Raw genomic sequence first — 56126 nt, forward strand, 5'->3', positions numbered from 1 at the left:
TCACGGCACCATCGTCACCAATGAGATGAGCATCCATACTCAGAAAAAAAAGCTGATGACTATGACTTTTCATACATTTGGTCAAAGGCAGTTTTTGTTATTTTTGTGTTTTTTTTCCATAAAGTTGGGGTTTTTTTGTGTTGGTTGTGGTTTTTGTTATTTTATTGTGTTTTGGTTTGGTTTGTTTTAAACTAAGATCAATGTCAAATCACCTTCCAAACATTCACATATGCAATGCAGGAAAAAACATCAACCAAAAAACCAGCTGAAAATATCCTCACAACTAAACAAACAGAAGAAACTACATGCAAGGTCAGGTGGCAACACGAGTCTCCATTTAGACATGGCAGTAAAAGAAAATTCATATTTGAGCTTGCTTCTGAGCTCACCTTTATGCAGTCTTTGTTTTTAAAACTGAACCACTGGATACCTGTAAGGAATATACATGTCTTAAGTCATCTGCTTCAGGTAATGATATTATTGCCAAGATCAAATGCACACACAATGAGGCTGTAGATGCTCTCTTTGCAAAAAGCACTCCACATCTGGGGTGGCTGGTGATGGTGAGAACCCCATCCTGTAACATCTCCCACTTAAGGCTGGGTTGAGCCCATGTATGTTGGTCCCAGCACTGAGGCAACGTGGTCCCAAGAGCTGCTGCGATTCTGCCTGGGTGTTTTCACATGACTCAAACCTCCTGTTTAAAGGTTTCCTTTCTGCTGCATGACCATCATCAGATTTTACAGATTATAAAAATACATTTAAGGAGCAAGCATTTACGTGGATGTCATTCATGAGCTTCAGCACAGTCTCAGTGAGAGCTACCTTGCTGCCAGTAGGAATGACTCCCACAGAAATGAAGGTCATGGCAAGGCAAAAGAAACTATCAAGCAAGGAAACATGGCATGACCAAACTTTCTGGACAGAGATGAACCTTTTGTTCTTTTAGTACAAGAGAAACCCCAGGCAGGTCACTAGGCACTTAAATATGTCAAATGACAGCAAGGGCCTTTTATACCACACTTGCACAAACCAATCCAGTAGCCTGCAAAATACAAAAAACCTGTTTTACTTATTTATTTTTTCCCCCCAAAACCCTGAGCTGGGTGCTTGTGCCACTTGCTACAAGGCATGCCACCCTCAGCAAGCACCTTGCACAGACCCACCAGCCAGCCTCTGGTGGGCACAAGGCAGCTCACAGGCTGAGACCCTAATACCATTCTTTGCAGAGCACACCCAAAGAGTGTGTTTGTTGGGCCAACCTTCCAGCAGCTAATACCTGTCAGATATGTCAAACCAAAGCTATTTTTTCTTTCAAGGTGGGTCAGAATTTACCTACCTGCCCAAACAGCAACCAGCCAACAAAACAAGCTTCATTCAGAGCAAGGTAAGTGCAAATAATGGTTTTTTTCTCAGCTAAAAAGGAGGAAGAGCACCTTCCTCCCCAGCTCCACCCAGAGCAAACCATACACAGAAGCCTTCTATTATGTCTTTGAAGTAAAAATCACCTGGAATTTCAGTTTGTTTGATAATATGCTGTTAACCGAGGTTAAAACCACAGGAATATGTTGATTTGGAATGCAAGGACTCCAAGCATGTGTCTATCACCATTTCTGTGACTGCACATGCACAGGGACATCTCTTCTGCTCCATTTTCTGTACTAACTAATTATAAAGAGAAGAAAAAATAGAAACAAAGGTATAGGGTAATTCTCATTAAGATGCTCTCAGTAAACTCTTTCACCTGGCCATCAGGGTATCGTAGCTGAAGGTAAGAAGGAAGGGCTAAGTCCTGTCGCTCTAGCCCTGACCCTTTGAAGTGCTAAGAAACAACAGAAATGAATTTTCGCTGGCTGGAAAAGGGGTTTTTTTATTAAATTGTCCAAATACCTTTTAAAATTCCATTTTTAATAGGCATAGAATTGGATTGCACTGGTGGGAAGGGCAGAGAGTAGCACTTTGCAGCTCCAAAGCTGCAAGTTACAATTAAAAGGCTTTCAAGAAGTCAAGTTCAGCTTCAGCTATCAGGAAAACTTTTGTCAGCAGCTGTGAGCGCAATTTCTACTTGTAAGATCTTAATGCCTGCTGGGTTAAACGTGCTAGCTGGGGAATCTGAACTTGCCAGGGGCCTGGCAAAACTTACAGATTCTCCCTCTCCCTCCCACCTCCCCAAGGGGAAAGTTACATGCTTGCTTAGGAGATAATGGAAAAAGAAAATTTGAGAGCAGCTGTTTGTGCTTGAGGATCCATCTCTTGCACCATGTAGAGCTTTGATGCCCGTTTTAAGACACACAACATGGTGTCTGCTTTTCTGATAAAGGAAATGATCACAAGAGGCTAGATGCTCACACACTTGCAGGTTTGGATTTCACACAAATGAAAAGATTGGCCTAAGCTGGAGACAGCTCATTGTGTCACCAAGACAGCTAGTGTAGACATGATTTAACAGTAGATGAGCTCAGGTGTTTACTGCAGTCAGTTTTCTGATGTATTTATGGGCCTCTGGTAATACCCTGGAAATATGACTGCTGTTTTGGACAGACTGGGACACAGAGCTTGAAAAGGATTTGGTCCCCTGTGAACAGACCTTGTACACGCATCAAAAAATCATCCTTTGTTTTCTACCAAATGCTTTAAAATAACTTTAAAAACTTCACCACTGCAAAATACCATTTTTACCATTAATAGATACTTTTAAACCCATCATTCCACAAGAAGTAGGATGAAGGAAACTTGCTTTCCTACAGATTACCCAGTCTACAGCTGGATTTTTTTGGTGCTCCAAAAAACCCCAGAAAAGGGTAGAAGTGTTCCAGGAAGGCAAGACACTTGTTGCGTGCATTTCCCTCCCTCATTTTGCTTCCCAGCTCCACATCAGCTTTCTGGTATCTTTATTCTTTTGCCCTCAATTAGAGGCACTAGCAGGTGTCTGTCCTGCATCTGGCCATTTATCATCTTCTCATGGAAGTCCCAAGTACCTGTCCAGATGGCAAGATTACCTGCAGTATAAGCCCTCCACACGGTTTCTGTCTGAAGAAACAGACTCCTCTTTGTGGAGTCTGTTTGTGGAGATGGTGCAGAATTTGCTGTGCCATCTGGCAGTGTGTAATCGAGCGGAGCATGGGGAAATTGAGACGTTTGGAAGCAAAATAACTAGCATCTGCAGATAGCAAGCAGCCTCGTAGCCAGCCAAGCTGTGGTGTCATCAGCAGGTCTGCCATTTCCAGATCCAGGCTTGGTGATTTTGCAATGTCAGATAAGGAAGCATTTGTTTTTACAACGACTGGGGACCACGCTGCTCTTCAGGTTTACTAGGAGTAGCAAAACGGCAGCCTTCTCACTTCCCACTCACCCTAGGCAATAGGTGACAGCTCCTCTAGCGTGTCCTCGGGCTGGAATGAGTTACCCTCTGGGTAACAGAGCAAATGCATCTCTTCAGTGTGTTTCCTTTTCTGCCAGCAGTCAGCATCTATTTAGATGCACAAGCAATTCTGTATGACTCAGCTGGCCAAACGAAGTCATCTACTGCCAAGGAAATGAACAGCACTGGCATCCACTGCCTACACCATCCCTCTCATCCCTCACCACTGCCTCACGCAGTCCAGCCTGCAGAAGTGACACAATTTCTCTAAATTTACATCAATTATCATCTGCCCGAGGTATATGAAATCGATTTCCAGTAGGACTTCATTTTTAAATGTTCTCTTAAGTAGCTCTGAGAGCTTCCTCCACACTGAGGAGCTCAAAGCCAAGTCATAGATTGAGGCTGTTTCTATCGACATCTCACTTGTGCTCAGTGACTTATTCTTCTGGTTTCCTCAGTGTCCCCTCTCATGTGCCTGGGTATCTTGTCCTCTGCTCACACTGTAGGTCAAAGTTGCTTGAGACAGAGATCTCCTGGAGCCTGGATTTGCGAAGCACACGCATCATTGTGAACTTTGGTGAATGACAATTAATCACAGCTTTTAACCTGAGCAGTTCTTCCCTCCTCCTCACAGCCTACACATCTGCCCCAGCCCTCAGCAGCCCTGATATCTGATGAGCAACATACCCCTAAAACAACACAGCAACGCCTTGCTTCTGTCTTGATGTTCTCCGACATGGAAACTGCATAAAAGGAGTCCCAGAATGGGAACAGCAACATGGCGGATGCGCAAAGGAGGCAAGGGCAGAAAGATCAAGTATTGAGTACTGTTACCCAAATGCATTTTGGAAACCTTTGGGAACAGAAGGAAATTATAGGACATGTGGATGAGTTGATTTATTGCCATGCTCTACGGAAAGACTGGGTATTTACTACTAACCAGCACAACACTGTCCTAAAATGGTGCTAGTTCCTTCCCTGGATGGTTCCATAGGCTGACAAAGCATGGAAAGTTCTTGCTAAATGTCTCTCCCACACAACACAATTTGGCAGAGAGATTAATAGCATAATGTACTGCACCTTCTTTTTAATCTCATGTAAAAATTTGGACTGCTAAAGCACTATCCTTAATCAGCAGCGAGCCATTAGAACCGCTCCTCAGCGAGTACGTGCTGGAACACTGTACCAGGCTTGGGGAGCTTTTTGACCTACCTACAGGAGCTATATTACAGCAGCACTAGCCTATAATTAAGGTTGCGTCAAAGTTTCCATTCTATAATGCTGCCCTGAAAGGAGAGAGTATCTAGAGCTGAAGGTACCTAGAAAACTCATGGTTACTCATAAAATTGCTTTGGGGTTTTGTTTAGTATTTTTAAAAAATATTTTTTAAAAAATAATATAAATTGTTTAGTACATCTGAGACTTCAAACTGAATACCTACTCATGACTCACTCAAATGAATGCAAGACCTTACTGGTAGGTACAACAGCCCCACGTCTCTTGAAGACCTCCCACAGCATAAACTGAATTATTTTCATCAGCCTGAAGTTTTTTCATCTCTCCTTTCCTCAGAAATCTAAGGCAGTAGAAGTCTTCACTCACCCTACTAGTCCTCCAGCATAATTAGGTTAGCTTTTCCCTGCTTATTGTGAGCACACTGCATCTAAGTGGACTTTCTTATGGTGCAGCAACACCAGTCCTTCAGATGATGAGCTCAGCTACATAATACAGAACATGTGTGTGTGTGTACTTGTACCTGCTATCAGACTGATGTATTCTTCTTAAAGGATAAAAAAAACCTCCCAGAAAATGTCTATGTCCTTAGCTTTAAAAATAATGTAATAAATATTATTCACTTGTACTTCTAAAAATAAGTTGTGCTTGGTTGAACCTTGAAACACAGAGATCCTGATCAGCAGCACCATGACTGGTAAGGCCATTAGACCTGTCCACTTGGTTCAAGTTTATGTGGTGAAGGAAGGTCAGTGAAATACAGAGGTGCAACTGGAGCATAAGATAGTAGAGGTTTACTCTCTGTGAACCAGAAAATTTAGGAGGAGGGTAAGGAGTTGAGAGGTACCTGGTGCTGTGTGAGCAACCTGGTGATGCAGAGCATGGTTTTGGGAGAGGAAGCTGAAATGCCAAGGGCACAGGTCCAGCTGCTGGATCAGAGCTATTATTACAAAGAGGATCAATGTGATGGTCCCTACAGCAGCATTATTGCCAGTGGGTATGAAGAACCTGGAGGACTGCTGTGTTCACCGTGAGGAGGCATACGTGAGAGCACTGAGGAGTGGTGGGACAGGAAATTTGAGCCGAGCTTGCGCTGATGTCCATGCCAAACTCTCCCTGTTTTGGTTCTTTCCTATACACAGACTCCTCATCTCCACCTTAGGAATCTCTTTTGACTCCCCTTTTCCTAACAAGTTCATGCAGGCCTGCTGTAAGCCAAGGAGCTAGGGCAGGCATCCACCTGCCTCACACTCCAAGCTATGAGGTGACCCTCTCATGACCAAGAACAACAACTGCAGTTGCTGCTGGCTATCCTGGTTAGGACACAGGCAGAAATGAGAGTGTGAGAGATGCCAGTGTGTGACCTGAGATGCCTGACACTTGGCCACCCAGCTGACTAGCCCAGACAGGAAAAACGATGGTGACAGAGTCACAGGTGTGGTCTGGTGGGGCCATCTTCTCATCCACAAACCACAGATTAGACAGAAGGACAGTGTGCCCACCATGCTCACTCCTTTTCACACACACCTGCCTTGCAATTCTTGAAGTGGCTTGAATCTAGTCATGGATCAGGTCACAAATCATACAACCATCTCAAGTACAGCAGGAAACCAGCAAAAGACACTAGTGACAGCTGTGTTGTGTTCATGCTTCCTCCCAGTTTCCTAATTCCAAATTAGTTCACCTGCTCCTAGGTTTCCTTCTGTCTTCCCTTGGCCTCTTACCACCTTTTCCATCACAGCATGCTCCCTCTGTGTCTGTCTGACTGCTGCTTGCTCTTCCTTAAATCTCAACATAGGAAATTTCATGAAAACAAAAACAAACCCAAAAAACACCTGGAGCAATGGATTTCAGCATGCAAAAACTCTTCTTGAAAGCTTTTTCCCTGTCTTTGAATGAAATCCTGTGCACAGCTGAGGAAATATAAACCTAATCCTTTCGGTCTTTAGAATAACTCCAGTACATCTAAGTGCATCTCAAGTTTGGGCAGCTACCTTGTTTCAGACAGAGCCACTTTATACAGAGTGGAAAAGCAATTGCAGGCCAGACTTCACCCTGCAGCTTTTTTGCTTTTTTCCTTTTTTTTTTTTTTTTTTTTTCTCTGAGAAGTAAAACTCCTTCCAGGTGTCCTTCATCGCAGACAAGCTCATTTGCCTCCAGCCAGGATACTGCATGTTAGGACATGCAATAGTTTTGACCTTCAGTATCAGAACAAGGAATATACTGCAATTCCCTCTCACAAAGGAGGTTGAACTAAAATATATATATATATATATATATAAGCACATGTATTCTCTTTGCACAGTCTCCCTCCTTTGAACAAGTTACAGAATACACATAAACCATCTAAAAGATACGTTTGAGAAATAATTACTTGGCTGAACAGAAATGTCGTTGCAGCCTTTAGAGTTCACTGGCTGTCTGCTTCTGTAATTCTCAGGAGATCAGAAACAGCATTTTTAGAAATATTTGAATGGGACATAAGATACCAGAGGGACTGAGAAGATACTAACAAACACTGAAAAATCTGTCTCTTTCTAGAGAAATAAAATCTCCACACATTTTCTCTGGTAAAGTGCCAGCTGACTGATGATTTGTTTGTATTGACTGAGCAGGAGATCAGCCAAATCAGAGGTGAGACCCCATGGCCTCCTACACCAAAGTGCTTCAGCACCTGAACCATTTCCATCACTGCTGTGAGCCACACCAGGCCAGAATGATTAAACTCCATTTCACAGAATGGGCAAAATCTTAAAGAGTGGAAAACCAGAGGTACAAAGGGCTGTGCAACTGCTTTTTATGCCAAGTCATATATTTCCCCAGCTCAAATAACATCAATAAATTAATCATTATTTACCGTAACAAAGGCTCAATCCAACACGGTTCAGCTCCAACCCTGGAAAAGGCCAAAAAACTTCTCCTGCTGCTGTGAAAAGCACTATACGTGGCTGTTTCTCTTTGTATTAGCCTGACAGTAAATCACATTAAGAAATGCCTTTGGATTAACTGGTCTGTTAAAGTTAAATACACCCTGTGAATTAGCATCACTTCATATAGTGTCCACAAAGAACTGGGTGTCTGAGCTTCACCTTTCACATCTGTAACCAGACAGTTTCACTCTGTGTCCTTTGTGTCCCTTTAAAGCAAATGGATTTAAGAAGAAACATTGGCAAAATTACTTAGAACGTTTTCTCATAATACTTTAAACAGGGTTTTTTTTCAAAAATACTTTTTAAGAAGAAAAGTTGACAAATTACTTAGATATTTTTCTTATAATGCTTAAAACATGTCTAATGACTATGTAACACTAGCAATTTTTACTCTCATAAGTAGCACAAAGCTAAGCCAGGGCATCTGGTAGAGCAAATGATAATGTGATACAAACAGAACTACATCCCAGATAGTTTCTATCCTCTGGCATAAAATTATACCCCACTTTTAATAGGTAGTTTCACTGCTGGTTACACTCCCTTTGAGCTAGTGTGCTTAAATATGAGAGTTAGAATTTCTAAAACTACTTTGGAAAGGTATAAGGACATCTGCAAAATGACAAGCCTTAACCATCAATGCAAGCCTGCAATGCATGCCAACCTTTTATAACTTGCTTTTCCTGGTATGTGAGCATCACAGTGATGACTTCTTTTCAGTGACAAAAAACGTCTCTCCACGGAACCGCTACACCGCAGTATAAACAGCCCACATACAAAATGCTTTATCATTTGGATTAACCCCGTGTTACAGTATGCATGCTTACTTGCATACAGGAACATCCAGAGATGCACCAAGTTACTCAAGCACTGGAAGCAACCTTGCCATGAAATTTTGGGTACACGTTCCATGAGCTTTTTAGAGGTTATAAAGCACAAACTGCACAGTGAGAAACGAAAGTCTTTAAAACCTGCACTGCATCCTTGTGGCCTCCTAACAAAGTGAGATGTGAAACTAACTGCTAGCTATCCTCCAGTAGTTAACCTGCCCTGAAAACGAAGATTTCTTAGCAGGCTGATTCTAACACTTTGCATATGTGAGCTTTTTCTCATGAGGGATAGCAATGAAGTTAAGCAGAGCACAGCGTGCCACATTGCAACTTACTGCTGAAATGGCTCATGATTGCCTTTAAAAAGTATTTCATTACAAGATTACCTATACACCACAGATATGTTTCAAATCAATTCTATCCAAAGGGATCAGAGACAAGGAATACTGTACTTTTGCAGTCTTACAGTGAAATTATTTCTTTTCCACATCTGCTACTGCAACAAAACACTTAGCTGGAGGTTTGAGTTTTGAGTTTCATGCAATGACATTGCTTGATATTTAGCTCCACCTGTGGGTACCTCCACGTACCTCTTTCAATTCACTGAAACTAAACAACAAATTATGCTCTAATCATGCAAGTCTCCCCCAACTCCCCCCACCCCCAAACAAAAAAAAGCAGATGCACCATTCTGTTGAGAACTGCATTTAAGTTAGGATGTAAGTTGGTTAATGGAAAGGAATGAAAGGGGGAAAAAAAGCAACCCAGAAAACTTCATCTTAGAAATGAAACAAACAAACAAAAGATTCAGGATCTCTTTTTATACAAGATTACTTCCTTATTTTCCAAGGCATTCCTATTGACTGACTCTTAAATCAAGTTCTAGTATACTAAGCAGTGAGGTTTTACTTTTTTAAAATGTCAAAATTCTGATAGCTTTCTCAAACAAAAACTGACTTGCAAGCTACAGCCTAATTCAAGATCTCTAGATTATAGAACTTCTTTGGACCTCCTCAAACAGCCTGATATGAATTAGCAGCTCACTGAGAGCCATATATAATTTCATTTGTACACTGGAGCACAAAATAAAAGCAAAGAAGTCTATAAAGCTTAAAAGCTAAGCTCCTTTGAAAGTTATGCGAAGACTGGTAATGCTGTAACCAGAAACAGCCACTCGCTATGAGCTATTCATCTGCTATTTGCTTTTCAATACTACAGTTACACTTAGTGAGAGACAGCCTATTATATTTAATTTTCCTGACAAGAGAGAGACACTGTAAGGAAACAACACCAGGATGACTTCACCAAAACCTATTTAAAAGCCTGTCAGTTTTTGAAAGATGCATTTTAAAGCTTTAGAAGAACTATTACAGAAAAAGTTGAAAAGATTTTAAGAATCAGGGGACGTAAGTTTGTGACACAAGGGAGAGGGAAAAGTTAACAACAGAGTTGTGGCAGAGACCTGGCATTATAAACTTTCAGCTGCTGAAGTGCAGAGGCAGAAAGCTCAAAGGGGAGTTCCAGAACCCTCCTAAATCTAGCCGCATCCCTAGGCACCCCAAAAAGCACAACACATTCCCACAAAGGAAATGCGAATGAAATAATGGTAATGTCTACCTGAATGACCCTTAAAGGACCTCTTTAGTTTCTCCTCTTTAGTACTGTTATAGGCTTGACATTGGAGTAACTCCAAATATTCAATCAGTCAAGAGACATAATTCTCATGGCACAAAAAGACTCAAAGGACAGAGTTAATTTTCTTTTTAGTAGTTAGAATAGCGGTGTTTTAGTTTCAGTTCAGACTTGTTATGAGGAGAACATTGATGAAAGTACTGATGTTATTAGTTGCTGCTGGAGCTCAAGGCCACCATGTTTGGCTGATTCACAGCTGCATCAGGACTGGGAGGGAGAACCACAGTGAATAGCAAAACCCAGAACTGGCATTTGGATGTGCCAGTGAAATATTCCAGATCATATCCCGTCATGTCAGTATATCAACCAGGGCTGACCAGAAGACAGGGGGATTCTCTCGGGGATCGCTCGGGCTCTCGCTCTTCCAGGGTTTTGGATTGGGGACTGTCTCTGCTCCGGGATCACTGGCTGGCACAGGCTGGGCACTGGTCAGCGGGTGGTGAGTAACTGCACTGTGCATCACTCATTTGTATATTCTGTTATTACTGCTGTTATAATTTTATTTTAATTAGTAAATAGTTTTTATCTCAACCCATGAGTTTCCTTGCCCTTTTCTTTCCAGTTCTCTCCCCTACTCCCTGGGTGAGGGGGGGGAGGGTGATAGAGCAGGCTGTGTTTGGCTGCAAGCTGCAAGCCAAAAGGGTGAATCCACCCAAACCACCACCATTTTCTACCTCTTCTTCCACATTTCTGTAGTACCTCAGTAAGCCCTATTTTGTAAAATATTTAACTTGGATAGTGAGGCTCCAGATATGAAACTGAACAAAAGAGATCTGGAAACAACAGAGTTATGAGCAAAACTGGCTACCCACTGAAAGCCTCGGTATCAAATACAAGTATTCTGAGAGATAAGGAGTCATGCAACACAGAGCAAACAGAAAATCAAATAGAATTTCATTTGGATTAATAAGGGACACACCACCTCGGGCATCAGGTGAATATAGGGAAAGTTCTTAGTTGCACTTAGAGGTTTCATTCAAGCAGGATGTGGTAGTAATGAAACTGCAAACAAAATGAGTTCCTGGCACAACTTCAATGGCCAAAAAAACATGCACACACTCAAAGTGTAGGCAGGTCCACACAAATAAAGTCAAAAGTAAAAGCTAAGGAGACAGGTAAAGGACCTGCTTGGTAGATAGTACACGATGAACTCCAGTATCTAGGAATAATGGACCCCCCCCAGAAAACAAAACAAAACAAAAAAACAAACCCAAAAAACCACAACTAAAATGGAAGAAAGATTTGAAGATGGGACAAAGATACAAACCTCAGAAAACCCCACCCCAACAAATTCACACTCTGTGAAAAGGATTGAGACTACCAAGTGAAAATGTTAAATACTTAATCACTCCAAATATGAAAGTCATTATTGACAGGCTCAAAATGTAGCAGCAAGAGCAGCATCAGACTGAAGACTACTGAAAAATTTCCCATCTGTGCTCCCTCCGTGCTGTGCTACCAGCACACGAGACCTTTGCAAAACCTTTGTAAAGCCTGTAACAAAGTTCTGAAGCCACAGACGCTGAGCGACGCCTACCCTTGGATAAGAGAAAAAGCAATTTCAGAAAGAAGACCTAGGAAATGTTTGTAAACCTCAGAAACTCTCAATCTTTTGGAAATATGAAGTAACATTTTGTGGAAGAAGGGCAGAGGTAGGAACAGGAAGCAACATTAGAAATAACTGGAACTTCTTGAGCTGGTCTTTGAGAGGTAGAAAGTCCAAAACAGAACGGGTGACATGATTGCCCGAAGTGACTATATGCCACTTGGAGCCTCTGTCTCTTCCTCCACCGCTTCAACCTTTCATACTTAAACTCCCATCATTTTATTTATTTTCACACCTCAGATGGAATGTACCACAGTAAAAAACAATTGACAGGTACTGGAAAAAAAAACCCAAAACACCCAAGCAAGATGACAGAGATGCTATGATTTTTAGATACATAAATACAGACCAGGTAAATGACAAACAGTTTCAAGTGTGATAGTCACTACTTTATAAATGGAATTTTTGTCAGCAAAGATAAATTCAGTCCTGTCAGATCCATCCTGTCACCTATTTATCAATCAAATCACCTTTGTGGTCTTGCTTTATTCACTGTAAGATACAGGATCTTGGGGGATGTCTTATCTTTGTTATTACTAGTTGTTTTGTTTTCTTCTTTTTAGACATACAAACATGAATTATTAAAAAGCATTAAGCAGATATAATTTCCTGTAAAATGTTTTTGAAATGTGTTGGGCAAGCCAGGATAAAAGCAAAGATGATAGAACAAGTGCAACAACTGAACCCAAGGCGTAGTAAGTGGATTTCTGAACCTCGTCTATGCCTAGAATAAAGGTCCACCTCTTGCTATCATTTTCTATGTCTGGAACTGAGACAGGGTCTGTGACATACAGAACAAGCAAGCAAGCTTTATAGATACAAATCACAGTTTAAAGAACTTGTCTTCCCCAAGACATTCTTTCTAGTGTGACAAAGCAAAACTTGACTAGGCAGGTGATTACGCCTAGGGCAAAATCCCTGCTGTAACTGTTAAAATGGTATGAGAAAGAGTTGCTGGAGTTCATTCCTTTCCCACCCTTGACAAGTCTGGACTATGCAAGAACAACTAATACAGTTATTAGTCCAGTCCAGTATTTTAAATATCAGTTACTACACTTGTTACTGCTCTGAAAAACAAAACCCTGATTATAAACAAACTTCAGTCTTCCATGTTGTTGAATTTACCTTGGTAACAAGTAAGGTCCTTAACACAGTAATACATGCACAAACACATAATCCAACAATAGGAATGTGTGGCACTATGCTGGCAACAAGTCTTGCAAAATGACAAATGCTAGTGATCACTTACAGATTCATGGAGATTTTGCATGCTAACCTCATGCAGAGCACAAATAATAAAACATGACCTATACTTTCAAAAAGAAAAAGAAATGAGGTCTTTATGTAAAGCAGGATGGCTCAGTTGGAGTTGCTATTTCACCTTCTATCTTTTGTTAGATCACTTAAGGACCAAGTTATTTTTGTAAATGTATGCAGGAATACCCCTGGATGGGCCTGCATGCAGCAGCACTTCGCTATTTCAAATCACTTCTGTGTATAAAACAATTTCTTACAAGCATCAATACTTCCCAGTCATAAGTAGAGAAGAATAATGAGCATTAATATCAATAAGTCCTTTCTGCCGTGAAAGGATTTCTAACCATATTGAGTGTGAAACCTTCAATGCATTTTTGCATAACATGTTTTGCAACACAAAGACTTACAGTTATTAGGTAAAGCCATTCAAATGCTGATATATTTTCATATTCCAAAAACTTCAAAAATAGAATTATTCATGTCATAGAAGAAAACTGGTAAGAATATTATGAATGTACAGGGATTATTACAGAATAGTAAGATGCTGATACCTTTACTAGGAGGCACGTCAACTTCAGGCACAGAAGAATAGTTTTTTAACTGGAATATTCTGGACTGTATTTTATTCATCAGTAAATTCTCACACTTTGATTGACATCATGCAAGTTTAAGCAGAAGGCTGGAAAGCTGTTATCTGAATAAATGAATTAGGTTGGTAAGGATGTGAGCTGGGACAATGTTCTTACCCTTTTTAAATCAGAAGTGTTTGGAAGCTTAAAGTTCAGATTTTGGCGCAAAATCTTCAACTAGTTTCATGCATAGATACCAAGACATTTACAAGAAGACAACAAAATATTTTAATTTAAATATGCCCCATACTATACAACAGTATAAAATACAAACTAAGCATTCATTTGTACATTAAAAAAAAAACCCCAAACAAACTCAAAACAAACAGAAAAAGCAAGCAGCACACTGTAGAAATGATAACAGAAGGTGGTACAAGCCAGGATATAAAACCAGAAAGACAGGCAAGTTACTGTCTCACAACTTTTTGCTTACAGTTACCATCAGAAGGGGAAACACACTGGAACCATTCCAATAATTCCATGGTTTCTAGTGCCCACCTTACTAGGCAGATGTCAGTGTACTAAAATGATGAAAACCATATTGGTATTTAACATTCTGTTCTTTTTAATTGAAAGGTAGCACTGCTTTCTTAGGATTGGTAGGAAACAGAACGGCAGCTACCTGGGTTTCTAATGCAAAACTTAATGCTTTGATTGGTGATCACAGAAAGATGGAAAAAAAAAAACAGAACAGGAACTATTCCAACAATTTTAAATTGAAAAGAGTGAAACACTAAGTCCAGCGGTAATTTGGGAATCGTGGAAAAAAATCTTGGACAGGCAGTTGCAGCAAACCTACAAAGTTTCTCTATATTTTATGTATTTATTTTGTATGTTACTAAGCAGGACATGTATGCAACTGGTTGTTACACCTTAGTAACACAACCTTATGCAACCCCATGTCCATAAAACATGGTTCCAGCAATACATGGTGTTAGCTCTTCTTAACACTGTTAACATGGAGAGAGTGCCACTTGAGTTAGGTTCAAGACAGACACCAGGTATCAGCGTGTGTTTCAGTTTAGAGGGCATACCAATCAAAATAGGATCATTACTGCAAGTACTACTAAAGTTCAATATATTCTTCTTCTCTGTGGTCATAGGACATCAATTTCTATTTTGCTTAGTATAATGACTGATCTTTAATAACACTGCATTTACACTGCATCACAGCTTGGAATGGCTTCATTGTACATCTTACTTTTTTAAAAAAATACATATTATTTAATTAAAAAATAAGGTGTGAACCTAGGCATTTAAGTGAATGTTTGCTTCAAATGGCAGAGAATGGATTTCTTTATATTAACTCTAGCTACAAAACTCATTCTCAGACCAACTGTGGCAAAAGCAAACCAACAGAGAACCGTGTTTTGATTTCTAAAAATATGCTGAGAAGCTTCAAACATCCCCTTTCTAAAACTGTGATAAATTTTCCCACAGATATCAGTTACTATCTCTTAAAAAAATACAGAAACCTATTTCAAAGTGACAATCTCCATTTAAAAAACTACTCATAAAATACACTTCTGCCATCTTTCTTCCTCTAAACTTTTATGTCATGAGGTACTGTCTTCAAACACTAACATATTAAAAACCCCTAAAGCTTCTCTCGCATATACCCATTATTGAAGAATGCATCATTACTTGGCATTAAGCATTTCTAAATACCAGCTTAATTTGGAAGCAAAGCTAAGAAAGTTTGTATTTATGGACATACAAAGACAGTAGAAAAAGATACAGGTGTGCAGCTTGTAGAACAGTTCACATCAGGAATGAACAAGGAAAAGGCACTCCGTCTCTCTTCGCTGTTCTACACACTGTGTGCAATTTTTCAGTCACTGTTAAACCTTTGCTCACAACGATACAGATTCACATACTGAGTAGAGTTCACATTTCTCCATTACCATTTTTTTCACTGAAAAATTACATTGCTGTGAATATGAAACATTAGCTTTATTTATACATCTGAATACTTTTTTTTCCAAACGAGAAAGTCAAAGTTACTGAACAAATGTTACTGAAGATATAAATTATATAAATTTAAATAATTTAAAATCAACTTTCCTGTTTAAACAACTTTCCTATTGCACATTTTTCCATTACTTTGCCAGATAAAACCCTATATAGGCATTAAAAGGTTAAAATTTTAAAAGCACAGGTTACATAGCACCAAAATAAGGTGCTGAAGAAATTGTAGGCCTGCTGGAAAATGAGTGCCAATAAAAACAAATATAAATATATATGTATATACACATCTAGTAGTAAGTCCAGGATGCTGAGATAATAAATACTTTAAACAATTTCCCAGATTTCCAGAAACATGTGAGAAACTATAGAAAATAATGCAAAGTTACTTTAGAGGACCAAGAATATGCATGCACATAATCTGTTATAAGAAAAAGGTTTACAATTCCCATACCTTAATCTTTAAAACCACCTCTGCTATTGTTATGTACTCCACACAATGACTAGCCTATTAGTTTGAGGATTTATGTGAGACAGAACAAAGAAAGCTTCCCCCAGTTGCTTGACAATGGAACAGCCTACAGTACCCCCCAAAAATAAACCTAGTTTGTCCTGTTATGTCTCAAAACGTCATTTTCTGCCTATCTTTTGTTCCCAGCGATCTGGGAATACAATCATGACACCCAGCAATCTGCAGCATCAGAAATAAGGATGAAACCTCCTATATTTTTTCTGAACAAACTTATACTGGAATTTCTCCTACTATAACTGCTGCTGTTGCCACCAAACCTGTGAGCTGCTGTTTCCTTAGTAAATGTTTCCCTTGCATATGTCTACTTGTAACCCTTGAAAATCAACAGCAGTTCAACTCAAATGGGCAGGAGTATAATCCGGCCTTCTCGTCTGAATAATTTTTGGTTTGGGTTTCTTTGTCTCTTCTTCCACATCATTTTCCTGGTCACTCTCACAGACGTGGACGACAACACTAGGAGTAGTGTCAGTTGCAGCATGCAGCTCATATTTTTCTCCTGAAAGTTAAAATATTAGCAAAACTAGTTAAAAAGGATCCATTCTGTAGAAAAGTATTCAAGAAATTACTAAAAAGAAAGGAATTAATAAAGATGTGTAAGTAATACACTCATGACAAAAGCCTGATGCCACAAGGCATTGGATGGTGCAGGCAGGTTCACTGCCAACAGTCACGTTTATCATCCAGAAGTATTTAGGTTCTGTTTTCAAAGCAACACAGCTCAGCAGCTCTCTTAAAAGTAAGTTTACATACATTATTCCAGCTATTCAAGAAATCTCATTCACACGAGCAGTGTAAGTCTTCTTGGTGGGTTTTTGTCATTTTAAAGCATACAAGATTGTCTAGCCACTGTGCCACACTCAGGAAGACTTTTTTTTTTCCTGAATGATGGCAAAACCACAGGATCTTCCTTGCCCTCAAAAAAGCTTTCAGTGTTAAGAAAGCTAGATGCAGCTCTTCCCACCTCACACAGAGGTGCTTTAACACTGTTCTGGCAGTCTGTGGAGCAGCAGAGCCAGATAGCAGGCTTCATGGATATATAATGTGAAACACAGACAGTGTATAAAAGTACTATGATAAAAATTCTGTTGACCACTGATCTGAAATCTGTTTTCTCCATAATATAAAGAATTGCTTTTAAATCTAACCAAGTGATAAATAATTTTAATCTTACATTAGATCAGAGAAAGAGCGAACTATTTCTTTTCATAGAATCATAGAATGGTTTGGGTTGGAAGGGACCTTAAAGATCATCCAGTTCCAACCCCCCTGCCATCAGCAGGGACATCTTCCACTAGACCAGGTTGCTCAAAGCCTCATCCAACCTGGCCTTCAACACTTCCAGGGAGGGGGCAACCACAGTTTCTCTGGGCAACCTGTGCCAGTGTCTGACCACCCTCACAGTGAAGAATTTCTTCCTAATATTTAATCTAAACCTACCCTCTTTCAGCTTAAACCCATTTTCCTTTGTTTTGTCATTAACTGCCCTTATGAAAAGTCCCTCCCCAGCTTTCTTGTAGGTCCCCTTCAGGTACTGGAAGGCTGCTATAAGATCTCCCCGGAGCCTTCTCTTTTCCAGGCTGAACAGCCCCAACTCTCTCAGCCTGTCCTCATAGGAGAGGTGCTCCTGCCCTCGGATTTTCACCGCTTCCCTGATCAGCTTCCCTTAATATTTTTTCTTGTAACTTTATATTCATTATCTCTCAGTGGAAAGAACAGTCTCCATTAAGAGTGCACATCAGCTGTTCAAAAGAACTAACACCTGTGGCAAGCAGCACACTCGAGTGTGCCAAGGCTCTGAAGGGATCTCTGTTTCGTTTCCCCGAGAACTTTAGGGAGGGGAACTGGCACAAAGAGCAGTTCTATAGAGGAAAAGGCTCTCGCCTCCAGTTCTTCAGAAACTCACAAGCCATTGTGCTAGAGTAACCTCTGCTTGCTTCTTGGTACCAAGTCATTAATTCCGTGTTCCAAAGAACACCACAGTCAAGAGGCAGAGCTCTATAGGGCTCAACATTCACAATACCTATGGAAAATCTCATGGGTAAAGGGATCACAGATCTGCCAATGGCTTGCTGCAGGGCATCTCAGTAACAGAACTTTCAGAGGGAAAAGGACCAAGTCTTACTGTTTAGTAAAACCTTTAAGTATTTATTTTAAGACCTAAAGGTTTCTTTTTGGTAGTGCTATAACTTAAAAGGAAAGCTTGTAGTAAAGAAAGCAGCACCCATGGAGCAAGCTCTGAAATTTCATAAAATCAATAAGCTGGAATGATATTTATTTTATATTAATTCCATGTGTTTCATCAAAACCAACTTTTATTCCAACAAGCATAGTCTTATGGGACTTCTGTTTCAAAAACTGAATTCAGGAAAATAAAATCTTTGATAAAAACCATTTAGTATGTCAGCAGTATTCTTGATGGATGGTTTTAAAGACCTACATGGAGGCTCACCTGCTTAGTTTACATAGTTCTGGATAAAGAAATTACTGTGGCAGCATTTTATACTTCCATTTCTAACTGTAATATCTTTACTATAAATTGTTCTTGCTATTATAAATCACACATTATTTCAAAGACGGTATTTATTAAAAACTGGAAATGATCTACCCTGATTTTTATGCCAGCAAAGCATAGATTTTTGTCCCTCCACAAATTGCAGAGGGCTGAATTTTCACAGGTAAGAACTCCCCACTGGTTTGTGAAATGCACATTACTTTCACTAGAATCTGTGGATATCACCAGCACACAAGTCAACCATAAGCTACTACACAGAAAGCTGATGCATGAGGAGCTAAAAGCTCTGCCCTACCCTCTTCTCCACCCCTTATTACTGACATAATAACACATGTTCCCTAAGCTGGTAGGTAAACAGGTATATAAAAATACTACAGTAAAATGATTCAGACTACAGTTTTAATTTTCTTTGATACTGCTACTAAATGTGGCCGTTTCTTCTCCCCTCTAAACTTAATAGCATCGTTGCAAACAAGTTAAATCAGAGTTGTAGATTTTGGGAAATATAATTGGCACCAATTCTCATTAAGAAGGTTGTCTTAACTGAGGTACAAAATGATATCAAGGGATATGAACATTAATCACTGAAAAGCAGAACTTTGTTTAAAATCAGAGTTAGTTCAGTTTAGTGGAACTTTACATCTATTTCTGAAAGTAGTATTTGGTTTAAAACACAAATATCAGCCAGAACTGTTTTGCCCATGTGTGGTGCTATTTCTTTTTTAATAAATAGACTGATAAACGGTCTACACAGTATGGTTCACTGAAATGACAAGCAACTTATGGGACAGCACTAGAAATAAGGGGTAAGTGTACATTCTTAATATTTCCTTTAGTGCGGACAGTGAGGCAAAAACCAGCAAGCTGATACAAACTTTTTTTTTCTTCCCAGGGTGAAGCTATCTCAGAGTTTCCAATAAATGAATAAATCGCAGCAGATGAAAATTAGAAGGAGTAAGTAGTGGCAGAAACTTCTCCCTCTTAACTCCAAAAGAAAATTTGGTTGATACTGATAGTTTCCCTCCCACACACACTACTGTCTCAGATGCAGAAGTAATTCTAGCACAGAGCTACACAGCTGTTAACTGGTTCATTGTCTCAGGGCTTTCCCATCTCTTCAAGAGGTATGTGACTACACCACTGTCTCTTCATTTTCAGGAAGCTGTTTCTTGGAAATGCTGATGAACAAGCTAATATATTACTGAAGCAACATTCATGCTCTCTACAAATCACAAAACAGATCACGTTGTTAAGGTGTGGGCCCTCCAAATGATCCTGTGAAATTACTATACGTGTGAGAAATTACCTTTTACTAATACTTTTTCTGATATTACAAGTTTAATTGGTAGATAGTAATTAATTTGAAAAGTTCTAGAAATTCATAAAGTTTAAAAGGTGTTTTACTCAACCAAAATTCTACTGTTTCCACTTCTTCTTACCTGGTCCTAATTTGGAGATAGCATATAAGAGGTCATAGTTAATGACTGGAGTAGCATCTTCTACTTGCTTCCAATCAACAGGTGGAGAGGCAGGAGGCGAAATCAAAAACTGTTTGTCTGGATTTGGTGGTGCCAAATGTGAGCTTCCAATGTGCAAAGTCTGAAAAAAGCAAAAAAGCCAAAACTCTTTCACTATTATCAATGAATCCATCATTCATGAGGAATTTTAAGGTCTGGATAGATGTTATGCTGTAACAGGCACTCAAGGTGGCAGCATGTAACAGTATTATTGAAGAGAGCTGTATGAAAGACCCAGTATACAAAATACAGACAATCCACCACATTCATTAACTCTAATGAAACATGCAATGAAGTATGTACATCCATATCTCCTCATCATGGATTTTTACAAAAATTCCACCAGAAAATATCTGCCCTTAAAATACTGAAGTAGTAACAAGCTGGATACGGGCTTTAAGGCCTAATGACAAATGGCGTTGAAACTCATTACCACAAGTGAGAGTGGTGAGAATTCTAGAAGGTATATAAATAAACTGGCTCCTTCGGGACTGTCCCTAGGGACATCTGAAACAGACACACATAGATTAATTTCCCCACTAAATTTATATAGGAAAATACACAGCAGCTACCAAATAACCATCCAGATTACCAGAACCTGAGAGTTTCACGTCTTTAGTAGCACGTTGGCCAACTATAGAGCTGCACTGATGGCGATCTCCAAGTACAAACGTGCACTAAACAAACAATTTGCAACAGTGAGAACAGGATCAACAGGCAGAGTTCTGCATGCGCAGTTCTACTCTTTGGATTCCCTCAGATACTTACTTGAGCACGCGTGTGTGTGTGTGTGTGTGCGCGTGTGTACTGTTGGCAGAGCACACTTGGCTTCCCCCACCCCATTAAACTCTATCTTTGACTGTGCTGATTATTATAATCTACTCCCTTTCCCCAGGGTTATCAAAACAACACAGAGGGAGACCATAAATGCAAAATATGCAACAGCCTCCAAATACTTGTCGCTTTGGAACAACCTGTGATTCTCTAATCAAATTGAAAAAAATTCACAGTGTTCATTAGCATGATTGAAGACCTGTGGAAGCTTATAATGAGTAAGTTATGCTTTAGTACCTTGTAAGGATAATCACAAAAAGACTTACCTGAGCAAAATACAGTTTTATTTCCTTCCCAAGGAACTCTGTCTTGTGCAGCTGGATTCTAGCATCTGCTGCAGATAAAGGGTTGCTGAAATTTATTCGTACTCTTTTGAAGCTCTTAAAATACTGAAAGGTGATATCTCTGTCGTACGTTCTAAACAGAGATTCAAATTTGGCCTGCAAAGAAAGGACCAGAGAAGAAAGTGAATATGCAACATTCTACATTTTCTCTAATGAAATACAGAAATAAATTGCAGTTACTAGTAGGGGCATACTACCACTCTTGAATATTAATGTATTTATAACAGTGTAGATCTCTCTTTCTTCTTCCTTCTCTTTTTTATAATGAATTTTTCTAACCACTCACTTGTTTTCTCTGCAGCAGCTTTTTCCTTCCTTATTAAAAAATTATATTATTATCATTAATAAGTGTCGGACATGATACTCTAATTTAGTGACAGAATAGAAATAGTAGTGCTGGTAAGATATTGAAAAGAAATGCTTGTCTTATAAAATTAATATCCAAAGGCTTGAAAAAAGTCTGACAAGCATGCCTTTGTCCAAGCATGCAATTTTCAAGGAAACCAACACAACAGTTTTAATGGAGAAAAATGAAAAAAGCATATTTGCAAGCTAAATGTAATTTTCTTCAGTGACTCAGCATGCATGATAAAGTTCATGGACATCTCCTGTTTTAATAGCTGTTACTTTCATTTAGGAAAATGAACATATTATTACTGAACTCTAGTTTAATAGCCTCTTCTATTTCGGGAACCAAATTCTAAAAAGGCTCCCACTATCTTTCCTAAAAAATCTTGAGCACTAACCATACAGCTCCCAAAGGGCCTTTGACACACTTTCTGTTTTGACTGTGTGGTAGGAGTAGGAACTGGACCAAAACCTTCATAGATCTGCAGCTGAGTTACTCTGCTGTCCTATCTGCACGACAAGACTGAGGCAGCTTTACCAACAGCTGGCTATCTCCTGTGTTCCTGGGGCATCTATGCAAACCTGACTTGGCTATTTTTCATATAATTTCTACAAACAGTGCTTCCACTCCTTCCGCTTCAGGATGCCAGACCAAAGGAGGAGAAAGAAGCAGGAGGTTCTGAAGCTGTTTCAGGCTCACACTGAGAACACAGTAACCAGTCACAAGCCTTATTTCAGCAATGGCAATAGATCAAGCATTCAGATTTCAGATCTTTTCTCTTCTCAACAGCTTACCAGAAGTTCACTACAAAGCCAAAATAAACAAGCATGTAAAATCATATGGCCTCATTTTTTTTTTACTGTTATATTTTGAATAAGTAAAAAAAAAAGCAACAAAGATTACATAAGAATGCAGCGATTACTTCAAAAATTCATTTTCCTTTCTGAAAAGCTCTGCTTCACAAGCTCACCACAGCTGTGTACATAATCACTATATTTCAAACATATTTTAAAATCAAAGCTGTCCTGCTTCTTGCTGAGCTACACTTAAGCTCTTCAAAATGAGCTCTGAAAGAGCAGGACCCTCTGCACACAAAGCCCACGTTTGTTAGCTGTAGCCTCCTGTACTCCAAAGCCAGCTGGATGCAGCCATGAGAAGTAAGCCAAACCCATGCTAGATTGCATTTCAAAGTTCACATTCAACATGTAAACTCAGAGAGTACCTGCAAGATTTGTGCAATATATATAGTTTTTTAAAATGTGTGTGATTATAGAAGTCATAAATGTCATGCTAGCAATACAACACTAAACAAAATGTTACTTTTGTCCTTAAGGTACCTTAGCAGTCAACAATTCACTGTATCAGGACTGGATTACTTACATTATATTAATTCTAATCAGTTAAATATAAATCCAAGAGGACTTCTTATGGTTTTAACATTATGCTCTTAACTACAGTGCCAGCCAAAAATCACATTAAAAGTATAAAGTGTACTATAAAATATGTGACTCTTACTACCAAAATTATAATCTAAACATTTGCTGAAAATGCATACGCAAGTACATAGACAGCCAAGGAAGTCTGGAGGCAAACTTCTGATCATTTTCAAGAACACATAGCTTAAGATCTAATAATTTCCAGAGTTAAGAGTCATTCATATCAGAGCATACTGTTGCAGACTTGTAAGACCCAAGACCCTCATATCAAACTGAAATTTTCTTACAAGTCAAAAAGCTATCAAAGCATCCATACTCTAAACTATTTGAAACAGCACCTACATACTTTAGTATCCCAGTAGTTCACAGAAAATGAAACACAAAAGATAAAGCATACCCTTGTTTCTGTTTGATTGAAGACATCACTATCTGCCACACAGGCAATCAGAGAACTAAAACTGTAGTTAAAATTTCTAAAATGCATTCTGTGCTTTGCCAAAGCGATACTTGCTCTTCCACAGAAGCCAATGACTTTTAAGGAAGCCGCTGGTCCTGCAGGCAGCGTTTATAAGGGAAACAAGTCCAGCCCCTCAATAAAAAAAATTAAAAAAGGGTTTCAGAGCATCCTGTATGTGACAGCGAATTCCTGAACAAAGTCCTGCATGCTTTGAGGCAGTCAGGAACAAAATGTAAGCTGCGACTGGAAAGAGGTGACGTCAGCACATTAGTCAGCTTCCCTATGCTAATTACCAGCGCTCGGGAGGATGGAAAAAACAGCTGAGGTTTGCACAGCAGCTGCTTTATCGAGCCTCTTGCAGCATAGTTTCCACTGGTAGTAATTCCATTCAGTGCTCAGACAACATGCTCTTCACTGGAATGGGACAACCCATCTTAAGATGGAAAATGTTACTGCTAAAGGACCAAAGTCTAGAGTAATAGGCTGTAATTAGCCAGGAGGAAAATTTCAAGACTTCGGAATGGAAAACAAATCCCTCAGGTCAATGGCTTTCGGTAATTTTATGGAAAAAAAACACGGGCTGAAATTTAGAGATTAGGAGGAACTGATTTGGGAAAATACTTTTTCCCCCCATTACAGTGAGAATTCATTTTGAAGCTTTCTTCAAAGCAACTATTTGGATTAATTAGCATTCTTACTTTATTAAAAAAATCAGTCCAAGCCTCATAAACTGTTGAGGTTTTTTGCATTTTTTTTTTGGGGGGGGGGCGGCTGGGGGCTGTTGTTGTGGGTTTTTTAAATTTGTTTTTGGGTTTATTTATTCTTTTTTAACAGGAGCTTCCTCAGAAATCTACTGGTAGGGTTTTCACAGACAACCTGAACTACCAACGCCTGTGATGAGGTATGAAACCTACATTTCTGACATTTTCTGGTTTATTTGTATCCCAGTTTCAGAACATTTCCCAAAAAGTAGCATAGGGGACAGGTTTTTGAGTGTGGGGCTTTTTTGGACTTTTTGGTTGGCTTTGGGGGAGTTTTTTTGGTTTTGCATTTGCTTGGGTTTTTTTTAATTAAGAACCATTTAAAAATTATTACCATTTAAAGTAATTTGTTAAGTTTAAGCTGAAGTTTTTACAATGTATTTGGAACTCTCTTCTACAGCTTCAGATCACAATTTATAATGAAGTCAGAATTATATGTGCATTTAGTTCATTTTAGTATAACATGGGGTTGTGACAAAAGCAGCAAGTTTTACAAAATAATTGCAATCAATAGCCAGTCATAAGTTTAAAGCCTTATTTAATAAATATTTAATCATGTATAACTATTCACATGAACAGCCTTCTCGATTTCCATGGGCTCCACTTGCTTGCTTAAAGTTAAAATCCCCATTTAGTAGTCAAACTTTCTGCTATTGCAAAGCTACTTTAGCATAAAAGTTACCTCAGCATGAAAGACTACTCAGACCAACTTCCTAGCACCTTTCTTAGAAGGCCCCACTTAAAAATAAGCTCAGATCAGGAAAGAGAAGGCTCTCTGAACTCAACAACTAGTATAGACGCTGTCAGTGAGATTAACTCAATTCTGAAAGAAAGTAATAGGTAACGAGCCTCCAGCGCTCCAGGAGCATCTAAGATACTGGGTGCCTGAAGTACAGAAAGGCAGGAAGAAACAGCAGCTCCTTTCCTCTCCTCGAGCTCCCAGGACGATGGAAACCAGTGGCTATCCAGCCACTCCACACTGCCGAGATCTGGACTGAGCACACACACAAGTGAGAACGGGTCTGAGTTGCCAAGCTCACAACCTGTACCCAGAAACACAGATACTTAAGAAGAGGATTCATCAACAGCCATCATCACTCAAGTGAACCACCTGAGTTCACATAGAAAATCATGCCGAGTATGGCTTGAATCTTGCCCTTGCCCTGGAATTAGGTCATCAGGTGTCTGAAAGACTTTGGAAGTGCAAGCATCAAGCGTGACTCCATAGACCAGCAGTCAGAATGCTCATCTGGAAAACATGGCTGTGAATCACCTGAGCATAAATGGAAAACAGGCTTTCCACATCCTAGGTGAATGCTATAGCTACTGATAAGAAAGTCAAGAAGGTCCTCCCTTTAACCTGCTACTGACTCAGAGGCATTTGGCACGCTCTGAGGCTGCCGAGGTGACCGCAGCATCACTGTGGGTGACAGGTGGAAAAAGTATTTATTTTGTAGAGCCTCACAGGGCCTACACAGGAGGCACTTTGAGCTGCTCAACAGAACGAAGCCTTTGGCATCCAAGCTGCAGACCTTCAGCTGCAGACCTGAAGCGTGTCAAAGCTTCCTAGCAGTCTGGTGATTATAAAAGTCTTCAAAAGCCCTATTTTGGACTTCACAGCTTAAAGTAGGACAGGTAGATCCTAGGCACTTGCATCCCTTCATAACTCTAGATTTTAATTTTTATGCCCAGATCCTATGAAGAGCAAGATATTATATAAATACCTCTGACTGCTGTCCTCAAGGCCTTCTAAATGTTACTGTGACCCAAGGAAAATGACTTACAAGTCTTACTACAGCAATCTTCCAACTATAACTGTCATCTAAAACAGGGCTATAGCCTGATGTATTACTGTGTTAGCTGCAAACAAAACAGTTATTTTTGAGAACATTTAACACATCACGAATCCATTTTTTCACAGCGTTCTCCAGATTTAAAATAAACATTGAATCTTCTACTGATGCACACTAGGTTTTTACTTTATCCATTTAAAAAGACAAAGAGAAGAAACCAGCCCTAGTCTGTTCTATTGTATCATTAGCATCACTATTTTTTGGTTGTGTTACCAGTCACTCTTAAAGAAACAATTCAGGCAAAAAAAGATGGTTGCTTACTAATAATTCCTTTCACAACACAGTATAAACCAAGAACTAGTATTCTGGTTTAAAAAACAAACAAACAGTTATGCTTGATAAGAACAAAAACACAGTCTACAATGTCTCAATTAGTAGATTAAAAAAATGCCCCGAATTATTAAAAAACAAACAGAAAGACTTACTTTCCCAAAAGGAAAAAAAAATCTCACTACCCCTGCTTCAATTAGTGACGTGTTATTTAAGGCAGCAGCATTATGTTGAGAGCCCTGAGATTCATTGTAGAAACCAAGAGTCGAAATTACAAAACCACCATTACAAAATCCTGACAGTGTTGCAATGTTTCTTCTGTGGAGTTCAGGTCTTATAACATTTGTTAACCATATGCTAACTAACTGTCTGGAACAAGAACAAGGCAAGACTATCAGAACTTCTGGATTTGATGTTCTGATACTATCAGAGTACAGTTTTTCTTCTCCTTTGTCTTCAGAGAGTCTCCTGCTTTCTGTCTTCACTTTGAGACTCCCTGGTGACCTACAGAAAGAGAACAAGGGCAAGGAGATCACCTGCTTAAAGATACACGCTGTCATCCAGATGCCAAATAACATCTGGTCCTAAAGCACACAGACTTCACCAGTGCCAAAGGATGCTGCAGTACTTTGGGCAACAAGACTCGGGGAAACCAAATGTGTAAGAACCATATGACATGACAATGCGGTCAGCCCTGCTTTCTCAGCCTTCATCCTTCCCTTGAAAGGTACAGATTCTGGAGCTCAAGTTTTACAAGCTGAGTTCTGAAACTTGCCAACAAGATGCTCAATGAAGACCTAAAGTACTCCCTAACATCAACAGTACCTGACAGATCCTCCACTAGTAGCACTTCGCAGGCAGAGAAATTTAACAGAGACCATTTTTGGGTTGCTTTTGGGAGTGAAAGGAGAAACAAGGAGTCAAATGAGAGTACAAAATACTGGGAACACAAAATGATTGAACACCATAAATAGCTCTATAATTTAATCTCCACAAGCCACCAAAATGACTGTTCATTGCCAATAACCACATTAGCAAAGCTAACAATCTGAGGAAGAAAATTAACATGAAAATAAATGTGTTGATAATTCTGTAAGCTAATAAAATGATCACCTACAAGCTATAAATCAGAACAATATAGTCCATTCTTTTCTCTCACCCCGGCAGACTTTTACAATTGCCCTTGCAGGGTCCTTTTTATGTAATCCCTGCACTCCCACTATATATACTTGCTGATCTTTTGTTATCAACATATAGTTTCTATTCTTGTCTTCATGTTAATTATCTTGCCTTAGCCCTTACTTAGGACAGGGATAAACATCATGAAGTTATCAAGAATGAATAACCAGGCTTACTGGTTTCATTTTCCTAGCAGTTGGGAAAGGAGAGAGAGGGGCAGACAGTAAAGTATGAACAGTTTCCAGAGCTGTCCATGGGGGTTTAGGGTCAGTAAGCTCTGCTCACGCACCTGAATTCAGGTGACTTTCTAACCTGTACAGGAGCAGGGGAACTATGTATCTGCACAGGACAGGCAGGCTGAAGGAGAGAATGGGAAAAGCTAATAAATGCTGCTTTCTAGAACTTAATGCTCATCTAGAGCATGGCAAAAAAGGAGGCTTGGGATACTTTATCACTCTCTACACCTACCTGAAAGGAGGGTGTAGAGAGGCAGGGGTCAGTCTGTTCAATCAAGGAATGAGTGACAAGACAAAAGGAAATGGCCTCTAGTTGCACCAAGGGAAGTTTAGATTGGATCTGAGGAAGAATTTCTTTACTGAAAAGGTTCTCAGGCATTAGAACAGACTGCCCAGGGCAGTGGTGGAGTCCCCAATCCCTGGAAGGATTTAAGAGTCATGTAGATATAGTGGCTGAGAGACATGGTTTAGTTGGGGACTTGTCAGTTTTAGGTTAACGATTTGACTCGGTGATCTCAAATGTCTTTTCCAATCGAGGCAATTCTGTGATTCTGTGACTCAGCATGCCTTCAGGTAAAAACAAAAAATACCCAGAATTCAGACCCAATGAAAAAGTGAGGAAGTTTCATATCTGAAGAGCTAAATGAGCACATGTCCTTGACAGCATATTTTTCCTCAACTGCCTTTAAGGGTGCTCTGCAAACTAACACCACATTCAGGAAACAGTAACATTCTCCATCATTGTAAAACCTTCTTTTCCCTGCCTTTGGGATGCAAGAGGTGGTTTGTTTTCCCTGTGGAGTTTTGTGTTGTGGGGTTTGTTTTGTCCTGAAACTCATTTGATGAGCAAGAGAAGTCACATCAATGCTGGCTGGCTCAACCAAAGAGCTGGGAGTGAGAGTAGTGAGTTAAGTCACTTGCCTTAAAATAGTCTCATTTTACTAGCCAAAAATAAATCAGGCACACCACTGCTACTCCCCCATCAAAAAAATTTCCCCCAAAACAAAGATGTCTGAAAAGAAGCCTGGACATTATTTCTCTTTGCAAGGCCGACAGGATTTGTTATGAAATAAAGTTAACTGGCAGACTAACCATACTTGAGTATACTTTTCCTCCTCAAAATCCTTGCACTAGCCTGAGCATTGGGAGACTGGTAACCTTGATGTTTAATCCAGAACACTGCAACAGCTATACACCCACTCATGTAGTCAGGCAGTAGCACAGCCCTTAACTTCGCCGTACAAATTTCTCCCATGCCAAGCAAAACCAGATCAGAAACACTGGTAGAAGGGAGTCAGAATTATCATGTAACTGAAAATGTTAATGGACAGTTTCTTCTGCTTTGTGGTTATGAAAAACCTTAAATTTTTCAAAGTTGTGTACTTGTTGATTTTATATTCTATGCATTCATCAGACCATCAGAAAGATATTATAAGCAAAAAAAAGTGTCTTTAGTATTACAGAATAAACCGCACAAAACATCTGCAAAATTATTTACAGTAAAGAAATCACACAGAGCACAGCAATCCAAGTACACAAACTGGTTTTCCAAATTACACAGAGCTACGTGCAGTGTATTAATTCAAGGTTACACCCACACAATGACAAAATGGAAAAAGGGGCACGAAGCATGGAGTTAAGACTTGTCATCATCAGCTTCTCTCATTAACTTTGTTTATAATGTGGAACAGCAAACACATGACTATTCACTATTTCATATGTTTACAAGTATTTTAGTCACTGAATTTCCAGACATAAAAATAAAGACAAAAATCTGTGCAGTTTTAACAAAAATTAAGCATCTGATTCCATGTAATAGGGTACACAAAAGGAAAGCCTATCTGTCTGTACCACATCAAGTTATTTCAAGTACTATATAGGAGTGCCATTTGAAAAAAGTATTCAATGGCCATAAAACTCTGAACTACTGGACAACATTTTCATATTAAAAAGCAACTTTTCATAAAGTTTGAATACTTGTCAGCAATATTTTTCAGAGCACTAGTTCGGCACAATTATCACTAGCATACTTTGTATGTTAAATACGTATTCCAGACAGACAGGGCTAGACGCGGTTAACAATAAAAAATAAAGGCCATGCATCTGGGGTACGGTGCCATCTCCGTTTTAGACTTTCAGCTGTTCCAGGAAAACCTTTTCCTTTTCCAAACAGAAGAAAGAGCAGAGGAATGAGTGACCATTTTCTAATATGTTAGGCAAAATAGGTAAAAGTGAGCAGAAAAGCTATGAAGATCCTGCACCTTTACTAAGATGGTACTGATAGCAAAAGAACATCCCCTTCTGCTTAAAACAATGTGACATTGAAAGTTAGTTACATACCAGCTGGGCCTAGTTAAGTTTATAGTCTAAAATAGATAACAAGACACTTGAGGCACTGCATCTTTGACAAGGCAGTGATGCTAGAATAAACCATTTCTGCGGAGACAGAAGTCTTGTCAACAGGCCGAGAGATGAACTAAGCACGTGCAGAAGAAAAATTCAACTAAAGGGCACAGTGACAAAAGTTTCTATGATCAACAGACAACCCCCAAAGACAACCAGTACGCATGCGAAAAGGACATTTAAATGCACTAATGAGTTCTTGGAAATGTGATGAGTATGTTAATAATTTATTGAAAAAGAAATGAATATGCATGTTTTGATAGCATAAAGCTTTTGTAGAGAGACAAGTGGGTATGTGTGATAGGTGGAATGATCCCCCATATAATAATAGTGCTGTAATAAAGAATGCCTGCTTTCTAAAACTCCAAACCGAGCCTTAGGGAGTTTCTTCTGACTGGCTTTTTCGGTATCAGTACATACACTTCAGGCACAAGACTCAAAATACGTTTATACACCTACAACTATAGAAAGATAGATACCAATCAAACCAAGTTGTTTTTTTTTTTAAAAAAAAACCCTCTACATATTTCTCCTGTATTTATTTCTGTTTAAATTCATTAATTGATTCACTTTGATTACAAAATTATCCACAAGTAACATATGCAGAGTAGAAAAAGTGTACCATTAAACACCAAGTCTTTTCACTGCAACTGGGTAGGCAGGCTGAAAAGGGGAAGGAGAAAGCTCTTGGGAGGTCAATCATAAAAGTTTCCCATCTCCCCCACAACGCAGAGTGAGTCTGGTTTCAAATAATCAAAACAACCTTCAAAAAGATAAGATGCTTCTTAAAAGTGGATTAAAATACCAGAAAGACTGTCCAACAATACTACAGTTCAAACCACTACATGTCAGGGGTAGGGTGGGTGGGGCTGCAAGGAAAAAAAAATAAAAAGCCAAAGCCCAAGATGATAATCTTTAACCAAGACAAATGTAAACAAGATCATTCCCATGGCCGGATACAGTTGCAGTGTTGATTATTTGTTTCTATTTAAGGCAGGAAGGGGAAAGAAAAGGTGACGGGGACAACAGTACAGACTATAACTCGCCTCGAAAGCGGGGCACATGCCACACTAGAAAAGGCTAACTATGGAAAGGGAAGGGCAGGAAATCCTTAAACAACTTTTCTCTGCTAACTTAAACTTGTTTAAGGCTTCTATAAATATAGACATCTATATAAATCCTTTCCTCAGAATGGAGATTAAAAAAAGGGGAAGAGAGGAAAATTCTCCAAAGATCACCTATATTTATTATGAACTAAAAAGAGAACAAGGGCTTTTAAACCAAAATGTGTTAATAGGCCATTTTTGCATACTGTAGAAAAAGCATCTGTAAACTATTTACAGCTGAATTGAAAAAGATATTTGTTAAAGAAATATTCCCACACCCCCCAAAATATAAAGTAGTATCTCATAAGCACTGTGGAACTACGAAATAAAGGAAATGTGAGGTATTCTTCCTACCAATGTAAGTAGGAAAAATCAGTAGCAGTCTGACCTTTTCAAGGTTATTTATTTGAACACCAGCATGGAAAAAAAAATCTAGACAGTAATTAACAGATAGGTGGACTTGCAAGATGAAACAATTTAAGAATGAAAGAAGGGACATGCTATACACATCAGCTACTAAAACAAAAAGTGGCACTTCAGATAATTATTTCTTGAGTGAGGGGGCACCTTCTGAAGATGAAGAACAGTTTGCTTTGTAAAGAGGGAACAGCTGTAAAGTTATTTATAAGTTAGATTCAGTGGAGGGAGAGGTCCAGTGGATAGGGCACATGCTTCGAGTGGGATTTATGCATTCTTTAAGCACGTCATACATATTCTGACACTGACCACAGCTGGAGAGCTACACTCCAATGCTGCCTCTGCACATCGTCTACGCATTAGGGTGAGCTAAGGGGCATTGAGGAAATGTTGGTGCTGGGCTTGTACATTGGTAACTAAAAGATACCACTTTTGAAGACTGAACAGGGACTAAATTTCAGAGAAATGGGCCTTTAGTTTTAACCTAGATGTATTTAAATGTTGACAGCTACGTAAGTAGAACAATCTTCAGCAGCCAAAACAAGAAGTGATGAGGAATGGAAGTTCTTGCATAAAGATAATCACATCATGACAGCTTACAAGAAAGGGCGTAGATGGAGAAAGACACAGGAAGCAAGTTCCCCAAATCTCTCTTGTGGTAAGAGGGAAAAAGACCCCTGTAAGTGATTCAGCAGTGTTTCATAATACAGTCCCACAACTGAGAGTATTTTACTCAAACCCTATCAAACTGAAGCCAGTGTGGTCAAAGCTCCCCAATATCCAGATGTCCAGTAGCAAGCACACACTCTCAAAATTCCTGGCTTCCATCATGGAGCTAGAAGCAACATCTACAACATAAATGAAAAATGCTAACAGAACATTGAACCTAAATTTGGTTTATAATTTAAAAACCCAAGCCAATAAGCTGTGATTTATTTTGATACATACACATATAAGTATGGTGATGAAGACACAGTGTATTTTACAAAACAGGAGTTCTTAAAAACTATATTTTGAGATTATTGGGCAGGGTTATAATCCAGATTCAAATATTAAAGACTGTCTTCTACATATATATATTTTATAATACATTAGAGTAAAAGCTTGATGTCAGCATCCTAATCTTTTAAATACTGCTTGAGGAAAAAAATATTTGTCTGGCTCTCTGGCTTTATGCAACACATCATCACAGCAGGATTAAAAGGCAGGTGGCATTTTTGGTTCAATATTCTTCCATATCCATTGAAACTTTTCTGAAAATATCAAAAAAAGTCAAGGTATTTTTATCTCACTTTGTACATTCTAGATAATGAAGGAGATAATGATAAAAGGTCAGTCCTGAGGAGAAAAAGCAGAAGGAATGAATCTGTGTCAGCTTAACTTTATTCCCTACTCAACCTCTAAATCAAGATTTACCATTATAAAGCATGAATCACTGCATTTTAAAGCTTCAGATCAACCAGTTTTAGAAGCCTAACTACTTTTTCTTTGAGTAATCAAGGTTTTGCTTTCAAATCTGTTCTGAAACAGTCAGATAATACTTTAGTGGTTTCTGGACCTATAACCAAGGATCTCTTGGATGGGTATTTCAGATCAACTGGACAGACAGAGAGTTCCGAAGTTCTTTAAAGCAAAAGAAGTCTGAAGGTCAGCTGACATTTATACTAATGATTTTGGAAGCTGCTAGAAGCATGCCACCAACTAATGTTCTGGTATGACCTGTACTGTTACCATGACTCCTTGATTTCAGAGTCATTGCAATATAACTTTTCATAAGGGCAGGTAGTGATAGAACAAGGGGAAATGGGTTTAAACTGGAAGAGGGTAGGTTTAGATTAGATATTAGGAATAAATTCTTTCCTGTGAGGGTGGTCAGACACTGGAACAGGTTGCCCAGAGAAGCTGTGGATGTCCCCTCCCTGGAAGTGTTCAAGGCCAGGCTGGAAGAGGCTTTGAGCAACCTGGTCTAGTGGAAGGTGTCCCTGCTGATGGCAGGGGGGTTGGAACTAGATGATCTTTAAGGTCCCTTCCAACCCAGACCATTCTGTGATTCTATGACATGCCTATAACAGGTTAGGCAAAAATTTTAAAACAAGTGAGTGACATCTGATGGTAGAAACCAAAATCCAGTCATTCCTATCTGACTGTAGATAGGAACTCCAACAGATCAAGAGCTTTTGAGCTGTGATGAATGTTCCATGGTAACACTGGGGAAATGAAATCAGTTCACCATAGCTAGTTAAACAAAACAACAGTAAATAGGGAAGAATACAACAGTATTCACTCCCCAGTTCTACCTGTATTTTCTTATTGGCAGGTCTTGAAATACTTCAAGCTGAAATTTCTCCAGAATAGATGCACACTCCTCAAGGCTAATGGAAGTAAAAATGGCAGCTTGGGCCATCATTGCAATAAGCATTTTATTTCCTCCCCCAACTTAACAGCAAGGTGCTAGCTTTACTCAAACCAGTGCTCCTGGCAGGCCCTCCTCCCAGAAGCTGTTTCTCAGCGTTACTCTGGTAAGCTTTTGAGAATTTGGATATAATCTTACACCCAAAGATAATACATAGGTATCATTCTGTGAACTACACCCCCTCACAGATGCAGTGCAGCTGATTCAAAATCTTCAAGAGCTATTATTATGCTTTGATGACATTTGCTGAAGTAGCAAACTGGTGTGCCTGCAGTCCGATTACTTTACAGCAACTTTGGAGCACTTTCTTTTGAGTAAAATAAAAGTGTGGAGAATGGTTTGGAACAGTCAATCAGTCTTTCCTTAAGAGATCTCCAAAACCTGCAGGACAATTTTGTTTACCATTTAATCAATTATTCTTGAAAGTTCCAACCATATTTCTGCTCCTTTCACTCAAAAATTTCATTTATTAAAGACAGGTGAATTGCAACCCAGGCTTTTCCCAATGAATGCCAGTTAACTCCCTTATTTTCTTTATATTAATTCAACAGCTTTTCACATGACAGAAGAAGGTTGCCTGCATCTATTGCTATTATTTCAAAAGGAGAATAAAGAAGAAATCCTACTCAAATTAGTTTTTAATGCAATTACAAACATTTATTTGAAGTCTGAAGCTATAGTCTGTACCCTGAAGCTGTATGTCCTTTCAGCAGAAAGCCATAGTGCCAAGGGATCCAGAGTTGTGACCACAGAAGTGTGCATCACCTATGGACGTCAGCAAGGTTTCTACGAAGCCAAGTGCTGAATTCAGGCATTTCTCTGCACACAGAAGCTATCCACTCCACAATTACTCCACTGAGGGACTAAAAAAAGATTCAAATAACCCACTGATGATTTTTTTTAAAAAAAACACAGATTCCAAAAGCAATGCCAAGAAGGAAAGTAGCTATTCTTACTGAATAGACTCTTACAAGACTTTTTTTTTAATAGGAGCTTAAAAATATATGAACTGTTGTCATGCTTGCATTATGTAGCCTACACATGTTCAAACAGAATATAAAGAGTTGTGCTCTATCACAGAAGGGCTATTTACAGATTCAATGTGTGACAGTTTTCCAGCCAACCATCTGAAAAATAAATACCTACAGTGTGCTTATTCCTTCCTTGGAAAAATCCATGACTTACACTTCCATTTCCAAGCATTAAACACTAAATTCCTGTTCACTGACTGGTAACATAAAAGTGGTAATCTGGAAATTCCACTACAGAACATTTGAGTAACCAACTAGACTCATTTAGAAAACTTTTTAATATGCCAAGTATATTCCAAATTTTTAGTCTTTTTTCAACATGTTTCAACTCCTACAAGGAATTTACTAAACTGATAGTAAATGGATAACAATTTTGCCTCATTCAAGTATTCTGGAAAGGAAATAAACATTTTCATATAGTATATTCACTGGCAACTATTTTTCTATTCATATTAAAAAGACCATTCCACCTGGAAAAATTACTTCTAAGCACTAAAAATTAGCATCCAAAAGTTTGCAAAATTGCACTGACTAAATAGAACAGTAGACTTCTTAAAAAAGTAATATCTTAGGATTTTATATGTCAAGATCATTCTAAAAGAGATAAACAACTTCTATTTAATTAGGTTTGTTTCACAGAGAAAAGTATTTTCAGTAAGAGGTAAAACTAGAAGAGGTAAGAGCTGCACAGCATTTTGTCAGTCCATATGGACAGATTATACAAAAAGAGGCTATTCAAATAGCCTAACACCTGTGCAAATCATCATCTTAAACTGATCATGAATAAACCTGCTAAGGAAGGAAAGGAGCCCTCTATAGAAAAAAAAAAAAAAAAAATCAAAGAAACACCTCTACTTTGTTCAAGAGGTGGCATTTTGGAACAAAGGCGGTGACCTGAACTGAGGAACCATGGTGTTCAGTTACCACCAATTCACACAATGCTGCCCGAAAGCCTCATCAGTACGAGAATTCCTTCCCACTCCTCTATACCTCAAAGCCATCCCACACTTTGGGAGCTACAAACAATTTAGTCCAGAGTAACTGGTGTCTCTTTGGAAAACACGAGAGTTGAGCAAAGAATATTTATGACTGTTGTGTACCTAGGAAGAATGTTGGAAAGTCCATAAATCTTTTTCTCACCTGGGAAGCAGAAAACAGTCATTAGCAAATAGCATCTTAAAAAGGTTAGGAATTTCTGAGGAGCACGCTACATTCACTCAGAGGATTACTAAGAGCCTATAACCCTATATTCAGGCACCATTCAGGGATAATCTCATCAGGACGTTACTTAATCATTAAAGAATGATCTCAGAAAAAAGGTATTGTTTATTGTGCTTTACTTTGAAAGAGCTCCTTCATGCAAGTGTAAACCCACAGAGAAAAACGTCCCTTAAAGTAATAGGGAGAGCTTTCTCAAAGGCATCAGACAGCAGGCAAAAAAAAATGGACTGTCTCGAGACTCTTAGGAAGTTTCAATCAAGTATGATACTGCAATGAAGGGTTTAAAAAACAGCATTTGTGTCAAAGAGTTGCATGAAGATATCAGGGACTGGGCAGAGTAGGAAGACTAAGGAAGAAGCAAGCAGAACTCGGTTGTCAGCTATTCTGCTTGGCAGAGGCCAGCCAGGCAGCTCATGGGGGCCTCCAGACAAGCTAGAACAAGTATCAGCATGTGCACCAGGATGTAAAGGAGGGAAGAATTCAGAACTTTGTAGAAGGTGATGGCCAAGGACACAAATACAAAGTAAGACAGACATTTGTTCCACAACCTGTGAAATATGCTTCGCAAACAAAGGAATCTGCAAGCTTTAGGGGCTCACTTAATCCTCACACTATAATAAGTTTTTAAAAATAAAAATCACTGAAGTTACCTTAAGAAAAAAATTGTCTTGGTTTTCCAGGAGTTTCCAGAGTTCAAAACAAAACTCGAGAACGAGTGAGGGCTAAGGATAATTTAGAAGGACCACCTCCTAACTTGCACATAAAGGTTGAAATGCATACTAAGCAAGCACTGTGAATCTAAAAAGTGTATTTGGCACACTGTGTATGCTTTTGGGTTTAAGGATGACAGTGCAAAGGCCAGAAGTGACAGAGAAAATTATGAGTGCCTATCTGGGCCACGGTAAAGTGGACAAAAACTGAGGAGAAAAAAAGAATCCAAATGGATGGAGAAGCACAGTGATAGGTTCAAGCTTGGTTCTGTGTTAGGAACAGGAGAGGACAGTGTTCAGCTCAATGGTATTTTGTATGGCTAAGAATTAACTTTTAAAAGCCCTTTCTTGTAATTAAATTTCTTCAGATCTATTTAACCAAAACCAAGGTATCCATCCACTTTCCAAATAAATTAGAAGTTAAAGTTGCCTAAGAACCATTCCTTTACATTGCCCTCTTTCAAAAATAGCCCACTAAGTTAGTAAGACACAGTTCAGTACAGCTTAACAGGAAAAGTTAATGCAGTGGCTTTCACTTAGTAAATAACAAAATATTCAACCTATTCCACTAGACCTAACTGGTATAATCAAGAATATAACCATGCACAAGCTGTTGCCCACAAAAAAACCAACCAACCAAACAAAAAAAATCAAAACACAAACCAACTTCCTATGCAGCCCCCTAAAAGAACTTGGATGCAATCATCTTTGGCAGAACCAGCTCTTGTCAAGGAAGAGGAAGCAGCAAAAAGTGAGACTTGTCAGTCATTCAGTACTCACAGCTTCATATCTGTGAAAGGGTGTCAGTACGTCCAAGCAACTCCCTTCCAAACACCAACAGCTCCCCGAGGCTTTTGGACCAACAGCCTATGTCACTGCAGAGTTCACTCCAAGGAAGACTGAAAGCTGTACTCGCCCACCCCATGCACTTTTTCTAGCCTTTCTGACACACGCTTTCAGTCTTGTAATACCATAATCATTCACACTGTTCAGATCGCACTTGGCAGTGCAACTTCAGTGCAGCTGCGCGGGTGAAACACATAACAGACCATAAAACTTGGCTGATAATTACATTGATAACATGAAAAGACCATATTAATTACCATCCAGTAAATAAATATTTGGCCAATTTACTGCATATGAGGATACCATTTCCTGTCAATTCTCGGAACAACAGTAATCAATACTGCAGTGTAGGTACATTATCAAATATGCAACCTGTGAAATACCGATGCAGAAGCCTTCACCTCTGAAGTTGTTTCAATTGTGCAGTCTTTGACTTGCTTAGCTGCGACCCTGAAGGTAAAAGCCTGACAGTCAAAGGAGAAAAGAGGTTCAGAAAAGTGAAAACGGTCTTCCCTTTTAAATTATACCAGAAGGAAAACACAGGTAGAAGAGGCAAGTTCAGGGAAGAGAGTAGAGAAATTCCTTCAGCATCTTAAAAACTTGAAGATTTCCCCGAAAGTACCCACATCTTTTGTCTGAGAAGAAATTTCATATTTACTTCAAAATAAGCATTTTTTTAGAAAGCTATGAGAAAGTAGAAGAGCAGCAACTGTAATTGCTTGCTATTCTAAACTATAGCTTTTCTTATTTATGCCACATGATTTGTATAAAATCATGGAAAGCTGCACTATTTCCTGATAGCAGAAGGCAAAGAGTGGTCACTCAAATACTTCTTTGACTAATTCATTCCACTGGGTTTTCCATAAGTGATTCATGGCTGTACTCAACTTTCCTGGAAAACATTTCACAAAGTCTGCACAGTATGTAAAGTAGTACATTCTCATTGTCTAGTTTCTAATTGTGAATCTTTGAGACTCTCTCTTTAAAAGCAAACAGCATGTTTTAGTGACTTGATTCTATTAAATATGATTTTGTTAACGCAAGCACTTGTATACCCAGAATAACTGCCACACAGCAGTGCACATATGCACACACTTGTTTTCCTAAACAAGTTACTCCAGGCTTATACACAGTTCTGCTTCGACACGTAACTAGACTCAGTATGTCCTTTAATAGTCCATTTTATCATCTCTTGCCCGTCCTGATACTGACATCAGTATTCTATGTCTTGATTCTGTTCCCAGTTAAAGTTAATGCCACAACATTGCCACTTTGCTAAATGAAAGGAGGATCAACTCCTTATCTGTAAGCTCCTCTTAGAAGGGATTTATCACTGTTTAGAAGTTGCTGCCAAAATGATACTATAAAAACCCCCAAATTATCAGTAAATACAAAGTTATCTGTTTAATACAACTGAAGGTAAGACCAGGAGGACAGGTTACAACAATCTGACTTTATGGCAACCTAAAAAGCCAGAGGTTATTAGGCACCAGTGAAAATACAAAGAGTCCCTGCTAAAAGAAGCCTCAAAGAGCACAGCTGTCAGCAGATCTAATGCCCTTTCCGTTAATGCAGAAAGGGCTACTGTGTTTAAACAGCACAACACTTATCCTCTATCGATGTGTACATGGGAAGAGCAAATGAACAGTCAAGTGTATATATTTGAATCCCACATCTATACACACATTCATAACCTGAACTGGAGTTTCCCAAACAATTCTTCTTGCTTCTTTATAGAAAAGTAGTAGTTATAAACACTGTCTCGATTCAAGATTTAGGTGAAAATGATGTTCCACATGGTGAGAAATTTACTTGGCCTCTTAAGAGGAGCATCTCTGCCAAATCCTCTGAGACAGAAGTCTTGAGAACCTGGGAAAGAGGGTAGGTTAGGGATGGAGGCTGAGGAGGTATGTAATTCGATTTTCTTTAAAAATTTTGAAAAGAAATCTAAATGCTTATTTTCAATGCTTATTCCTCCCTGCCAAAAAAAAAAAAATTAAAAACCCCTCAAACATGCATATTTCTCACTCCATTTCCTACATATCACTATTTACTAGAACTCCAACCTTAGATGCCCTAGGAAACATGATTTTTCAACCCCTCCACCCCTCAAGGAAATTTAGAGCCTCTCTGAATACTTGCATCTTCTGTTTAAAGCTTGTTCTTTTCTTGGAAGTCACAAAACTACAAAGAGTTTGTTTACATGGAGAGACGGAAATAATTACAAATTCCCTGAAACCACCTGCCCCACTGGTTTCTAAAATCCCTTCTGGTGTCAGCTCAACACAGCACACAGCAGTGAGACTGACCTCAGTACTTGATCAAAGTTCTTCTGGGTACCCTCAGTCTGATCAAGTCAGGAGGGTACTACTTAAAAAAAATGTGTCTTCAGAGTAGTTCCCAGGACCCTCATCTCCTCATATTTTCATTAAGAAATTTAAGGGAACTTAATTTTGTTTAACATGCAGATAAGCTCTGGGTACAGTGAAACTACATGTTGTTTCACATTATTTATATCTGGGTTGCTGCCTCTGTGCAATTCAAAGTGTAACAGCTTGATTTCTCTCAACATTCTTTCCTGCTTAAAAGTGCAATCGATTACCCAATCCCTCCCTTCCCAGACAGTATGACAAAGCACTGCTCACATTTATCATGGCTTGAATATGATTTACAAATTTAATTTTTATGAGAGCTTTATAGTACTTGCTTTAGGCAAGTTCTGCTTGACTTCCATAAAGCCCTCATTTGAAATTGCTTAAAGTTTACACACTATGCTCCATTCATTTTTATCGATTTTAGAAACATAGGTTATCACACATATCAGTAAAGCAGTGCTATCAAAATAGGTTTTCAGTGTTATAAAATTGTTCCTATTTCCCAGTGAAGGTTAAATAACAAAAGAAATTTCAGTGCAATATTAAACATGGATGTAATTTCTTGGGTTTCCTCAGTGCTTTGAAATTTCTTGTTTACTTGTTCTCGTCGTCCCTCAAACCCTGTTTTGGAAAATACAATCATGAAGCTTTTTCTTCAGCCAAGGAAGAAAGGCAGACAGCTCCCTCCAGGGCGCTGCCCTGAGCTATTCTTAGTCTGTTTGCTATTAATGCCACTCTCCAAGGTATTTCTGAGGAACTTCATTAAGTTACTGTAACAATAACGTCCTAGTCAAAGGAAAGACTACTATTGTATACTTAGCCTTTAAGTAAATACAGAAATAAAGACATCTTTCCCACGTGAACAGTTAAGGCTTATCACTTTTTCCAGATAAATTGGGTTTTGATTGAATTACTTCTGTAAAAAGCTTGGAGATAGTGTTTTATTTCACAAGTTTGATTATAAGGAAAACACACTAATGTGCTCAGGTGTTATTCATAAAAACAGTTTGTGCATGATTAACTCTTTTAGGAGTCAGAGTTTCATACACACTGTATTTTTAACCACCACAGACTGGTCACTTCTTCTCAAAGTCACTTGATTCTGACAGCCTTTAAAGAAAGCACTACCTTGGTTGTTTCTAAAGCCAACTCACTAAATTTTAGCTGACATTTCAAACCTGCCAAGCAGAGCAAAAAAGAGCTTACAACAAGCATTTCCAGTTCCATGTTATGCAACGCAAATGTTCCAACAAGGTTTTTGCAGATTTAAATGCAAAAGAATTACACAGTCTTCAAATAAGACAATATGCCAAGTACTAAACAGAACAGTCAGCAAAAAAGCAATACTTAAAACAAGAGAGGGGTGGGAAGGGAGGTAGGAAAGGAAGGGAAGAGAGATTAAACAATAATGTGCAAATACATGAAAAGATCAAGTGTGTTGGAAAAAAGAAGAGGGGAGGGAAAAAGAAAATTTACCAGCAGTTCCCTTAAGAAGCCATGGTCTTGTGAATTTACAAGAGAAACTACATTGTCAACCACCAGAGTCAGCTGCCTCTTTTGAGGCTCAGAAACATTAGCTTGCAATAACAAAACTTTCCAGGGTACGTTCTTCCTTATAGGGGAGAGGGAAAAAAACCCCAAAGCCACCCCACACTGCTAAACTTGGAACAATTCTCTTTTAAAAATGCTCTACTGCACACTGCTTTGTCTGTAATTAAACACAACTGCAGGATGTAGCAATTACAGGAATTCCTTTTCTGTCTGATACGGATGAGGCTCCAATATACTATAAAATAAATACAATCAGATTTGTCTGTTCAGTAGTACACTTTGGTGTCCCACATCCAATCTATTAGAAAACCAAGATTATTCACTTCAACATTTAAGGCAACCTGGTGGGGTTGACACATTAAGACTTTTCAGGACTTACTTGCTTACAGTTTTAGATTTATAGATCCAACTACTATGTCCCTCCAAATCCTCATGGTCTGTCACACAGCTAACTTGTCGGTCTTCCTAGCCTTTACTCCCATTAGATACTCTTTAGAGTCCAACTGAAGAGTCCAACTCTTCAGAAAGAACATGGTTGACCTTCCAAGCCAACACCACCACTCAGCGTAACTGGTTGTGGTGCTGTGCCAATTCCTTGGTGTCACAAGCAGCAGGTTCTCCTGCCAGGGGGCTGCCCTGGTACACAGGGGCCTGAAAGGGACCTCAGCTTTTAGACTACGAGTGCAAACTGCCCATAGTTTATCTGTCAATGGCTGTATTGCATTGCAGTTTGGAAGCACTCAAGTGTTACAGCTGCCTTTTGTTCTACTGTTACTTGGCTTTCACAGGATCCTTTACTTCATACTTAAAGCTTTTACTTGGGCAATTTTTAAGGATAAGATGACAGGGCAACTGCCCTCCTAATCATAGAATCACAGAATGGTTTGGGTTGGAAGGGACCTTAAAGATCATCCAGTTCCAACCCCCCTGCCATCAGCAGGGACACCTTCCACTAGACCAGGTTGCTCAAAGCCCCATCCAGCCTGGCCTTAAACACTTCCAGGGAGGGGGCATCCACAGCTTCTCTGGGCAACCTGTTCCAGTGTCTGACCACCCTCACAGGAAAGAATTTCTTCCTAATATCTAATCTAGGTAGGTTTCCCCTTGTTTCCCCCATTTCCCCTTGTTCTGTCACTCCCTGCCCTTATAAAAAGTCCCTCCACAGCCTTCCTGTAGGTTCCTTCAGGTACTGGAAGGCCACTATGAGGCCTTATAGCTTATATACAGCTATAAGCCTTCTCTTTTCCAGGCTGAACAGCCCCAACTCTCTCAGCCTGCCTTCACAGGAGAGGTGCTCCAGCCCTCGGATCATACTCGTGGCCTCCTCTGGACTCATTCTAACTGGTCCATGTCTTTCTTGTGTTGGGTGCCCCAGAACTGGACATGGTACTCCATGTGGGGTCTCATGAGAGCAGAGTACAGGGAGAGAATCACCTCCCTCGACCTGCTGGCCACATTTCTCTTGATGCAGCCCAGGATACGGATGGCATAATTATAGTTAAACTATAAGTCCCAAATACCAAGCTGTTGGGAGTTTAAACCAGGTTTAGTCTAGGAAAGGGAGACATGGAAGCAAAGACAGCACAAATTTAAATAACTTCTACCTTCCAATTTATAATAAACCACCAAGTGATTAAAAGTTAATTCTTATCATTCCATCTGGTTCTCTTGTAATACAGAATTTTCAAAGTTTATTTATTTAGAAGTGATATTAGACTTTACTTTCTAAGGCATCACATGCCTTCTGTTTCATTATTCAGCACAACATCTAAAAGAATGGACCTACTACAAATAACTTTAATAGCTGATTAACTGTGGGAATGAAACATCCCTCAAAAGACAGACACCACTGTCATCATCTGTTTCCCAGACCAAAGGGCTCTCTAAATAGCATCAATTCAGGTCCCAGCTACGTCATACAAAGACTCTTCATCACGCCCGTATTGCAAATTACAATGAGGCTCGACTGTTCAGTATTTCCATTTACTTCCTGCCCTGACTTCTGCAGGAATCTACCATGAGACAGACACTAAAATATTCTTAATTTAACAAAAGTCCACTATTAAATAGAAAGGTAGTTCAGAACATTTGCATAGCTAAAACCTTCAAAGTCACTGTATTCTGCAACACCTGAACTTCTGTGCATTACAGAGGGGAAAATGGACGCACAGCAGCGCATAAGAATGAAGAAGCTGCAGATGTTTGACTAAAAAACATTTTGTCTCACTTTCAGGTTTCAATGACACCTTCAGGACTGCATAATCTATGGGGTCTGAGGTTTATTATAGTAGATAATATAGTAGGTTTATTATTTTCAGCTAGCAAATCAAAATTTTATGTTATTTACAGTATCTAGAAGGCAGTTCTTCAGAGGTTTCCAAGAAAGAAGATGGCAATTCCAATTTTCTTTCCATTGAATATGCACAAATCTCAGAATTGTCATCAGCTTTAAGAGTATGCTTGGCATTTTCAGAAGGGAAGGAACAAACACTTGAGACAGAGGGGCAATGCTCTCACACGAATCCAGTTCACTCACACCAGAGTGCAATGATAGTTTGACCACACTGGATAAGCTCGTGCAGCCAGGAATGCTGCAAAATTTGATGACAATTTTAAGGTGCATTTCTTAGAAACTGTGGTCTGTGCTATTAGAAGCAGCTCACAGCCCATACAGCTATCCAGCTGCAGCCTTGTTATCTCCTTGGCCCACTTCAGAGCCTTCAAAAGCCCTGCCAGTCCCTGCCTCAGTGATAAGGGCATTAGAAAGAACGGCCTCTTCCAAGATTGCAAGGTCGGTGTTGGCAGGATGCTTCCACAGCAGCCCAACTCATCAACACTTCCCTCATCACACGACAGGAGTAACCCCCTCCTCTCGCTTTCAGTTCTGCTGTTTCTATTTTCTAAAAGCAACGTGGGAGCTTGGGGCATTTCTGTTCATACAAATATACTCCGCTGCATGTTGTCAGCTAACATTCCGGTGCACTTAATATAACTTAGATTTTAAATTCAGTCCCCATACATGTGCCAAATTTTACCTAAGATACCGTTTATCCTTTAAAAGACAAAGATGGTTAACGGGTGAAACTAAGTCTAGCTATCACCTTGGCTTTTTTTTTTTTTTCCTTACAGTATGAATGTGTATTTTAGTGATTTTTTTTTTCTAATCTTTCACTGACATTTCAAAAAAGTAAAGCAGGAGTTGCCTCCCAGACATTTTTCTAAGCTGTTGTGGTGTTCTTTCAGCTATGACAGGTACATGAACTGTCATACTGAGTGAAGACATGGCCGTAAACCTAATGAAATTTAATGAAAAATACTTCTGCAATTAATTATTTACTATCATTCAAAAATGCAACTATATCATGCCAAACCTACTACTTGAGGGAGCGCAAAGTTGGAGGGAAGAGAAAGACTAAATTGTATGAAAACAGCATGTGTTTTGGGGCTTTTTTAATGACTAGTTCTTTACAGCATGACAACAGTATTTGTTTAACTTAAATATGAAAGATATTATCATAGGCAAGTAAAAGTTAGACTGACCATCTTGTGACTACTCTGCTGATACCTTCTCTGTGACTGAGGGAAAAACAAAAGTCAAGGAAAAAAAAATTATATTCTTTAGATAACCACAGTAGTTGGCTGGTATTTTTGTGAACTTTAAAGAATGAAATTTTCCACTGGAGTCAGGGAAAGAAAAATGGAAGATATCTTAAAAATATTTTTAAGGCATGTTCTGGGTGCATAGCAGAAGAACAATATAATTCCAATTTGTTATTGTACTTCTAAGAACATACTAAGCGCACCCAGAAATTTCAAAAGCATTTTAAAAATACACTAATAAAGATAATAAAAGGAGCCACAGAAGAGTCTGGATTTTATCCTAGATCATATGCATTTTTGGTAAGGTTAATGTCTAATATACTGTAATTCCCTCAGGCATTGAATTAGTGACATACTAGATACTGTGATAAATTATATAACCTGCATTTGCAAATATACTACAATATAATCAATTAAAGCTTTTTAACAGTTAAATATACTAACTGTCTGGAAAGTTTGTGAAGCTTCCTATGTAACTAATCCCTTCACTGCAACACAAGGGCAACATCTTGGCATTAAAAAACCAGCAAAACAGACATATGACCATCTGACCTAATCAGAGATGCCTCAGGGTAATTTCCCTGTTGAAACACTATTGGTAAAAAAAAACACTGGCATTTAAAGCTTTTGAGGTACTCAACAGTAGAGCTTTCTGGATGCATTTAATTTATTTGTTTATATGGCAAGAACACATCTGTTTTAATTGAAGAGGGAAAAAAGATCAGTATTAGAAAATAATTAGCAAAACCATTATAACTTCCTGAATATTCAAAGCAATGGTTTTTGTTTATGAACTCACACTTCAATTAACACTGCTGAAAATCAATACAGTTCTGCATTTCATCCCACCTTCTGCTTCCCCTGCCCTTCCTACAGAAATTTTAGGTTTTCACTTTTTTCAGCGGGGAAGATGAAAACTTCATGTAATATGCAGTCTAATATTGATAAGAACAGAGTTTTATTTTGGCAACTCACTAAGAAACAAGAGACACAGCTGCATCCCAAGTAGTTAATTAAGGAACAATCTCTCCTGAAATCACCTCCTGTGAGGAATTACTGCACTTAACCTGCTATGGGCTAGGTTACGAAAATTGCTTCTAAAGTTTGTTGGCATATACTAAATTAAAAAAAAAAAAAACAACCTTTTAAAATCTGTTCAAAGTTATTATATATCTCTCAGGCAAATACCTTCTCCTCCACTCCTTTCTCAAGAGAAAAATAACGGACTCCTGATGTGAAGGCTTTAATTCATGCCTAATAGGTGGGCTCTATTTAGCGTCCTTAAATTATAAGCGGTAATGAGGCGTGAACACAGGGGCTAACAGTGTTTTTAATAGAAGTCACAATGATTTAACCTAGTCTCTGATCCGATTATTCTTTTGGTTATACAACCCCAGGCAAGAGTTATTCATACTTTCCACTGCCTGCAACAGCAGCTGTTTCACTATCACCCTGGAGTCTCAGGAAAATTCAAGCCCTTAATCACTGTTTCCATTAGCCAACCGATCTTTGCTATCAGCTTGATACGATATGGCCAAAGTGCTAAGTGGCCTAACTACAGGAAACTGATTAAAAAAAAAAATTCATCCTGCAAAGAAGTCTCCATATGCCTCAGAAGTTGGACAAACACCACTCCTGAGTTCCCACGGGTTACTCCTTGCTTACACAAGCCACACACAAGTTTTCTCTACAATACTTCACAAGTATGTATGTTCTGCTTGACACAAGAAAATATCTCTTATTATTTAATATCACAACCTGCAAGAAATACACCCATTAATTCTTACCTCATCTTTTCTTATTTTGTTCATATTTAATTTCATCCTCCTCCTGGAACTGGGCAAGCTAGTCTGCAACATATATATTCCCACTTTTAGACAAAAAAGTAGGACTAAAAGTAGCCTCAGATTTCTATGGCAACCGAGGTATTAGTACTGCAGCAAAGCCACTAGCCCTGAACAATTATCAAAATACTATAAAGAAATATCAGAGACAGGAGCTGTTTTTAACACAGATTATCTACGTTTATTGGGTTACACCTTCCCTTTCTCATATTTTCATTAGATGCCCATAGATAAGTTTTATTTAACTATATGGATTATGACTTGCTGCTTCACCTACAAAACTGGAAGAAGGAAAAAAACCAATTTATTATAACAATACAGCTTGCATCCTCTGGCAGTTCACCAGCTCAGTTACACTGGCTTCCTATCTCTGCAGAGAAGGGAAACAGTACCTCTAGGAAAAAGAGAAACAATTCTCCATGGCTTTCAGTTAGCTTTTATTTGGAAAGCATCCTGATTTTTAAGAGGTCTTTTCATCCAGATAGTCCCTTGTTTTGAAAATAGTCCCAGACCTTCACGGAAGCTTCCAGAATGGCATTCCATCAATGAAAGAAAATAAAGCAATTATGTTTTACTTGCCTATACAGCATCTAAAAATCAAAGTCTGACTTTTTTTTTTTTTTTTTAAGGATACTAGGATATTTTTTTTAATTTAAAAAGAGTGTGATGCAGACACACATATATATCAATCTATTTATCAAACAATCCTCGTCTCATCATAATCTCCAAAGTCAACATGCAATCCACCATATTTACAGTTAAAAGACTGAACATACCCCTATTACAGCATTAAGTTTTTACAGCAGTTTCTACGTATGCCTCAAGAAAGCTCTCTGCAGCTTCTCAATGGGGCCACTAACACAGTTTCCAGAAGAGAGGTACCAAAAGCACCTTATTCTTCTCCTTGACAACTGTCTGCCGAATGACTCAAGTTTATCCCGTTAGAAACATGCTTCAATGAGACTGAATATAGCCAGGAAAAACTAATCGCAATACTTTCAACTCCTACTTCACTCCCATAATAGGGCAGTTTGGTCACATTTACCACTCCTAAAACCACTGTTGCATCAGAGATACACTGCCTCATGGTTTATGGCGTTTGTGGTCTGTGCCTGTTGCATTTCCACAATGTACAAAATCCTTTTGTACTTCAGGAACAAGACGTAACTAAAATACAAAGTTTGCAATGTCCTCTCAGCTCAATAGCTAAGAGCGTGTTTTCCTTCCAGGAAGTCAGCCAACATCAAAATAACTCCAAAAAAATAAAACCTCGAGATGGAAAAGCTATTCAAATCCAACTATTAACTTCTGAACTATCTGAAAATCTGCAAAGAGGAAAGTTTATCTTGGACAATGAGGTTACACTTTAATAAATGAAATCCACTGCACACACTATGAGTATTGATAGCTCTGCTCTTATGAGTGGAACCAGTAAGAAATAGTGACTCACATAGTTAATGAAAAGAAGAAAGCCATTCTAGTTCTCTCTGGCAGTAACAAATGCTTAGAGGAAAAGACAAAAGGTATAAAGCCAGGTTCTGTGGAATACTCTTCTATCTAACCCTGGCAATAGCACTTCACAAACTCTGAGGATTAAGTTCTACCTTAATCACTGTGCTTAACAGATACTACTCATGAATCAGTCCCACTCCTTTTTTAATATGAGGCTCCTGGACTCAAAAACATTCTAGACAATGACTGTCACAGTTTAATTATGCATTACACATACAAAAAATAAAATAAATTAAAAAATTTAGACTTCAGTCCCAACTTCAGGTTCACGGAAGATAGTGAATATTTCAGCCTCTCTAATGCATTTCCAGCATATTCTCATATTATATGAGAAAAATAAGAGGACAAACATTCCATATAGTGGCTCACTCCCACATCTCCCCTCTGGAAATTATAAACCTTTACGTTTTAAACATTTTTGGTAGAATTTGATGGAGCCAGAGACTCCCCCCTACCTTTTAGCCTGAAAATCCTTCATAAATACCAGGTTACAATAATTCATACTGCATGACTGATCTCTTCAGACTTAAAGAAATACAACTTCCCTTGCGGGGGTAGGGGGAGGTTCTGGCTATCTGCATGGAAAAAACTGTAACTAATTATAAACTCATTTCCAGTTCCTTTCAGGTCAGAGGTGTCTAGAAACCTCTTGTCACAGACAAAGTGAAGTCCTTACGTTACTTAAAGGGTCTCAGTTGGGTCTGTCCCTCAGATACTTCTATAATCAGCTGTATTAAGTCTTGAGGGGGAACAAAAAATCCTCAAAAAAAACCATCCACAGCCTCCACATTGTGGTTGCGAGACTTCTGTTTCACCAAGTTGAAGTCTTGGTGAAAAGCAGGGCTTCTGAATTATCTTACATTTTATAAATTAGTACATAGAAAACATTAACTAGCTTCACCAGCTTTTCCTCTATATTCAGTTTTACCTGTCACACTGGTGTCAAAACAGCTCTTGCATTATTTGTCAGAAGATACAGCAACAGTAACAAAAAACCCCTTAACTTTTCCTCACCAACTTGAGAAGCATCTCCATGAAAAGTCTGAAGTATACAACCATGCTTTGGACCTGGTCATACTTAAAGCAAGAGGAAAAAACCCAAACCAACCCCAGTTAACACCACCTAACATCCCAGTTGAAGAAGGTGAGGCATCTTTGTTAGTATACCATTAAAAAACCCAACAAAACCAAAACCACACGTGCATATCTCCAGTATGTTTTCACACACATAAGAACAAAACCCAAACTACAATGTAATTTCTATCTATGTAATGTAACATATATACACTTTGTGTAACCATTTTTAAATTATTTTCCTAATTTTCCGTCTTCAGTTATGACACTAAAAAGCATATTCTTTATTAATGACCAATATTACTTATAAATACAAATTTATAAACATTGCTTGTTAAAACTTGTCCAACTGAATAAGCAATTTCAGTAACAAACTGCTGTAGAATTAAGCTTTCTGTACAATTGCTGCTGAAAAGACTATATTTTTATCATTTTAAACCTATTCTGCATAAGACAGTTCAGTCACTGCTGATCTTAATTTTATTAATGCTTATGTTATTGAAAGGTGTTTGGGATAAGTTTCAAGTTAGTATTATATCTAACATTCTGTAGCTATTTTCATTTTACACAGGTATATAAGGAAACGCACTCCATAGCATTCTAACATATACTAGACCAGTGCACAGTGACTTAAACCAGACAAACTTCTTCCAAGTTTCCATTTAATTCTCCAGGAAGATTACAGCTCAAACTTGCTGTAGCACAAATCTTGCCTATAATCTTTTTTCAATACTTTGTGCTAATGAGTATTGGATCATACAGAAATATTTTTTGTTAGTATCTCCAACATCTATGCTATTAGTGACAATTTTACAATATTTGTTTTTATTTTTAAATATTTTTAAGCCACCGAACAAACACCTTGTGCAGCATTACTGAAACTTTTTCTAAACAATGACAAATTTGACTGTTTCTTGCTCTTATTTTCATCCAATACATGTATGACTTTTCTTAGCATATTATGTAAATATTACATACTTCCATTTTATTTCTACTTATAAAAGTATTTGCATTGTTTGCTCAAAAAATTGAATGATCAGCACATTTTAAGGACTTAATCACTACCGGTTGTTTTTTGGTTTTTTTTTATACAGAAATAAGTATTTCACTATTTTCACCTGACCTAGGAAACCTACAGAGGATCCAAGCACAATGTAAACCTGCACCAGCTCCCAAATACCTCCTTTTAACAAATAACAATATACTCAAATCTGCAGCATGAGGGTTCTCTGTTCTGTTAGCACCTTATTTTATCAAAACTTCAACTGGTTATGATGCATTATGAATTGTTGTGAGCACTACAAAGAGCTACAGAAGGCAAAATAATTCCTCCTCTCGTTGTGAAATCAGCCTTTCTGCTACAGTTTCATGGCCATTATCTGTGCTTTCAGAAGAAGTGTAACACATGGACAACACCTAAAAGAAGCCACCTAAATCATTATTCAATGCCTCAAAGCCCAAGTATGTGGAAAAAAGCAGTCAAGCACTGCTTGACCAAAAGACTCTATGCTGTACAGTCTCTTCAGACCCTTCTACTCCAGCTGAAAACAGAGTATTCCGTTCAAAACTTACTCAAATCACCTATGTGATTTGAATTTTATTGAATTATTTATTTTAAATTTATTCAAATCACCTCTCAGGATCCCACATGAGAACTGGGAAGGAGCAACTACAAAATGCATTCTGGGCTCAAAGGCCAAAAAAAGTTACTCAAGTGAGAAGACTGAAGACACTATCCTTAAACTAAACAGACACACAAATTTTGAATACAACTTTAATATGTAGAACAGGATTAATATTTTAATTCCATTTTCTTATTAAGGCATAGGATAGAAAGAATGGACAAAAAAACCAGGACAGCATTGTCACCAAGCAAACTACAAGCATTAATTTTAATTTTAAAGACTCTATTTACTTTGAGTCTTTAAGATGCACAGCTTTTGTCTTCAAAGTGAGGAATACTCTAACTTCACTCTGGATATTTTGCCTCTTCACGACTATTACTAAGGTTTCCATACAGAATGCATATACAGTATAAAGTGTTAGCATTCTTCATGCTGTCCATAAAGTATGCCATCTTTTTAGACAAAAAAGATTATTTCCAAGACCCTCAGAAGCTGGGGAGGTCAGGCATCCCAACAACTCTCAGGAGTTCGTTTGGCCTCAGATGCAGAGATATGAACAAGTTCTGGCAGACAAGAGACATGCCAGGAGCCACAGGACTGCATCAGCATGGCATCATGCTCTGCTGTAATGTCACAGATCATTACGTCAGCCACAGCATTATATTTATACGGCTTCCAGACTTCTAGTCACTCAGAAGTCTGCCTTAAACTGCTCATAGCTACAGAATAAATCTGTATCACCTGAAAGTACAGGAGCTAAATACTTCCAGAGGCTTTATGGAAAAAATGGTCACAATGGAAAATGTTTGGTTTTTCAATCTTCCTTAATCATTTGACTGTTCTGTATAAAAACAGGTTATTGGGATATGATTTTTAATAACAATCTTAACTCTGGGCTTTTTTGGAAAGCAGTAACATAGAAAGAACTATAAACATCGTCACAAAAAATTGAGAAAAACTGTCAGAGAAAGAATGAAAGCCTTAAAAATATTAGCAGAAAAGTACAGATGCCATTAAGTAATTTTTACATGCCCATTAGGGAACATTTTGCCAAAAACAGAGCTGTGGTCACAAAAATATAAACACAAAAACACTCACCTTTTAAAATTTACTTTTAAAAACTTTTTAAAAAATGTAATCTAAGAGGACTTACAAACTTTAAGTAAAAGGATTAATGAGGCATGTGACTGAGAGGAGATTACCAGAAAACCCAAGTACTACTTTGTAAAGTAAGTTTTGTAACTCCTGGGAAATTTTACAAACTCCCTATAAAGTAGAAGTAATTCTCTAAGTATATAAGAAAACAGGAAATACATTCAACAGCTCATGATTATTCCAGTAGGCTGCAAGTCAACTAAAAATTTCTAAAAGCATGGCTCATTTAACAGTGGCTTTATTTTCAGATCAGTTCACAAACAAGCTTTTCTGTACTGAAACTATATAAAGCTAAAGGAAGAGTACAATTTTAAAGTTATGATAATCATTAACAAGATGCAACACACCTGCCATTACTGCTTTTTTCTTTTCTTGGTTATACCACTGCAAAGAATTCTTCCTTATCTAGGCCTTACCTTGAAACACAATATCTTTTTCTTTTTTTTTATAATAAATAATCATAGACACTTTCACAGCCAGTTCTACTTTTGCTTGCCACTGGAGGTTATGTGAGGACACAGACTCCTGTAGGAGACTGGCTGACTCCCAATTCTAGTGGGAGTGCTTAAAAGCAATCAAGTTGTTTTTTTAAAAATTCAGCTTTCAGAGAAATTTTCCCTAACAAGCTCCTGAGAAAATCTATTATTACAATATAACAGCCTGTTTCCAAGAGTCACCTATGAATCTAAGTTTTTATTAATTATGGGAAACCTTCTGCTACATTCATTAGTTTGCAGTAACTTGCAAGATTCACTAGATTAAGGCAATTATAGGTTTTAAGGTATTTGAAGGAACTCAATGCATTCTAAGGAAAGTTAGCTGCATCAAAAATCTTTTAATCTCTTAGCCCCTAAAAACCAATTCTTTTCACAGTAGCCCAAAGTTGAATCCTTTCTAAATACTCTTTGTGTTCCTCTTTTACTCTTCACAAATTAAATGAGTGAAACTTGCCTACAATTAAGCTGAAATGGAAACCTGGCAGTTAGAACAGACCTGGGCAACCTACTTAGCAGAGAGTACCAGGGCATAAATGAAGTTATTTAGCCCCCCTGTGGCTGTACTCAGAACTTTAAAGCCCTCAGTGAAGTGTGCCACATCCCTGCAGGATTACAAGATACAAGCAAGCCTATTACCTACCGGGCTGTCCATTTGATAGTACAAATTCTATATTAAAAAAACCCCGAGTGTCCTCTACTGACATAAAAAGGCTCTTAAAAATTGAATACTAGTTGCAGAGGATGGAAACATGCAAAAGTATAATTGCTGGCTCTGGTAATTAGCTACTGACACTTCTTTTAAATGAACAGACAGGAATATAGTGACAATAGATCAAACTCATCTCCAGCTGCATGAAGAAATACTGCTTTTCTATGAGAATTACGATTCCTCAAGCATAGAGTCAATATCAGAACTACCAAAAAGCTGGGGATACAGGTTGAAGATATTTCAAAAAATCAGAACAGCATTTTTCCAAGGTAATTAGACAACCTGAAGACCAGATAAAGGATTTTCATTTAAGATAACTTCTTGTACTTCAGTGAAAACGAAAGAGGATGCCGAATCTATTGGTATTGCTCCAACTGTGCTTTAGAAAAACTTGGAAGTAAGTATTTAAGCATTCTCTGGATTTTGGAACTGGCATAGAAAAAACTAGCCATGAGGTATTTAAGCATGTCAGATTCTTTCTTACAAGAATAAAGCACAGAACTGTCACTTACTAGAACTATTACCTTACTTGAGAGAATGGTCTATTTTTAAGAGGTTGAATCACAAACCCAATAAAACCTCTTCATATTTCTCAACTGTGACATCAACACCTCAATAAAAATATAAAATTTAAAAAAGAGGAAGAGCAAGGACATACAACCAGCATTTCAAGTGCAAATCACTGTTTGGGAAGGGGGAGGTTCAAAATAGAAATAGTTGTCAGCCACTGCCTAGCTGTCCTATCTCACCTTTGATTGGATCAACCCTCCTCAAATAGGGCAATCCAGGATTATTAAGGGGCCTAATGAAGAGAAAAAAACCACTAAGTATGTAAAGAAGGTATTGTAGGGGTGTTACATATCCTGGAAAAACTAGAAAGTTCACAGAACAGCACCTCAACATTTTTTAAAAAATTTGCATTATTTATAAAACTTAGAAATATTTTTATTCCCTCTTGGATATAAGTTTATTCAAGTTCAAGATAATTTTTCCATTCTTTGCCTTAGGAATTTAAAATTTTAAAAGCAACAATTATGCTGCAGTACCTATACATGCTGTCATCTACGGTTAAGATCAGACAGTTTATACTGAGATGATTAACCTCAAATTAATTTGTTATTAAGTAATCTGCATTCCTTAATACTGCAGCTCTTGACAAGAAAAAAAAAGTAGTTAAAACAATTTTTTACTGTAGCATTAAGTATACATAAGACTTTGTCCTGATTTAAACTAAGTGTCTACAGACAGAGATTCTTTGTAATCAAAACAGAAAGACAGAAAAATGGTTTAAGCGTTCAGATACCTCCCGGTCTCATATGGGATTATGTGTCTACACTGTCACCCATCTAACAGCTGTTTCAAAGCACGCACTTCAAGGTCACCAGAATCTGAGAACTTACTGTTACTGCACGCAACTGATGGTACTACATAGAACTGATTATAGGTGTTTTCCTAAGCATACTCGGAGTGAACTTGATTAACTAAATAGGGTAAATCCCAATAAAGGCATCATTCCCATCACACCTGCAGGTGCCAGAAGGGATACAAAAGTATATTGCCATTAAAAGTTAGATAACCTTAGAAAGTAACAGGACCACTAAAAGTTAGATAACTTTAGAGAGTAACAGGAGATGCAGCTACGTTGTACTCCAATTTCCAGCTCGCTTTTAATGCATGAAAACTGTTAGCAGGGGCGAGCTGTTGGACTACTACTGCAACTCTGAGCTGTCTGTCACAAAGGGACAGCCAGTTATTTTAATAGGATTTTAAACCAGTACAATTGTTGCCTAGCTTGTGCAGTCCATTTCATTTAATTTCAACCTGTTTAAAAACTAAACATCTCCATCGGTATCAAAATCATTAGAAAATAAGAGTTTGATAGGAAAGCCATCTATAAAAAACAAGATAACACCTAGCTTCACTCATTCTTTAATTCTGGCCAGGGCTGAGACAAGTAAGAGAAGGATGAAAAAAATGAGACTGATTTGAATTCCTTCTTCAGCAAGAAGGCCACATGAGAAGCAATTCTGAAATATTTATATCCGCTCATTACACCCGGAGCTGCAGTTCACGGTATTCCTCTGACAGCTGCCGTTCCCTTCTCTGCTCTGCACCAACGGCTGGTAATCGGGATTATTTTTTAAACAAAGCGCTCCTCAACTGAGCCGAGCGGGGCAGATCCGTGTGCGCTGCCAACAGCTCCCTCCGCCCGCAGCCGGGCACTCGGACCCGCCGCCCGCCCGGGGCTCCCACC

At 38.5% G+C, this 56126-nt stretch overlaps 1 protein-coding gene across 1 annotated transcript; it reads right to left on the reverse strand.

Moving 5' to 3' along the window:
* Positions 1-16089: 16089 nt before the first annotated feature.
* RCAN1 (regulator of calcineurin 1) lies at positions 16090-23543 on the reverse strand. Its single transcript, XM_010166347.2, has 4 exons — positions 23425-23543; positions 21165-21338; positions 19987-20146; positions 16090-16531 (listed from the first exon to the last, which is right to left on the reverse strand). Exons 1-4 carry the CDS (start codon positions 23509-23511, stop codon positions 16368-16370), a joined length of 585 nt encoding a protein of 194 aa, XP_010164649.1. The 5' UTR covers positions 23512-23543; the 3' UTR covers positions 16090-16367.
* Positions 23544-56126: the final 32583 nt, after the last annotated feature.

This window comes from Antrostomus carolinensis, unplaced genomic scaffold, assembly GCF_000700745.2.
Source record: "Antrostomus carolinensis isolate BGI_N321 unplaced genomic scaffold, ASM70074v2 scaffold14844, whole genome shotgun sequence".
Classification (NCBI taxonomy): domain Eukaryota; kingdom Metazoa; phylum Chordata; class Aves; order Caprimulgiformes; family Caprimulgidae; genus Antrostomus; species Antrostomus carolinensis.

Coding starts and splice junctions, on each gene's coding strand:
- RCAN1 (XM_010166347.2), bottom strand. CDS start 23,511: ATGCATTTTAGAAATTTTAACTACAGTTTTAGTTCTCTGATTGCCTGT. Junction 21,339..23,424: donor TCAATCAAACAGAAACAAGG/GTATGCTTTATC, acceptor CTTTCTTTGCAG/GCCAAATTTGAATCTCTGTT. Junction 16,532..19,986: donor TATCTCCAAATTAGGACCAG/GTAAGAAGAAGT, acceptor TTTAACTTTCAG/GAGAAAAATATGAGCTGCAT.